The following is a 60,436-nucleotide window of genomic DNA, read 5'->3' as shown; positions in this document are numbered from 1 at the left end:
AGGCACAAATTTTGCAGCAATGCGGTGCATCTTCAATTTTTCAGTCAAAATCTCGTAACAAAATCCAACTGATATCCCACACTCTTCAGCAAGCTCCCTGACAGTCAGACGTCGATTTGCCCGCACCAGAGTGTTGATTTTGTCGACGTTTGAGTCGTCAGTTGACGTGGAAGGATGTCCAGGACGCTCATCATCTTCAATGGACTGTCGACCATCCTTAAAAACGTTCATGCCACTTGAAACATGCCGTACGCTTCATAGCAACATCACCGTAAGCCGTGATAAGCATAGCAAAAGTTTCAGTCGCAGAGTTTCCAAGTTTAACACAAAATTTCACAGTGAGTCGTTGCTCCTTCAGGTCATTCATTCTGAAATCCGCCACCGAAAAAATCGCACTTCACTTAACACCGCGTAGCTAATACACAAATGAAGATATCTGCAATCGGGAAATGGCGTCGTAATCAGCTGATCTGTGCAAATCTAGCGACACCAAGCGGATTTTCCTGGAACCAAGTGGAGCCGCGCAATTCAAACAGTCCGCGTATTTTTTGAACAGCCCTCGTACACACCATTCATGTCAGCGGCTCCATCATAAGTTTGTGCTCTTAATCCTGGGCCCGGCATGGCCAAGCGTGTAAAGGCGTGCGACTCGTAATCTGAGGGTCGCGGGTTCGCATCTCCGTCGCGCAAAACATGCTCGCCCTTTCAGCCGTGAAGCGTTATAATGTGACGGTCAGTCCCACTATTCGTTGGTAAAAGAGTAGCCCAAGAGTTGGCAGTGGGTGGTGATGACTAGCTGCCTTCCCTCTCGTCTTACACTGCTAAATTAGGGACGGCTAGCTTTGTGCGAAATTCAAAAACAAACAATCTTAATCCTGACATGGTAAATAGAGTCTAGTCAGTGCATCAAGTGTAGTCGAGAAGATTGTTTCATCAGTTGTATTGGAAACACTGTACAAATCAAGAAATATCTCATGGACGTCAAGGTTCTCATCTTTGTATCGCACATATATTGCTTCCTGTTCGGCACCTGTAGCATCTTGAGTGTCATCAACCATTAATGCTGCACTTCGAGTGCTATGTTCCTCAGTATTTGATGGCTGAACATCTCCATTATTTCATTCTGAGCCTGGGGTTGATGTGAATGTGGTTTTCTTTGACAAGTAGGCCGTCAACTCAGGATCTTCCTCTTCCAGTAGCTTCATTAACTCAAGGAAGTTCCCCTCCGTATCAGTATGTCCACGTAATGCTAAACCTTGACGCAGTAAGAAACGTAAACTTCTTAATATTTTAGCTAGACTTCTTTTGCATTCTTACTGCTGCTTCATTTTTCCATCATGTAGCTAGACAGTCACTGGAGTTACATCAAGTGAACCTTCTGGAGATATAGCGAATCTGTGCTAAGAGGAGGATTGGTGTTCGATGAATTTCTGTTTTGCCTTTTTCCAGTTACAAACACCCGTGGATATGAAGGTATACTCCACTGGCCTCTCCAATTTCCCTGTAAAAAGGCCTCTGTTTTCCGCCTTGGCATAATGGAAGCATATGACTTTTTGAGTCTGATTGTCGAACAGGAGCCATGGGAACTCATCAAACCACTTGCCCTGGAAGTTGATATTTTGAGATTTTGCTTTCTGTCGTGGTGTTAGTTGTGCGTCTGGATGGAATGGCTTTCCACACTGTATCTGTGGAGTGTCAGATTTTTCATTACTGCACAAACTTGTTTCACAACTATCTGGTGGTTCATGATGTGCAATAGTTGCACAAGCATTTTCAGACTCGTCCTCTGATGAGTATGGTATTTCCTCTGTATGGCAAGTTTCTATTTCTTTGCTTGAGGTTGTTGGATTATCTGCATCTGCATTGTCACTTGTAGTACTAGTAACTGGCTTGTAGAACTGTCTAATATCGGAAAGTTTCAGACACTTGCTTGTCATAATTGGAATCTGTTTCCCAGATGACTCAACAGGCTAAAATACAGTCTTTATTGAAAAACTCTAACGTACAATGAACGAAGAAAGAACAGAATAGAAGTAGGACTGAACTGTACAATGTATTTAAGTTGAACGCGCGAACCTCACAGTGACTACCGAGCCGACTGACCGCCTGGGCATCGCTGGGACAATAATGTGTGCTAGTTACAACACAAGTAATTGCAAGTTTCTCGAAAAATTCTCAAAGAATCACAAATATTCCTGTTAAAGCTCATCAAAAGGCAAACACGTTGTGATATAATGTCTATAAGCACGTCTATTAAATAAAAACACCTAAACAAAAACTAGCAATACAATTCAAGTAGAGGCTTCAAGCCGTTGAAATCAATCCTTTTGTATTCTAATTATACCATAAAATACAATATTTTTACTATCTATGATAAGAGAAAATACAATATTTTTACTATCTATGATAAGAGAATATATTGTTCTTTTACCATAAATCACCAGCACTTTATTGGATGGCGGTGATAATCTGAAATTTCACGAATTAATGAGGGCCTCAAACACAGGTCTAATGAGCCCTATTGTATAATCGAGGCTCAGACTAAAGGGAGTGGAGGGGGTGATGTAGGGCGCGTCTGGATCCGAGTGGCTCGAACCTGTTGTAAGCTTTACATTAAACATACACTATGATCAGCGGATTTGGCGGTTATGGAGAGTAAAGCGTTCGACAATAAAACCGGCTAGACATGCATAAGAACAAATGTAAAAAAAACAAAAAAAACGCACAATATACACAATAGATTGATACAGCTACAAGCTACAAATGTCCGCCAGATCTAGATCACAGGAGTTTACGCTTGGGAGTAATATTTTCGAATTTCATGCTCTGTTCAATCTGTTGTGATGAAAATTTTACTTAATCTTACACAACGTACAAGACGTAGGTATATTCTGTGATAGTGCTTGCAAGTTTGTTCTGAATTTTCGCACAAAGCTACTCTAGGGCTATCTGTGCTAGCCGTCCCTAATTTAGCAGTGTAAGACTAGAGGGAAGGCAGCTAGTCATCACCACCCACCGCCAACTCTTGGGCTACTCTTTTACCAACGAATAGTGGAATTGACCGTAACATTATAACGCCCACCCGGCTGGGAGGGCGAGCAAGTTTGCCGCGACGGGGATGCGAACTTGCGACCTTCAGATTACGAGTCGCACGTCTTTACACGCTTGGCCATGCCGGGCCTTAGTGCTTGCAAATCTTGCATGTATACTTTGGCCTGCTGACTGATACTTACTGACTGTTGGATGTCAATAAAATTGTCGAAGTTGTCTTCTTTATGTTGGTTGTTTTCTTGTTTTTTGTGGAAAGTATCTCAAGTCTCCTGGCTAAATCTTCTGAACATGTTTTGATTTCTAAGGTTGGAATGTATCTAGGTGCGATTGCAAAGTTGAGTCCTTTGTTAAGTAGATGTATCTCGTCTGTGCTTAATTGTCGGTCGGATCTGTTAATTATGGGGTTAGTCAACGGTTTGTCGTGTTGGTGTCTTTTCTGTTGTTTGCATCTTAGTTTTTCTAGTTTTTTTGTTGTGGCAGATCTTTTTGTCTCTGTCATTCCTAGTGTTGATTTGGTTTATGTTTCGTCGTATAAGTCCGTAAATCTCCGGTTTGATGCAGCATGCTAGTTGATGGTTTAGGTCAAAAAAATTTTCTCAACCCAAACGAGCCGTTTATGCATATATATTTTTCTCAACAAGTGGGTTTTATCGACATCACTGAAGAGTGGTATTGACAGATACATTATAACGCCACCACAGCTAAAAGGGAAAGCATGTTTGTGTAAAGGGGATTCAAATCCACGACCCTCAGGTTGCGAGTCGAATGTATTAACCACCTGGTCATACTAGGGTCCACCCATCAGTCAAGTTCACACCAAAATTATCCAACGCAGGAAGCTAACTAATATCTTTAGTTGCGAACCTAAAAACCCAAGACAGACGAATACGGAGCCCCATGCATGAAAAATAATGCAAGTGGCCGATATCTCTCCATTACAAATGACTTCACTCAGAACAAGTCAAATGGGCAAAAAACAGAATAATTTAAGAAAATATGTCGAAACTGTTCCATGCCAATAGTAGGGCAGGTGTTGCGCATCACGCCATTAGGGAATGTCACCTGTGTGTCGGACTCAGAGAGAAGGATGACACCATCAAAGACGATGACGTTATAATTCCTTAAATTGTCACCAGAGTGCGCCTTGTTAGACCGCCACGAAGAAGTTTGTTTGTTTGTTTTTTGAATTTCGCACAAAGCAACTCAAGGGCTATCTGTGCTAGCCTACCTAATTTAGCAATGTAAGACTAGATGGAAGGCAGCTAGTCATCACCACACACCGCCAACTCTTGGGCTATTCTTTTACAAATGAATAGTGGGATTGACCGTCACATTATAACGAAGAAAGATTATCTTATAGTTCAACGAAGTAAAACAAGCATGAAATGTCTCAACATTACTATAATTAATACAGTATTTATAATAATGTAATGGATTTACCACATTTATCATAATACCTACGCTTGTTTCTGTATAGTTTTCTATTTTGCTTGTGACGTATATTCTTGAGTGTGCGTTGCGCAAGTCTCGCCTATTCTCAAAAGTTGTAGTACGTTGTGTAAAAATCATCAATATTTGTTTGACAAAATTGGGCCAGAACATTATCGAAACTTCTACCACTCGCATGATTCCTGTAAAAAGCGTCTAGCCGAAAGACAGCAGAAAGAGAGTATTATTATTCGTCAGCTACAGTCAGTACGCTATAGACCTAGAAAGCTGAAATTGTGTTAATATAGTTAAAATACCATAGATAACATGGATTTAATGAAAGAAAACCTAAAAAAAAACACACGAATTGGTGAGAAGAAGAAGGAGGACAAAAAATAAATATAAAAATACTCGTAAGAAAAGCAACGAAACGTGCTATCTCCCATATAACGTTACGTGCCTCTTACTGGGTTGTTAGTAAACACTTTAAAAACATGAGTAATTAAATGTTTCTTGAACTAATTCTGAATGTAAGGATAATAGTTTATCAATTTTGATTTTAAAGACTCAAAGGTTTTTAAAGACAATAAAAAATGGTATGATCATCGTTATCATGGCTACCAATAACTTGACTTTCATTTTTTTTACATAAAAGGTCATTTTCTCAAATTTAGTCACATTAAACAGTTCAACAGAATCATTTTTAACCACTTTTTTTATACTAAGCTTAAGCGCCAGAAATAAAACTGTTGTTGGTATAATTATGAAGAATAGAAATCCCGAAATCAATTTGTTAGGCATGACAAAGATAGCAGAATCTAATAAGATGTTATTATGCACATTCATACAATAATTCACATTATTAGTAGCCATACACTTGGAATACAAAGATTGTTTGTTTGTTTTTGGAATTTCGCACAAAGCTACTCGAGGGCTATCTGTGCTAGCCGACCCTAATTTAGTAATGTAAGACTAGAGGGAAGGCAGCTAGTCATCACCACCCACCGCCAACTCTTGGGCTACTCTTTTACCAACGAATAGTGGGATTGACCGTCACATTATACACCCCCACGGCTGGGAGGGCGAGCATGTTTAGCGCGACGCGGGCGCGAACCCGCGACCCTCGGATTACGAGTCGCACGCCTTACGCGCTTGGCCATGCCAGGCCGGAATACAAAGATTTACATTTTTTGGCTATCCACTAGTGGGACATAGTTAAGTTTACACGCTTACAACGCTAAAACCCGTTCTGCAATGGACACATCGTGTAGACCTATGTGGTTTTGCTCTAAAAAAACAAACAAACAAACAAACCCCAGTAGATATTTTGTATGAAAATTTTATTTCTGTAAGCGAAACTTTTAAAGTTTTTTTACAACTCATTGTTTATTATGGGTACATCATGTCATAACTGAAAAATTTCAGAGTTGCATAAACTTTCTAGAAAACGTTATAAATTTTCAGATAGCCCTCGTGTACCTTTGCGCGAAATTCTAAACGAGGGCTATCTATGCTAGCCGTCCCGTATTTAAAAGTGTAACACTAGAGGGAAGGAAGCTAGTCATCACCACCTACTGCCAACTCTTGGGCTACTCGTTTACCAACGAATAGTGGGATTGACCGTCACATTAATACGTCCCCACGGCTGAAAAGGCGAGAATTTTGGTGTGACAGGGATTCCAATTCTCGACTCTCAGAGTTAGGGAATGGAGATGTTTTGAGTAAAAATTTAAAAGTGCTTTGCATCTATTAATTATTTTTATTGTATAATTGAAGATGAGTAATTTTGAATAAATTGTTTATACCTCTTTAATCATTATTGCAAACCTCCTAGTCGCACAAAGGAATGTCTATGGACTTACAATACTAGAAACCGGGTTTCGATACCTGTGGTGGTAAGAGCACAGGTAGCCCATTGTGTAGCTTGTTACTTAATTAAAAACAACAATAAAAATAATACATTAGTTTTGAATTTTGTTTATTATGACTCAATAATATGAGTGCCAGTGGTAAAATTGTTTGGATATTTTGTTGTGTTTTGTAATAGTTTGCAAACTTGTAAATCAGTTATTCATCGTGGTTGTGGTATAATTATAAATTGTGGATAGAAAAATTCATCATTATTTATGGGAACTTTTCATAAAAATTCCTTGTTATACATTATATCAGGATACAAATTAGTGTTTAGTAATCAAAGTGTGTGTGTTTTTTCTTACAGCAAAACCACATCAAGCTATCTGCTGAATCCACCGAAGGGAATCGAATTCCTCATTTTAGCGTTTTATGTAATTAAAGTGCTTCTAGAAGTGATCGTTGCGGCGTAAGCCCCAACACGTTGCCCGGCATGGCCAGGTAGTTAAAGCACTCGACTCATAATCCGAGGGTTGCGGGTTCGAATCCTTGTCATACCAAACATGCTCGCCCTTTCAGCTGTGGGGACGTTTTACGTTACGATCAATCCAACTATTCCTTGGTAAATGAGTAGTTGCTTTCCCTCTAGTCTTATATTGCTAAATTAGAGACGGCTCGCGCAGATAGCTCTTGTGTAGTTTTGTGCAAAATTCAAAACAAACCAAGCCAACGATGTTACAACCATTGTAAATAACAGATTGCAGTGAAATGATCTATTTTGGTGCTTTTAAAGTTTTAATGATAATTTTCAAATGAAACATAAACCTGTGCGTTGTAATATTCGTTAGCAGCCAAAAAAAAAAAGGTTTATTCAATATTTTTTGATATTTGTTTGTTTGTTTGTTTTGGAATTTCGCACAAAGCTACTCGAGGGCTATCTGTGCTAGCCGTTCCTAATTTAGCAGTGTAAGACTAGAGGGAAGGCAGCTAGTCATCACCACCCACCGCCAACTCTTGGGCTACTCTTTTACCAACGAATAGTGGGATTGACCGTCACATTATACACCCCCACGGCTGGGAGGGCGAGCATGTTTAGCGCGACGCGGGCGCGAACCCGCGACCCTCGGATTACGAGTCGCACGCCTTACGCGCTTGGCCAGGCCAGGCCATTTTTTTTTTTTTTATCATTTATGCCTTTTGAAATATGCGTGTTGTTTTTATCACGCATATCAATCCTTACCGTTCAATATCGCTTATGAATAGTGGTATCATTAATATTAAAGTAATTGTACTACTGGTACTAATACTAATAATATAAGGCCTACCTGCGGTATTTGGATTTGAAGTATATAGGAAAATTTGGTGATAAAAATTAAATACAAAGTGATAACCACTGTATTTTAGGTTTTGTTTTTGTTTCGAAAATTTTTATAATTTTTATTTTTCCTGTGAAGCCAAACACGTCATTTTTGAATAAACAAAACGCCAAGTAAACTTACTCATATAATCATGGAAATATTAAAGATTAAGTCTGAAAGGCTTTCTGCAAATTCTGGTGAAGAGGATGATTTGTTTGATATGAAAATGGTGAAAAATGATGAAGAAAATTTTGTGTTATGGTATAGTAAGTGCACGTGTTTAGAATATAATCGTATTATATTGTTTCCAAATTCCAGTGTTTGTATTTCTTTAATTTAAAAATAGTGTAATAATTACTTTTTTCATGATTGAATATGTGTGTTAAAGCTTTTTTTTGTTCACTTTTGTCTAGACGTAGACACGTGCAAACATTTTCTATTATTTAAGACAGAAAATGTTATATACTATCCCATGAGTACCTTAACAAACTTATATCTTCTATAAATATAGTACATGCTTGTCTTTATACATTAGGCTGAAAGAAAAACAGTGAAGTGTGTGATGAGTGAGAAGATAAATTATGTTGTAATTATGACAATTTTAACTGTATTTAAAAAGTTGTCAAGCAAATTTAGTTAAAGTTGTACAAGTAAAGTTTTATACACTTTAACTTTCTTACAGTTATAGTAGTAGTGAGTTATTTACAAAAGACAGTCTGAAATAATTATTTTTACATGTCAAAAAAAGCAGAACTATGTGTTGACTAAGTAACAAAGAATTGTGTGTTTATTGTCCATGCTCTCTTCCTTTTTTTCAGCTACATTCTCCACCTACAATGGGCTGATTTTTTTACATTTTTTGGTCATCCAAAGAAACAAAGAAGACTTCAGAATGAAAAATGATATGAACACAGTTCATTCACTTTGCTCTTTTCCTTTATTTCTCATATGTTAAAGAATCAGTTTGATGAAAGAATGAGAAAAAGACTTCTTTTTGACATGATTTTTTCATGTCAAGGGTGCAAGCTTTCCTTAAAAAAAAAAGAGGTTATTAGAAAAAGGACCTTCTACTTTTTTTCTTCAAAAATTCAGATGCTAAAAATATTTTTTTATTCTTAACTTGGCTTTTAAGTCCTTTTTAATATTTCATATTATAGTGAAACAGTATTGTGTTATGTATAAATCTTTCTTAAATTTTTAATACTAAATCAAGGTAGTTAAATGGTGCAGGTACAGGAGCTGAAAGAATTTAAATATTTTTTTGGAAGATTGGTACATGTGATAGATATGCAACATGGATATTCGTAATTCTCATCAACTATGTTCTCACTGTAAAAATATATATTATTTAAGTTTTGACTTTGTTCAAATAGTTACCAGAACAGAAATATAACAAAAAAATGTTTGTCAGTATGACGAAGGTTTTATGTAGAAAAAATCAAAGAGCAAAAAATTGTTAATTATATTTTTACACAAAACTTTGTGTTGTGATAATTTCTACATTTAAAGAGTGAACTAGAACTAATACTACAGAACCAACAGTACTTCAATTTGTAAAATACTCTGTACACTTGAAGTGTCTGGTTTTATCTGGTTGAATGTGAAATAGAAATACTGTGATGTTACTGGTTTTGGATTTGTCTTGTTCTAAACTGAAATATGAAGCAAGATACAACATTCTGACGGTTAAGGTAACTTTAGGACAGAAAACAAAATAATTTCAATTTGTATTAAAAAATCAGGAGCTGTCTTAGTAGTATAGTGTTTTGTGGGAATGTGTAGGGATAAGCCCACAGAACCATTAATTGTGTTTTCAGCTTGATCCAGAATTTATATTATGTGGATAATATATTTTATTCAACTACATAGCATTAAAAAAACTTAATTCCAAGTTATTGTACTTGGAAACAAGTACTGTAATAGTTTAATATCTATAATTTATCAACTAAATTATACTTTCCACAAATTTTTCCTGATATATAAAGTATATTAATTTCCCGTGATCTCTGCAACCACTGGTCTATTACGTACTTCAGATAAACGTGTATACATGAAGACTGTCTGGTGTAATCTTGTATAACAACATGATGCCAAATTACTCTATTTGTGCAAGATCATGAGATTGTTTGTTTTTTGTCAGATTTCACAAGCTATCAAAATTCATTCTATCATTAATTTCCTAATTTTTGAGTCACAAATATTTTATTCAATTTCATATGTTAATTTTAAACTTTTCAACAATTTTAATTCAAAAATTTTTATATCAATATTTTCTTATTTTCCAACATTTTATTAGAATAATCCTTGAACAACTATGAAAGCAAAAATCAAATTTTCATATTCTGAGTTGTTTTGCCTTCAAGAACAAACTTTTTTGAAAATAATTTTTCTGATCATTCCAAAGATGATTAATTTTTATAAGAACCTTTTACTCATTTTTCCATTTCTTGATTTTCACGTGGTCTCTTCATTTTCTGCTTAGTTTTTGTACACACCTTGGTTGCCTTCCTTTTATGATGATGTATCAAATAGTGTGATGGTGTATTAATGAGACACAGCTTTGTAAATAATTGTAAAGAAAAGTTAAGTATCATTTAACAGGCATAACTCTGATATTTCATGTCATAACAGTGCACATGACATTATTTGAGTTATTGAGTTTGTGAAATTATTGTTTCACAAAAAGATTATACTTGGAACTACTGTAGCATTGGCTACAGACATTGAATAGGATGTTAGTTGGATAACAGTTGAAAGGCTTTTATAGTTTTTTACAGACATTGAATAGGATGTTAGTTGGATAACAGTTGGAAGGCTTTTATAGTTTATTTACAGACATTGAATAGGATGTTAGTTGGATAACAGTTGGAAGGCTTTTATAGTTTATTTACAGACATTGAATAGGATGTTAGTTGGATAACAGTTGGAAGGCTTTTATAGTTTATTTACAGACATTGAATAGGATGTTAGTTGGATAACAGTTGGAAGGCTTTTATAGGTTATTTACAGACATTGAATAGGATGTTAGTTGGATAACAGTTGGAAGGCTTTTATAGTTTATTTAAAAGATGTTTTCGTATGTGAGATTTTTTTCTGTTATATGTATTTGAAAGCTATGCTGAGTTTATTTGATGAGAAGATGCAACCAAAGTTTAGTGAGGTTAATTAATAGGATAGGTGATGACAAAATATTCAGATGACCAAAATACTGTTATTGAATATTATTTTTATGCTTATTATATTTAAACTATTGGGATATTTTTAATTGCAAATCTAATTTGTTTTAAGTAGAAAAGTTTGTTCCAAAAGATTTAACTAAAATATTTTTAGTTCAGAAATGTTTATCATGTAAAATGTGCATCATATTCAATGAAAATTAGTTTGAAAATAGGAAGATTAATCTTTTGTGAGAATAATAGGCTTTGTTGAATATAATGACTCCAATTGATTGACAAATTCCAAGAGTTCCACAGCTTTTAAACATCATATTTCTTCATGTAAAACATCAGGTATAGTTTAACATAATGTTTTGGGACAACGATAGACCTATTGGTCCGTCTCTGCTGTTCCACTCTCTGAACTAAAAAAAACTATTAATAGATAAATTTTTAAAAATTTTAAAGCCACTACTTATTCATATAGGTATCAAGCTTTGTATTAAACACCTAACTTTACTTCCTCCACAACATCTGAAAGCAACTCGTTCCAAAGACCAACCACTCTGCTAGAAACATAAAACTGAAGACTCCTACCATGCAAAAATTTATATGTGTGTCCCATAATTATACTGTTTTTGCCATTAAGTACAAAAAGATGATGCATCAGCACTTTCAGTTCCAATCGTAAACATTTCATACAGATCCCCTCGTATGTCCTTGTTGCAAGTGTGGTGTATCTGAGTGAAATTAAGTTTACAGTTCAGTTCTGTTAGATAGTCTGATAGGCAACAGATGTTTTGAAAAAGTTATTGATCATAGAGTAATACAATATCTGTAACTGATTAAGTTAGTGAACATTTTTATAACAAGGCATACTGAAATACAAAATGGAAAACCTTTATTAATACATTGAATACAAACACAGTATGTTTATATTATATTTATTAACACAGTTTCACTAGCTTTTTTCTATCTATCTGTTCAAGTTAAAACTGTGTATCCACTATTTGGGTTGAGATCTTATTGTAAGCTATTTAAATCCAGCATTTAAAAAGTTTATAAAAAGCTTTATAATTTCCTAGAGCATTTTGTTTTAATAATGTGATTTTTAATTCTCATTACATGATATAGGGGGCCATAACTTCTTACATATAAAAAGTTTATAAAAAGCTTTATAATTTCCTAGAGCATTTTGTTTTAATCATGTGATTGTTAATTCTCATTACATGATATAGGGGCCATAACTTCTTACATATTACCTGAACAGCTGTTGAAGAATGCTCCTTTACACAACATGTCCTATTAAATATAGGTGGTAACAGGTGTTATAGAAGTAAATGTGACTTAAAGAAGACCAACGTAATGGATTCCTTGACCATGTGAAACCTGTGCATATTTAGAAGAAAGAAAGAATACAGAATAGATATTATGATACTATAGCAAGATAGAAGTATTTTCAGGGCATTGGCGTTGGTAATCCATTTCAAAATGTTTGAGGTCTTGGAACATTGTTCTGTATACTAAATGTAATCATAATTGTGCTATACATTGAATACTCTAAACCAAGTCAGTCAGGTGTTAGCATATATTTACTGTTTTTTGTCTTGTTTGTCTTTGGGTGTATGATATTACTGTGGGTGAGTTTCAGAAGCTTTACAAATATTGTCACTTTATTTCAAATGTTTCAAAGTCCATGGATGGTGTGTTTCAAATGTTTCAAAGTCCATGGATGGTGTGTTTCTGTAGCCACTAAAGTTCTGGTAAAGTGGAAATTATCTTCTTACATTTTCAAAGTCCACAGGTGGAAGACCATTGACTCATACAGGTGCTTTCATATTTACAAACCTCTCAGCTCTCTTAGGTCTTTAACACATGAAGAAGGCTGTATTTTTTATTCAGGTTATGAATTCTATGGGCCTAGTTCTCAAATCCTGTCTGAGATTTTAGTCCTATCTTTTTTTCATTACTGGGAAGATAAGCAATAGCTGATCTGTCCTTTTCTCTTAGCTTTGTGGTAACTTATCATCATATCTTAAATCACATTGTATAGTTTTTACTCTAAAATGGGTGGTCTTTCCTGTTTTGTAGGTCATCAGGGTTGACATTCTGGATGTATTTCATCATGTTCTGATTTGTCTTTTTCTCTTAGCTTTGTGGTAACTTATCATATTTTAATTCACATTGTATAGTTTTTTACTCTAAAATTGGTGTTCTTTCCTGTTCTGTCGGTCATTAAGGTTGACATTTTGGATGTATTTCATCATATTCTGATTTGTCCTTTCCTTCATAGTTTTTTCTTCTATGGCAGTTGGATTTTTCAGTTTAAGGACTTTTTCTTTGGGCTGGCTATGGCCCTGCATGATGACAAGAAACCCACTTGTAGTAAGAATGTATTCTAAAGACAGCTGGTATGGGTATTAAAACTTTAAGATGTGCCCAGCAACAGTTAGTTGCAAACTCTTTGTTAATCTGAAGGTGACCTCAGAAGATTGAAATGTTGTATTGTATTTTGATTAAAAGTTTAATACCCTTTCCAGCCATCTTTAAAATACATGGCTCTGCATACTTTTATTGGGGTCTTGAGGGTATTTTAGTGAGTGAATACTTTGTTTATGGATTTAAGACCCTAAAATTTAGGACTCTCGCTCTTCTGGCAGGTAGAGAACAGATGTTCCATATAGGTCATTGTATTTTTAAGAGGGTTATTGCAATTCGTTTGTGGGTTGTGACTTGTCTTTCTTTATATTTCATTCATTTTTTATTTTTGGGTCTCTGATTTCTGTAGAGCTTCTTGTTCCTTTCTGTTACACTGATTTTTTTATTTGTGCCTGTGAATCTTGTGAAGAAACTTTCGATGAAATTATTTGTTTGTACAATTTACCTTCTTTGGGATCCAAACAACCTTCCATGAAGGTCTCTGTTTGTACGATTTTATCTTTTTTGGGATCCAAACAACCTTCCATGAACGTCTCTGTTTGCACAATTTTATCTTCATTGGGATCCAAACAACCTTCCATGAAGATCTCTGTTTGTACAATTTTATCTTCATTGGGATCCAAACAACCTTCCATGAAGGTCTCTGTTTGTACAATTTTATCTTCTTTGGGATCCAAACAACCTTCCATGAAGGTCTCTGTTTGTACAATTTTATCTTCTTTTGGATCCAAACAACCTTTCATGTAGATCTCTGTTTGTACAATTTTATCTTCATTGGGATCCAAACAACCTTTCATGTAGATCTCCGTTTGTACAATTTTATCTTCACTGGGATCCAAACAACCTTCCATGAAGGTCTCTGTTTGTACAATTTTATCTTCATTGGGATCCAAACAACCTTCCATGAAGGTCTCTGTTTGTACAATTTTATCTTCATTGGGATCCAAACAACCTTTCATGTAGATCCCTGTTTGTACAATTTTATCTTCTTTGGGATCCAAACAACCTTTCATGTAGATCTCCGTTTGTACAATTTTATCTTCATTGGGATCCGAACAACCTTCCATGAAGGTCTCTGTTTGTACAATTTTATCTTCTTTTGGATCCAAACAACCTTTCATGTAGATCTCTGTTTGTACAATTTTATCTTCATTGGGATCCAAACAACCTTCCATGAAGGTCTCTGTTTGTACAATTTTATCTTCATTGGGATCCAAACAACCTTTCATGTAGATCTCTGTTTGTACAATTTTATCTTCTTTGGGATCCAAACAACCTTTCATGTAGATCTCCGTTTGTACAATTTTATCTTCATTGGGATCCAAACAACCTTCCATGAAGGTCTATGTTTGTACAATTTTATCTTCTTTTGGATCCAAACAACCTTTCATGTAGATCTCTGTTTGTACAATTTTATCTTCATTGGGATCCAAACAACCTTCCATGAAGGTCTCTGTTTGCACAATTTTATCTTCATTGGGATCCAAACAACCTTCCATGAAGGTCTCTGTTTGCACAATTTACCTTCTTTGGGATCCAAACATTCACAGTTGTTTCCCACACAAGGCAACTCACCCAGTGCTGGTGTTTGTGTATAGTGCTCTCAAAGTCTAATTAAGTATAGTTTGGCATTATGGCACATTCTTTGATTGCTTTGTGGGTGTGGTCAGTGGGTACTAAGTATTTTTCATATGGATATATCAAGTAAAAAAAAATCATGGATAGACAACCACATATTGAAAACTGACAGCACACAGTTGCCTTATTTATAAATTATTTACTTTTTTTCCTAATATTGCTTTCTCTGTCTGAAAAGTTTTTTCTAAGATGTTTCCTTTTGCTATTAAAATGATCAAAGTGATTTTTATGTTGAGATTAAAAATGTTTCTTCATTTGAAAATTTTCAAATGTAATTTGCTTAATCTCTAAAATCTCCTAAATAAATATCAAATATATTGTTTTCAGGAAAAGTATATTTTCATTTCTTTTCTCTGACTTAATTTTATACAAAGTTGTTAAAATTTGACCAATCTTGTAACCATCATGAAACTTTAAAGATTAAGAAATATAAAGTCTGATACAGTACTTATCTCATCTCACAAGATTTGCTATATTCTCATTCAGTGGTGCCCTATATATGCAAACATTTTCTTGCAAGATTCCAACATGTCTGTAATGCAAGTGATCATGCATCAACTTCTCACTAATAGGAGCATGACATGCTCGCTTGACACGTGTGATTCTCTCTACACTTCTCTACTGAAATATCACTTCTCAAGATTCCAACATGTCTGTAATGCAAGTGATCATGCATCAACTTCTCACTAATAGGAGCATGACATGCTCGCTTGACACGTGTGATTCTCTCTACTGAAATATCACTTCTCAAGATTCCAACATGTCTGTAATGCAAGTGATCATGCATCAACTTCACTAATAGGAGCATGACATGCTCGCTTGACACGCAGATTCTCTCTACTGAAGTATCACTTCTCAAGATTCCAACATGTCTGTAATGCAAGTGATCATGCATCAACTTCTCACTAATAGGAGCATGATATGCTCGCTTGACACGCAGTGATTCTCTACTGAAATATCACTTCTCAAGATTCCAACATGTCTGTAATGCAAGTGATCATGCATCAACTTCTCACTAATAGGAGCATGACATGCTCGCTTGACACGTGTGATTCTCTCTACTGAAATATCACTTCTCAAGATTCCAACATGTCTGTAATGCAAGTGATCATGCATCAACTTCTCACTAATAGGAGCATGACATGCTCGCTTGACACGTGTGATTCTCTCTACTGAAATATCACTTCTCAAGATTCCAACATGTCTGTAATGCAAGTGATCATGCATCAACTTCTCACTAATAGGAGCATGACATGCTCGCTTGACACGCAGGTGATTCTCTCTACTGAAATATCACTTCTCAAGATTCCAACATGTCTGTAATGCAAGTGATCATGCATCAACTTCTCACTAATAGGAGCATGACATGCTCGCTTGACACGTGTGATTCTCTCTACTGAAATATCACTTCTCAAGATTCCAACATGTCTGTAATGCAAGTGATCATGCATCAACTTCTCACTAATAGGAGCATGACATGCTCGCTTGACACGTGTGATTCTCTCTACACTCCTCTACTGAAATATCACTTCTCAAGATTCCAACATGTCTGTAATGCAAGTGATCATGCATCAACTTCTCACTAATAGGAGCATGACATGCTCGCTTGACACGCGGTGATTCTCTCTACTGAAATATCACTTCTCAAGATTCCAACATGTCTGTAATGCAAGTGATCATGCATCAACTTCTCACTAATAGGAGCATGACATGCTCGCTTGACACGCAGTGATTCTCTCTACTGAAATATCACTTCTCAAGATTCCAACATGTCTGTAATGCAAGTGATCATGCATCAACTTCTCACTAATAGGTGCATGACATGCTCGCTTGACGACGCGTGATTCTCTCTACTGAAATATCACTTCTCAAGATTCCAACATGTCTGTAATGCAAGTGATCATGCATCAACTTCTCACTAATAGGAGCATGACATGCTCGCTTGACACGCAGATTCTCTCTACTGAAATATCACTTCTCAAGATTCCAACATGTCTGTAATGCAAGTGATCATGCATCAACTTCTCACTAATAGGAGCATGACATGCTCGCTTGACACGCAGGATTCTCTCTACTGAAATATCACTTCTCAAGATTCCAACATGTCTGTAATGCAAGTGATCATGCATCAACTTCTCACTAATAGGAGCATGACATGCTCGCTTGACACGTGTGATTCTCTCTACACTCCTCTACTGAAATATCACTTCTCAAGATTCCAACATGTCTGTAATGCAAGTGATCATGCATCAACTTCTCACTAATAGGAGCATGACATGCTCGCTTGACACGTGTGATTCTCTCTACTGAAATATCACTTCTCAAGATTCCAACATGTCTGTAATGCAAGTGATCATGCATCAACTTCTCACTAATAGGAGCATGACATGCTCGCTTGACATGTGATTCTCTCTACTGAAATATCACTTCTCAAGATTCCAACATGTCTGTAATGCAAGTAATCATGCATCAACTTCTCACTAATAGGAGCATGACATGCTCGCTTGACATGTGATTCTCTCTACTGAAATATCACTTCTCATTTGGTAGCACTTGTGTTGAAATGTGCTCTTTTGTTTGTTTAATGCTTCTTGTTTAACTTTGTTTCCTCATTAAGTGTTCTTTTGAAATTACTTTGCTTTGGTTCAGCCTGTTCCTTATATTAGGATTTATCAGTTAATGCAAGTTGCCTTATTTTCTACACTAAAATTTTGTGAAACTTTCTGTGTGATCAAATTCCAAAGTTAATTCAGGGATTACACCAGTGACAAGCAGTTTTTCTCAGGCCTTGAGTGGGGCAATATAGCAGGAGATTTATCTGCTTTTATACACCAGAAGATTGAATATTACATCCAGATTTTGCCTTTCCTTCCCATTCCAAACCTGATGAGTGTAGTAGGTCCAGTGCTGTCTTTATTGATTTTGTGTCTCAGGTTTATGACATATAGTTTTCTCCTACTTCTTATGCACCTTGTCTTTCCATATTTCATGAACAGTCTTCCCAACCATTTTTAGCTTTTACATCCTAACCTGGTATTTCAGTTCATGCTGATTACTTTACTATACAATTTAGTGGAGGGATTAGCTCTTACTTACATATATTGTTATCATCCCAGTCTTGTCTCTATTTTTAGTTTGTCAATCTTTGGGTGGTTTATCAATTTTGGGCCCTCCACTTCAGACTTGCCTTGGCACCTTATGTATTTGGATGAGTTGTCTGAACTTTTGCTCAACATCTCCTTGTTCTGGGGCTGTAATTTCATTATTGCATGGATGACTGGCTCATTCTGAACAGGAATGGCAAATTATACTCAACTGTTCCTTTTGGTTGTAGCTCAGGTGGGCTAAATGATCAAACTGGAGAAGTCTTTCCTAAGACCCATCCATTTACTTCATAAACATGCCTGTCCCAGATCACACTATATATGGACTGCATAGGTAAAGCATAAAGGGAATTCTGCCCATCCATACCTTGAATGCATTAACTGATGACATGTAATTTTACTTTATAAACATGCCTGTCCCAGACCACTCCATCTATAGACTGCATGGATAAAGCAGAAAGGGAGTTCTGCCCATCCATACCATCCTGTGCATTAACTGATGACAATGAAGTGAAACATCAGAATACATTTCACCCACTCAATTGGAAGCCCTCATTCCTACCCTCATGTAGATATTGGTACTGTGCAGGGAGAATGAACCAATCAACATAAGTCCTCACACACATTTCAGGTTGTTTATCTTCCTCCCTCTATATCCTCCATCTGTGTTGTGGTATAGGGGATTGTTCTGGTTCTGTTCTTCCTTATCCCTCTTTTCTCTTCATACGAGGATGTTATTACCATTTGGATGATCCTGGACTCTTTCACTGTTGGGGGAGTTGATTTCATGCAGGAGACGTATTTTCAATACCAGATGTTAACTTTCTGAATTGAGAGCTCAGAGCTAATGTTTGTATCATACTGGGAATCAGTGATTTTCAATTCCCTGGTTCTTGGATTTAAGGTAAAGACAGTAGAATCCTCATCCTACCCTTGTACAGATGTCGATACCCTGAGGATAAGTTTTCAATGTAGTTGACTTACCTAGTGAAGTCATCCACATACAAGCTGCTCTACACCTTGAGGCATATTCTTTGTTTATCCACCTTTCTTGTTATGAAATTGAGCAACAGTATATATATGTAGTTAGAATCACTTTTTTGACACATTCTTTCCCACTCAGATCTGCTCCTCTCATTTCCACTCTTTAATCTTACACATTACACAATTGAGCTAAAAGTATATCTGAATCAGAAGTGATGTGGTTTCACTCTTCTAATCTTTAGATGTAAATCTCATGCATCCAGAGGTATCCTTATAATGTTTTTTGTGGTACTTCTGTCATTATTTCATGCCAGTTCCTCCTTCATATCAGTGTTGAATTCTAACTAATCTTGCGAGAGGAGGTAAGTGTAATACTAGAGTTATATATCTACACTTAAAATATATTTCAGACTGCTGTGACTGGATGGCAATTTCAGATCAGTACTGATGTGCACAAGATTGGCAGATATTAAGATTGTATTTGACAGCTTTTGAGTTCATCATGTCTGGATGCCACTAACATCTGTGTGTGTGTGTGTATTAGTGGCATGTGTTAAGCTTTAAATTAACCATGCATTTATCACACTACAATGGGACTAAGTGCAATGTTAACTGAAGGACTAGTAGTCAACAACAAAATATAAATCAGGCATGTGCAGTGTATAGCCTGCAAAGTGGTTTTCAGGCATGTGTAGCATATGTCCTGCAAAGTGGTTTTATCCAGCCTCTCAATGAAATCTTAAAATATAATCCACCTATGTATCAAAAAGTATAGAATGATAACATGCAAAAAACAATGTGTCATAGTTATTACAATTTTTCTGGCTTTCTGACTATGTAACAAGACTCATTACAAGTTCATCCAAACAAATCAGTATCTTTCCCATAGAAATGAAGTTTGTATGAAAAGAGAAACTGACAATAGTCTGTACAGAGAACAATGTTGTATAATATGTCATTTAATAGATGATGTCACAGGTGAGTGTGGTATGTGTAGTCTGATTTTCTATTAGATTAGTCTGAAATGAAATAAGGTTGAAGGCTAGGACAATTATGCTTTGTTTGAGTAATGACAATGTTATAGTGAGTAATTTAATTTAAATTGTGTACTTATTGGAAGAGTGGGGATACTTAGAAAAAAGTCATTTCTAGCACAAAGGGAAATTCATTATTATTTTTTTTAATATTGGTTTATAAATTTAAGAATTTAAAAGATGTATGATGTGAATAAGAAGAAATGTTGCTAATGAAATCATTTTAAATTTTAGTTTTGCTAAACTATAAGTACATTTGTAAATAATATCCACTTGTTATTCCTTCATTGATGTAAACCCTATAACAAACTTCCTTGCAATGAAAGCATTAAGGGGGAAGTTGAATGTAGTAATATATACAATTATCAGAAATAAAGACATTTTACAAGTAATACTAGGATATTTTGTGTGAAATAAAACTATGTTGAAAACAAATTAAGAATCAGTTAATGTATTATCAGGACAAGACCTAAACTGATGGTCACCAACATTTCCTTTTACTTCTCTGTGACTGACTCCATCTTGGGGTACGCTGTCTCCATAGTGTAGGAGCCTGAATTTATTGTTTATGTATACAGGTAAACAAACTTACTGATCCAGTCTTCTTAAACATCAGATCAAAAATAACATTGGAAAATTCTTTAGATTGTATTGGTTGCAGGCTTAGACAACATTACAACCAACATTGTGTGCTGAATTTATCCCTGATCAGGGTTAACATTTAATTTGTGTTCCATTATTGTATTTAAAAACTCAGTGATATAAATATATAATGTGTTATTGTTCATCATATATTTTATTTTGTAGACATTTGTTAACATAGTGATAGATAGAGTGTATATCTTTATCTACAGGTGAAGGTATTTCTTTAGAGGAAAGATCTAGGATAATTTGTAAGTTTGGGGTCAAAAAAGAAGAGAGAGAAGAGAATTATGATGAAGTACCTGTGAAGACTGAGGTAATTTGTAAATTATAAAACTTTATAGATTTTTTTTAGAAGAAGAATATTACTGAGAACTTGTATAGTTTTCTTTCTGAAGATCACATACCTGATAAGTTTCTAGTCACATTCTGAAAAAACTAAGTTTGCTGATTTGTCTAAAATTAATCCACTGCTACATAAAATTAATCTGTGATAACTTTAAATAAATGTGTTATTCTTTAACACTTATTGTAACAGATACATTTTATTGTAAAGATCAACAAGAGAAAAATTATTTACAATTATCGGTATCATTATAGCATGTTCATGTATTTTCTAACTGATGGTGTTTCAAGTTGAAAACATATTCAGAAACTACAACATTCATAGAAGTATAAACATAAATGTGGTAACTCTATCATGATAGGTGAGCATCTTTCAGGCATCATCTGCCTATTGGATTTCATAACTTAAATTTTGTTAAGTTAAAACCTAACAATTTGAAGACTTCCAAATCCAAAAATATATTTGAATTAATATTTTGCAACTTTCATTTAGTATGTTTCACAAAAGTAACAAAAATAGGTTGAAATGTTTAAGACAATAGTGAAGCCTAACATCTACAATAAATCTTTGTCAGTTTTTACAGAAGTGGAAGTATTGACAACTATAAACAGCAAAGTATGAAAAAACTATAAATAAACTTAAGTGGAACTTCATCAGAGACATTAAAATTACTTCAGTTTTTTTTTTTTCAATTTATAGATTGAACTATAGAAAATGCAGTTTGTTGTTTAAGCAGAAATTGAACACTATTAAATAAGTTTGTGACAAATTTGATGTTTTCTAAGCAGAAACTAGGTATTATTAAGTAGAACTGTGTAATTGATAGTATTTGGTAATTAATTAATTGATCTGTATATTTTAAATTTATGTTAATTCAGTAGTTTATGTTCCCTACACCACTACATACATATGTGTATTTAATAAAAGAAATTGGCTTTCTGCCTTCATAACTCTTTCTGCCACTGCATTACTTAACAATATATTAATTTTTGTATTTTCCTTCATATTGTTTGACATTTTTGAGTTAACTTTAGATTCATATCATAATTGCTTCTGAAGGTTGCCATTTGCACATTTTATGAAAAACCTTTTTTTCTAATAGTTGCTGTCAAAAGTGAGTGTAATAATGCTTGAATTTAAAACATATTACAATTGCAATTAGAAAATAACTAAGTAGCCAATTTTGGTTGGCTGATTTGTAGTTAAGCAGAATGAGCTACATGATGACTGTTTGCACACTGACTACCATGGGTATCAAACTTACTTTCAGAAATGCACGTTTTTTCTGAAACTATAGCTTTATCCCAAATGGTTGGAAGAAAAAGAGGTGTGGCATTTGAAAACGACTCATAACATTATTGAGGCTCGAAATTTGCTGTCCACAACTTCATCTCTGACATATGCTGCTGCACTTCGTTCCACAACTACAGTGGGAGTGCAGACAGGTTTCATTGTGTCTCCAAAAGAATTGTTCTCAAAACAAATGGAAAGTCTTTTGACCTCCATGGTTAGGAAAGTTGATGAATCAACTTCAACACCTATCTCTGTCCTTTATGTATATTTTACCAAACCCCAATATCCACATTTTTTTGGTTCTGGATACATCTTCTTCTCCCACCCCAAAATGCAAAACAATCATTTGTTTGCATCCTCAGTAACTGGAATCCCCTTTCAACAACAAAGACCTGCCCAATCAACCCAGATCAGGATTCATGGAGGTTGATAGATCTCTCTCGAATAAGAACAGTAAGGAAAAGAGACATGGTCATAACCAGAAGGGTTCTCCACCCAATTTGCCTACACGTCATTAAAAATAACCACCTTGATATAATGGAACTGACAAAGTTTACTTTCTAATCTGGATGATATCAAAACACCAATTGCTTTCTACCATCCTGTATGTCTTTCCTTACAGGAAACATTTCTTAAACCTGCTGATATAGTCACCTTTCGGCAGTTTTCTTTGTACAGAAATGACAGGCTGTGTGTTGGACAAGTGCATCAAGGGGTGGCACTGTTGGTTGGTCAGCATGTGCCCACCCTATCTTTGTCACTCAACAAACCCATGGAGGCTATAGCCATCTGTGTTTCCTTGGGTCATACCATCACTGTTTGTTCTCTCTACCTGTCTCCTGGAGAGACATATGATCAATCAGACCTTGATGCTCTTGTTGAACAGTTGCCATCTCCCTTTTTAATCCTGGGGGACTTTAATGGACATTATCTGCTCTGGGGAAGTGCTGGTATTGATAGGAGGGGTTGCTCTGTAGAGTGTGTGCTCTCTGATAACAACCTTTCTCATTTCAGTATGGTTCTTCTACTTATTTTCATGTACCTAGTCAGTCCTTTACTGCTATTGATTTCTCAGTTTGCTCCCCTTCACTATTCTCCCATTTTTCATGGAGGGTTGACAATAATTCACGAGGCAGTGATAATTTTCCTATAATTTTAAGAGAAACTGCCTGTGGTTGATGCCACCTGACCCACGTGCCCCGGTGGAAGCTGGATCAGGTAGACTGGCCCACTTTTACTACTCTCACAGAACTTTATCCTGCCATCATTTGTCAGCCATCAATAGATGACTGTGTGGCAACAGTAACTGACTGTATTATACAAGCAACTGCTCAATGTATTCCTAAAACCTCAACATGTTTTCCACTTTAACCTCCGTGGTGGAATCCTGCTTGCCACATGGCACAGAAGGCTCAAAAATGGGCTTGGGATACTTTCTGTAGATATCCCACACTCTCAAACTACATTGCTTTCCAGCGGGCCCATGCACCTGCTCAGTTGGTAAGATTCAAAGTCAGAAGGAATCTTGGATTAATTTCACAACTGGCATGTCTTCTACCACCAGTTCCAAAGTCATTGGTTGGACCACATGATGTTCACTATGATATGCTGTTCCATCTATCTTCTGCTTCTCTTGCTATTCTAATTGTTTTAACTGGATCTGGCAGGAGAATGTTTTTCCTGATGCCTGGCACCAGGCTACTGTTCTACCTTTCTCTAAGCCTGGGAAGGGTCCCATGATTCCTTCAAACTACTGTACAATTGCTTTGATGAGCAGTCTCTGTAAGACCTTAGAGTGGATGGTTAATGCTCATCTTGTTTGGTTCCTCGAATCAAACAACCTCCTTTCGCTCACCCAGTGTGTGTTCTGATGACAGCGCTCCTCCATGGACCATCTGATTCGACTTGAAACATCAATCTGAAAAGCCTTTCACAAATGACAACATCTTGTATCAATATTCTTTGCCATTGAGAAGGCTTATGACACAACATGGAGGTTTGGCATTTTGTGAGACCTCCATTTCCATGTGTTACATGGTCATTTGCCCATTTCTATTAACAAATTTTTAATGGACAGGAGAATTCAAATTTGTGTGGGTTCGACACTTTCCCGTTCTTTTCTACAGGATCTTAGAGTCCCTCAGGCCTGTGTTCTGAGTGTCACACTTTTCAGTATAAATATTAATGTCATCACTGAACAACTCCCTCGCACTGTTGCAAATGCGCTCTATGTCGACGACTTTCACATCTCATGTCAGTCATCAAACATGAGGTATATAGAGCGGCAGCTACAGACTGCTCTCAATTGTTTACTGAAGTGGACCACAGAAAATGGCTTTAATTTCTCTCTCTAAAACTGTTTGCATGCACTTTTGTCGCCAACGGGTATTAACCCTGATTCTGAGCTCCATATTGGTGAAGTTGTGCTGCCTGTGGACCCAGAGACTAAGTTCTTGGGGCTTATCTTTGACCGTAAGTTGACCTTTATACCACACATTAAGCAGCTACAGGTCAAATGTACTAGAGTACTGAACATCCTTCATGTCCTCTCTACCACCAGTTGGGGAGCAGATCAATGTTCTATACTAAAGATATATTGTGGTCTTATTGGATCGAAACTTGACTATGGATCACTGGTCTATGGCTCTGCCAGACCCTCAGCCTTAAAGATGCTGGACCCCATTCATCATCAAGGACTTTGGTTCTGCACTGGGGCTTTCTGCACCTCCCCAGTTCAGAGCTTATACATAGAGTCTCATGAACCTTCTTTGCTATATGCTTTGAAACTTTGTTCCTTATCAAAGCATCCCACCTGGGGTTGTGTTTTCCTTTCTTGGTAGGCCATACTTTTTCAGAACAGAGGAACTGTCATTGCTCCTTTTGGCCTTCATATCTAGGCGCAGTTGGGTGAATTGAGTCTGTCCTTGGATAACACTGCAGTATCCACTGGTCAGCCTATCCAACCATGGCTTATTACAGTTCCCAAATGTGACCTTTCTTTAAGTCATCTGAGAAAAGCAGATACTCCCGAATGGAAGTACCGTCTGTTATTCACTGAATATCTTTCAAACAATCTTTCCATTTCTATTTATACGGATGGTTAAAAATCAGGTGACTCTGTGGGCTCTACCATGGTTTGTTGCGGTTTGGTGGTTGCGCACAGAATCCCCTCTACAGCTTCTGTGTTCACTGCTGAACTGTATGCCATTTCTCTTGCCCTGGATCACATAGAAGCTAAGCAGTATTCCAACTGCACTATTTATACTGACTCACTTAGTTCTCTACTGGCCCTGGAATCGCTTCATGTTGGTTCACACCCTGTTCTTTCCAATATTAAAAACTAACTGGCCCATTTCTTTTTAACATCTTGTTTTTCTGGATACCGGGCCATGTTGGTATTCATGGGAACGAGCTCGCAGACATGGCAGCTAAATCTATCTGCTCTGGCACTGTCACTGCTGTGCCTATTCCATACATGGACCATGGTCCTGTATTCAAGGCTTGGCTCCATGCCAGCTGGCAGTCGATTTGGAGTGAGCAACGTGAAAACAAGCTTTTCCAAATAAAACCCTATATTGGACTTTGGCCATCTTGCTTCCGTAAAGATCGAAAGGATGAAGTTGTTCTAACTATACTATGCATTGGTCACAGTTTCTTAACTCATCATTTTCTTTTATCTGGAGCTGATGCACCAGTGTGTAGTTTGTGTAACACTCAAATTACTGTAAGCCACATTTTGCTTTCTTGCCAACGTTATGACTCTCAATGACAGCACCATTTTAAACATGAACTGTTGTACCAGTGTGTAGTTTGTGTGACACTCAAATCACTGTAAGCCACATTTTACTTTCTTGCCAACATTATGTCTCTCAATGACAGCACCATTTTAAACATGTTCTGTCCCAAGTTTTGTCCATAATGTTAGACAGTGTTATTGGTGATGGTGACACTGTTCACCTTGGTAAAGTTTTTAGTTTTTTAAAGGCCATTAATCTTTTTAAGGCCATTTAAGTTTTTTAATTTATGTATTAAAATTATTTTAATGTGGTTCCCTTTTAAGAATCACAACCTCTCTAGTTCGATTTGAAATTATAAAATAGCTGTAACATTAAATAACTCGACACCAGGATTAGAAAGGCCAACTTCAGGTGACTAACGCTGCTGTTTGAACTACCCATTAGTCATCCTGGTGAGTTATTACTAAAATTTTGTTTCATGTCTTTTAAAACTTTTATTACTTTACTTTTTGAAAATGGCCATAATGTCACACAACTCAGAACTAGGACTGGAAAGACCAACCTCAGGTTACTGATGGTGGTTTTTGTACTTACCTGTTAGTCTTCCTGGTGGGTTGTGATAATTACCATTATGCTACAGAAAGTCCTTTACAACTTCTCTTACTGTAGTTTTACTCTTAACATTGTAGACTAGATGTAAACTTTGGTTTTATGCTGTTTTTTTTTTTTAAACTTTGTTTTGTTTTTCCTTAATTTCCTTTTATGAATTTTACTACATTTACTTTAATTTTACCTTTTTACCCATTTCTCATTTTTATAACCACTCAAATCCAGATCATCTTTTATCATCTGATGTTGTGTTGGATGCACTGAAGAGTTTCATGGTTCACATCACCATCTGTTTCTTTCTCCATTGGGATTCTAATGCATTACTTTACTTATCTCTTATCACTATAACAGGTTGAGTTCATCAGTTAGTTCATAATGCATACTCTAGACTTTTGTTGGAAGAACAGAGACCTTTCCAGGTGGATGGGGGGAATTGTGTCTCTTTCTATGATGGGAAATGACATTCATACCTTTTTCTTTTATGCATGGTGAGTAAAACAAGAGAACACAAACTTAATTGTAAGTCATTGACTCATCAACACTACATCTTATTTCTACTAGACTGGTTGTGATGCAGTTGGTCATCACTTTTATACTGATTTCTGTGAAGTGTTAGGTTCTTTGCCTTGCTTCTTTTGAGCCTTCATCAGATAGATGCAGTCTCCTATGATTGACCCATTTATACTATACTATAGGGTATCATACTCCTTCAGCTTTTTACTTTGGTCAAATTCTTTGAAGGAAGTTTATCTATCTTTTCAACTTTTTCACTATTTCTATCATGACATCAGTGTGGGATTATAGTGTGGGTATACAGATATTGTTTTAAAGTTAAATCAGTGTGGGATTATAGTGTGGGTATACAGATATTGTTTTAAAGTTAAATCAGTGTGTGATTATAGTGTGGGTATACAGATATTGTTTTAAAGTTAAATCAGTGTGGGATTATAGTGTGGGTATACAGATATTGTTTTAAAGTTAAATCAGTGTGGGATTATAGTGTGGGTATACAGATATTGTTTTAAAGTTAAATCAGTGTGGGATTATAGTGTGGGTATACAGATATTGTTTTAAAGTTAAATCAGTGTGGGATTATAGTGTGGGTATACAGATATTGTTTTAAAGTTAAATCAGTGTGGGATTATAGTGTGGGTATACAGATATTGTTTTAAAGTTAAATCAGTGTGGGATTATAGTGTGGGTATACAGATATTGTTTGGAAGTTAAATCAGTGTGGGATTATAGTGTGGGTATACAGATATTGTTTGGAAGTTAAATCAGTGTGGGATTATAGTGTGGGTATACAGATATTGTTTTGAAGTTAAATCAGTGTGGGATTATAGTGTGGGTATACAGATATTGTTTTAAAGTTAACATTCTCTTTTCCTAAAAATAAATTTCTGATAAATACTTACCTCTCTATCCATCTTTCCTTCTTTTCTCTCCACTATCAGTCTAGATTATCCTTGCCCTTATAAAAATGAAGTTAATTTTGTGTACAAGTGCTTATTGGGATCTACAGCATGTGGTGGATGTGTTGCTCTTCTGTTGGAGGAGAGTTATTACCATATGATGATTAATCATGTGCTAGGGTACTTCATGTTAAAACACTTATCTTAGGTAGGAAAAATTCCAAGATTAGTGGTAAAATCTCAAGGACAGACTAACAAGAAATGACAATTGTTATAAAGAAAACTAGTAACATTTTCATAACTCATTCATCAAGTTGGATGTTTTGTGAAATGCACTCTATACTCTGTTACATTGTTAGTTGTAAATTGTAAATCTTTTATAGATGACGGAGAGGATTGCTATTCAATTTTTTCCTAGATTCAATCTTATCAACTAAAACCACAAGGCTCACTTAGACATTGACAATAAAATTATGCTTAATAAGCACAGATCACTGTGACATGCTTTTCACACATTAGGATGGAAGGTTGTGGCTTGTAGCCTGCTTCTTGTGTATGTAGTCATATAAACACCTGGTTGGGAGCTATATTCTACAGACTTATTGTGTTTCTTCCTCTAACTGTACAAAAGATTTAATATTATTAATTACTATTTTAAACTTATTCTATGTGGTTTGTAAGTGTCGGAGGCAAGTTAACCCTTTTGTAACAGGTCAAGTCAAATGCCATATTATTGCATTTGTTGAATTGTATTCAAAATTTCATTGAACTATTATTTTATGAATTTATATCAATAAGTTTGGAATAAAATTGTGGATCATAATTCAAACTTTAATATTATATGTGAGTTGCTTTCTTAATTCAAAAGTAAATATTAAAAAAAATACATCTAAATCCAGATTTTAGTGAGTCTAATAGTATGTTGAATGTATCACTGTTTAAATTAGATGTTTGTAATATCAATATACTGAGTTTATAGTTTTGTACAAATTAGGAACTGAAATTACAAATATTATCAAATATTAGAATATAAATTGGAAACTACTGTATCTTTTCATTTTGCTGTGATATGGCTTATGTATGGAATCATACACAGTGGCCCTGTTCAACTCTGTCAGTTTTTTGAAATGGTCCATCTATACTCTTACTACAGTATATGACATGTGAATAACCAATCAACAGCTTGAAATGTCTCTAGAGTAATTTTTTTAGCCAATTTAATCTGTGCAAAGGCTATGATGTTCTTTTAATCCAAGTTTTCAAGGTTGTGTCTTTAGTTTGCTCGAAGTTTCATATCTCTGAACATCTAAATAAATATTAGTTAATAAGCTTAATAAATTATAGTGGAATTCTGTGGTATCAGTGTGGTTATTTATGATTTTTTGGTTATTCAACTGTGTGTGTGTGTGTATATATAACCTAAAAATTTTGTTTGATATCCTCCACATGCAAAATTTTAAAAGGTTTAGCAACCTTTGTCCAGCAACAACCAAGGACAAAGGTTGTGTGAGAAGAGAACTGTTTGCTTTACTTCTTGATTTATTGTTTTATATTTTAAGAAAAATAAATTAAATAATTTATTTCTAATAATCTGTATATATATAATGTATATTAATTAAAATGTGACTATATTACAAAATACTAGTCCACTGAAATATAACCAAGATAGGGAAGACTAAAGGTCAGTCTTGTATTGCTGGATACATGACCTGAGTGCATGTGTGGCACATCAATGTAAGCTAGGTAATTTTAGGTAGGCATGACTAGAAAGACAGTATAATAAAAAAATAATAAATATAAAAGTTTACATATAGCATTATGCAACTTAAGTTATTGAGACTAAAATGTGTATTTTTGTGTTATAATATGTGGTCGTTCTAGCACAAAAGAAGCATAATTTATATTTATTTCCTAATTTTTTTTATGATTGTACCAAGGTTGGTCAAGTCACAGATCCCACATAGTTAGAGTATAGAAAATAAAATATAAAGTCTTACTGACAACAAACATTTGAAATGTATTTAGGAGGTGTTAGAGATTATACAAATAATATTTGAGATTTTTGGGAGGAAGAATATTTGTTTTAATCATAACATGAAATCACTTACCCTCAGACTAGTAACAAAATAGACACTTATTTTCACAAACAAATCTTTAGTACAAATATTTCTTTAAAAATCTGATATTTTTGTATGCAAAATACTTAATCTTTACTAAATTTACCAAATTTTGTGAAGATACACATGCTGTATCAAAAGTTATAGTGCAAATACTTAATGTTTGCAAGCGTGTAGACAAACTTGTATATGTTATACCAAGCCCTTTGTGAAAGGGTTAAAGTGATAGATACATCTTATAGTATCTTTAGCTTCTTATTTTCTTTGTTCTACATTGAACATAACTATATATTCATGGACAGTGAAGCTTTTAATTCTCATTTGTTATTTTGTACCCTGATTAACATTAGCTCCTGGTTTTACTGTATGTAACTTACTGTAACTATCTTAACCCACAATAAACAGTAATGTGTGTCATCATAAATCTGTCACATGTCATCCTCCTGTAAAGTTACGCTGAGGATTGGTTTAGTAAGTTTTAATTGGTTAAAAGATGAGTTAGGGAGAATATAAACAATTCAGCAAATCGAAGATAATTAATTATATCACAGTTGTTTAAGCTAACAGCTAGTGTTTCTATGTTCCATGAGTAAGTTATAATATTTATTGTCACTTTCATAAATATAATTGGTTTAATGTACTGAACATTATTAGTTTTAAATTTTCATATTTATCAATATACATTCATTACACAGGTTCTTTTCTATTGTAGCCCTCCCCGATAGTAAGTCTCCGGATTTACAATGCTGGAATCAGGGGTTTAATTCCCCTCGGTGGGCTCAGTAAATAGCCTGATGTGGCTTTGCTATAAGAAAACACACATACTTTTTCTATTATTAGTTCAATATGCATATTTAGAACAACCTAAATATCCTAAGTTTGCAGAACCTTTCAAGATATTTTTGGATTATGCCTGATAATTTTGTTAATAGTAGATTTACCCCACTGACAAAAACGACACTGATCTGCTTTAAGGTTTATATTAATTGCAGTGTAATTTAACTTTTTATATACAGTCATTTTAATTTTACAAATTTTATTTGTATTTCTTACTCAGATGAGCTTTTTAGCAATAAATTCTCTTTCATTGGCTACACTTTTTGATGCAAGTCCTCAACTTTCAAGTATGACCACTAAATTTAAAACATGATGAAATAAATGTTTATGTACACCTTATATGTATATATTTAATTGCCTGGTTTATCCGTTGTATTGTGGTTTTTTATTAATCTTTTGATTTCAGAACACACATGTCAGGGTACAGTCAGATGAATCTGGTGATACACAACAAGATGAGATTATTTCTGGATTTAATGAGAATGATGGTGATAATATTGACTCTAAAGATGAAATTTTGTGTGCGATAAAAGGAAAGGAAACACAAGATGATTGTCAACAAGTTGACTGTGGGTCAGAAACTTTTCCTGGTAAATAAAACATCTACAAAATAACATCAAATCATTACTACTAGCTAAGATGAAATTGTGTAACATTCAGTTAAATGTTACATATAAATAACAAAATAATAGTAGCAACAACAACTATTTGACACATTTAAACATTTTATATAAAGTAATTAAAATACAGAAAATAAAAGATGAAATAAATTAAAAGATAACCAAATAAACAAAGGATGGGATAATGAAGTAATATCAAACAAGTATTATTTATAGGATAATGAAGTAATATCAAACAAGTATTATTTATAGGAAAATGAAGTAATATCAAACAAGTATTATTCATAGGATAATGAAGTACTATCAAACAAGTATTATTTATAGGATAATGAAGTAATATCAAACAAGTATTATTTATAGGATAATGAAGCAATATTAAACAATTTTTATTTATAGGATAATGAAGCAATATTAAACAAGTATTATTTATAGGATAATGAAGCAATATTAAACAAGTATTATTTATAGGATAATGAAGCAATATTAAACAAGTATTATTTATGGGATAATGAAGCAATATTAAACAAGTATTATTTATAGGATAATGAAGCAATATTAAACAAGTATTATTTATAAGATAATGAAGTAATATACTCTTCAAAAAACAAGAAATGCAAAAGGGATATTTTTGTTATTTTAAAGAGAAATATATGTAATAACGTTACAAGCTCAGAGTATGTGATGTTACACGTGTTAAGGCACTGATTGTCAGACCAAAATGACAATAAAAGTTGTGCACTATGAAAACAGAGGATAACATCGGATTTTTTGCCAAAACACATGCGTGTCCAATAAATTTGTTTGAGAGATCTGTATGTTTTGCAAGTGCAACATATGTAAAATCCCTATAAAAGTGATGGGTTCTTGGTTTCCATAGCTCAGTGTTAAGCCACCGACAGTCAATACAGTTATGCCAAGACTGACTGAAGCACAACGCAACAACACCATTGGTCGCGTGGAAGCAGGCGAATCTTGATCAGATGTTGCCAGAGCTGTGAATGTCCACCCAAGCACCATCACAAGGCTATGGAATCGTCAACAACAACATGGATCAACTCGTGACCGTTCACGATCTGCCAGACCTTGTGTGACCACGCCCGCACAAGATCGCAACATCCGGTTACATCACCTTTGGGATAGGACCACCACTGCGACGTCTACTGCCTCAACCATACCGGGGCTGCGTAAGATTTCCGATCAAACTGTACGCAACCGTCTATGAGATACAGGAATCTGACCTCGACGTCCAGTCAGAGGTGTCATCCTCACCCAGCAACATCGTCAAGCATGGCTGCAGAGGACTTGGGCACATCTGGTATGGCCTCATCGACGATGGAGGCATGTTTGGCTCAGCGATGAATCACGTTTTATGCTTCGTAGGCAAGATGGAAGGACCCGTGTTTACCGTCGCCGAGGTGAACATTTTGCAGCAAACTGTGTGCAGGATGTTGACAGATTTGGTGGTGACAGTGTCATGATGTGGGCTGCCATCGCCTACAATGCCAGAACAGACCTTTTGCACATTCGAGGGAATCTTACGGCTCAACGATACATCAACGAGATTCTTAGGCCCCATGTGCGACCGATCATGGTGAACGTCAACAACGTTTTTCAACATGACAACGCCCATCCTCACACAGCCCGACTCACCACTGTCTTCTTGAGACACCACAACATCAACATTCTTCCCTGGCCCTCCAGATCACCAGATTTAAACCCCATCGAACATCTTTGGGATGAATTGGACTGACGTCTGCGATGGCGACAACCTCAACCGCAGACTCTACCTCAGTTTGCAGCAGCTTTGCAGGCTGAGTGGACAGCTGTTCCACAGGATGTGATTCGTCATCTCATCGCTTCCATGGGCAGGAGATGCCAAGCAGTTATTGATGCTCACGGGGGGGGCATACTCATTATTGACGTTGAGTGATGTTAAACTTCACCTAGTGAGCATGGACTTCGCCTTTGCAGACTTTGGATGTTCAGCAGTGAATGTGCAAAGTTTCACACATGTCATACAGAACTACCCGGAATAAACTTGTTAACAATTTGTCTCATATTTTGCCTTTTGCGTTTCTTTTTTGAAGAGTATATTAAACAAGTATTATTTATAGGATAATGAAGGAATATTAAACAAGTATTTAGAACAGACTTAATTTTATTGAAATTATGTTGTTATTTAAAGTTGAGAGTTTATTTATAATAGAAAAACTTTCTTTAATTAAAAGTTTAATATTGGATGATCCAGATGAGATGATTTTGAATTTCATAATAAAAATGGGATGGTTGGTAGAATCTGGATTTAGTAGTTTTTTTGTTTTTTTTTACCAGTTCTGCTTGTTACTCCCATATGCTTCCAGGTGTAATTGTGGTATAGTTTTGTCTGTTCAAGTGTCATTAGAGCCACCATATGTGTATTTATATATGATCCTGGAATCATTAGGTGCAGAAAGTAGGTGTTTAGATTTGGAGCATTTAATGAACTTTTAATCAAAAGTTTATCTATTGTAAATGAACTGTCACTTTAAATAATAACTTCACTACAGTTTAGTCTGTTTTGAATACTTGTGTAATGTAACATTATCCTATTCTTTGTTTATTTGTTTGTCTGTTTCATCATTCTATTCTTTATTTTAATTACTTTTTTATAACATGTTTAAACTTTATAAATATTTGTACCTAATAATCTACCCTCTTTAGTATAGCACAGTGAAGATGAAATGGTAGATATAATTTGAAGTATATAAGTAATGTTGTGATAACTATATATCATTACATTGTCTTGGGTAATAGCTTATACAATCACCTTTGTCTAATTATTAAGGTAAATTAGATACTGTTTTTAATTAGTAGTAAGTAGTTCCATACCACATTTCAACTGATAATTTACTACCTTCAAGGAGGTGTTTAGAAAGGTTTGTTGTAGCAGTGACCAGAAGTTGCTCTTGGTTTTTTTTATGAGGAAGGCTGGTATGCTGTCTGCTTTCCTGAGGTCTTTTCCATTAGGACCTAAAAGAATTAAGAACAAGAATGTTTTAAAGATGTCCTTGTAATATCAGTAGATGGTGAATTTTTTTTTATGTTCTCTAGATTTCCAGCACTGATACCTTTCTTTGCTGTAATAATTAAATGTGACCAAAGCTAGTAAAACATAAGTTATTCAGAATATCTCATATTTGACTTCTGAATCAGTTTTTTTTTCATTCAGACTGGATGACCAAGTTCAGTGTTTCAGACACCTTTTTTACACATTGCAATTGCCTTATCCTCCATTTGCTTTAGTTTCATTCTTCAGGTCTGTTTGTGTGCTAAACCCCTTTGGTACTGGATCTATTACATATCAGAGTTGTAACCTGAGTAAGCACAAGGGGTGTTGCCACTAGTTTTTGGTTTAAAAATCATTTGTTACAAGTTTGTTAGTAATGGATAAGTGATTTTAGTATTAGTAGTATTATGATTTTACTTTGTACATGAGTTGCTTTTGTTTTTTACTTTGTTTTCAATTAAACTGACAGTAATACTGCTTTATATATTTAGCATTTAACAATTGGCTAGTTTGTTTGATTTAGTTTTTTTAAAAAATAAGTAATTTTGACATGTTTTGATCATTAAATAAATTATTTCATGATTTTCTTTGTAATAATAATTAGCAACTTGTGGAAATTTCAAATGATAAAATAAATTACTTACCCAAAAATATTGCTTTAATTTATTTTGAGTATATGGTGAATAATCATTAATGTTTATGTTACAAATATCTGTTAGGTCTTCTGCTACAGGTAGGTAAAAGTGAGTATGTTATGAATTTTTAGAGTTACATTCAAAATTTTGTTAAAATACTTCATTATCATGGTATATGAATAAACTTAACATTGAAATGTAGCTGATAATTTGACTTGTAATACAAGTTATATGCCTTTAATTTTATACATCAATATTAAAAAAATCCTTAAATTCTCCTTGTATGAGAATGGTCATATTTGCTTTCTAGATATCCTTCTCTCCTTTATATACCACCCATGCAAGAAGTATGAAATTTGACCTTATAATGTTATAATCCCTCAGACAAAGCATAATTTTTTATAGGCTTTAGTCTTACTTGGTTACAGAGCCATAAACTATATAATCACATTCCTTATAGGCTTTAGTCTTACTTGGTTACAGAGCCATAAACTATATAATCACATTCCTCTCTCATGTCCTCATTTTCACAAATTGACAATAGTATTTATTCTCTTATTATTTATAACCAAAGAAATCCATGGTTTTATTCTGTCAAATGACACATTATTTTTCTACAAAGAATTGTCTGTTTTGTTCAAACTTTATTCCCACAGGAAACATATTGATGAGTGCAACTGAATTTTGGACAGCTCATGTCACGTAGTAATCAGACAGAGGAGTTGTGATAGTTACGGGACATTGTCTGCTTTTTGTGTTTTATTATTCTTTGATGCTTCGTTTAATTAAATAGAAATTATTTTGTGCAGTAGTAGTGTTAGTATAACAATGTAAGTTGACTTTCATCAGTAGTTGACAGAAGATTCTGGTAAGTACTATATTTCATGTGTATTCTTTATTTGTTATTATAAAAGTAACTAAATGTAAAAGTTAGAAATGTATTAGGTTATATTACATAAATTAAGAATAATAACTACATTTTGATGAGGTATACTTGGGAGCAAATCATGAATAGCCCATGCATTACATAATTGATATAGTATTATGAGCTGCATGTTCTCCAATTTATTTACTTGTGTAATGAGGATATCCCTTAAACACCATTCAATCAGAATTAAAACAGTACAGTTGACTATAAACAGGTGCATAATGTTACAAGTTTAATGCTATTTGGAATAAACAAATGTAGTTTCATGTTAAACTTTTAAACCAGTTGAGAAAAAAAGAATGTTCTTTGATAGATTGTTTAGGCAGAGTATTCATGATGAAACTTTGTAGAATGGATGGCAACTGCCTGTTGTGGAGACACAAGTGTAGAGGACGACGTTTTGAAAGACTTCCGCCTTTTGTCTTCAAGGTATACTTTTAAGACGAAAGGCGGAAGACTTTCAAAACATTGTCCTCTACACTTGTGTCTGCAAAACAGGCAGTTGCCATCCATTCTACAAAGTTTCATCAGAAAGAGTGTTAATTTAGTCATTTCGATTTAGAGTAGGGAAAACAACATATAAAATATAAAGTATTAATGGAAAAAAGTTTATTTAGGATATTGTAGAAATTACACAAATGAAATTTTGAATTTTTCAAATCAAAAAAGTAATTTAAATCTCAACATCAGAACCATCTTGCACTCATATCATTCAACTATATGTCCATAAAGACAATTTTAGTAACAATACTTCATTAGAAATTCTGTCTTAATGATAGTTGAAAGTGTGTTAATTTTCATGAAGATACACAAATTATATATTATAGGTCGTAGTATGGACACTGTTAACTCTTTCAGCACTGGCTTAGTCAATTTGACCAACCACATGACCTATTTGTGCTCATTTAAAGTATTTATGGATTTACTACTTCTAACTTTCAATATAATGTGTATATCATCAGAAAATTTGGCAATCATTTAATTCACATTACAAGATACAGAAAAATAATATTTTGTTTTAGTGACGTATTTTTAATAAACTAAAATGAAGATTTGTCCATTAATACATTGTGTATTTGTTGTGAATAGTCTGTGTGCAAAGTAATTTTCACGTTAAGTTTAAAAATATTTTTTATTATCTCAGATTCTCTTTGTGTAATCCATAAAACTTCCTAAATACATTTAAGATGTTTTTGCCAGTAAAACTGTATATCTCATCTGTTATTTTCTTTACCTTAATTGAAGCAAATCTAATTTAAAACTAACCTCTTTTTCTTTATAGAATGATTTCAAGTTGTAATATGAAGCAAGGTTTATTTATCCTAAGTAGCTTTAAGATTGTAACAGTATACACCTATTTACAATTACATTTTGTTATTTTACTGTCCTTTGAACTGTGTTTAATTGTTATACATGCCAATATAAGTTGTAAATCAGGTAAAGAGAGCTCTTGTTATGCTATCAAATTAAATTATCCATATGATGCTGACACACTTGCTTCATGCAACATTTTATGATAATATTATTATTTATTTTATCTAATCTTAACCAATCTAAGAGAATCTCTACCTTTATATTTTAATTACTTTTGTAATAATGAATAATAAATAAACATGAAAAACAAGAGGTAAAGTACGTACCCAATCTTTTTGTTTCTTGCCATCAATTGCCAAGGGTAATTTAAGCCTATTTCTTATACTGATGGTAGCAATGCAGTAAATATTTTTATTTAATTAAATAATGCTATAGAGAACATAGACTAATAATACGAAAAAGCAGACAAATTCCCTAACTTCTCACAATTTTTCTGACTTTCTAACTATGCATCAAGAGCTGTTATGCATGCATCCAAGCTAGTCACTAATCTTCTCACTGGAATGTTGCTCTGGGTGAAAATAACAAATATCTGTTCAAAACACAGCATTAAGCAATATGCCATTTGATAGATGAAAACCTTGACTTTCTATCAGTTATATGTAATGTTTAAATAAATGTAAGAGGGAACTGTTAACTTACCCTGAAAGAGAGGATGTGACAGGAATGGTGTGATTTTGTATTGTAAGAGGGAACTGTTAACTTACCCTGAAAGAGAGGATGTGACAGGAATGGTGTGATTTTGTATTGTAAGAGGGAACTGTTAACTTACCCTGAAAGAGAGGATGTGACAGGAATGGTGTGATTTTGTATTGTAAGAGGGAACTGTTAACTTACCCTGAAAGAGAGGATGTGACAGGAATGGTGTGATTTTGTATTGTAAGAGGGAACTGTTAACTTACCCTGAAAGAGAGGATGTGACAGGAATGGTGTGATTTTGTATTGTAAGAGGGAACTGTTAACTTACCCTGAAAGAGAGGATGTGACAGGAATGGTGTGATTTTGTATTGTAAGAGGGAACTGTTAACTTACCCTGAAAGAGAGGATGTGACAGGAATGGTGTGATTTTGTATTGTAAGAGGGAACTGTTAACTTACCCTGAAAGAGAGGATGTGACAGGAATGGTGTGATTTTGTATTGTAAGAGGGAACTGTTAACTTACCCTGAAAGAGAGGATGTGACAGGAATGGTGTGATTTTGTATTGATGGCTCTGTAACCAAACAAATTGAAAGTTATGCAAATTATCATTCATCTGAGTAATACTGATACTAGAGTGAGTCAATTACATTTAATTTTTTACTCTTTCAAGGAAAGAAATAGAGAAGACAAGATGGCTAGAGAAATATGTCATATCTGTCTTACTGGGGAAAATTCATGATTTTGTAAAATATTTCCTTGTAGAATAAGGAAATTTGTATACTATTACAATATGGATTGTTAGCTAAAAGTTTGTACCTTACTAATTTGTATAATGTGAAAAATAAGTATCCTAATAAAATTTTGAAAAGGGTAGTAAAGGGTACCTTGGACAGAAGTAAGTTTTTGGGGTCACAAACTTGGCCAGTTTAACTGTGTTTGTAGTGAGATGGTCAAAAGACAAAATCTCTGCAAGGTGAACTCTGCAATTATTATTCAAAAGTGGTGCTGAAGCAATCTAGTGTGTGATTAACTTTTAAGGCATCATGGATGCAATCACAGGTGCCATTCACAGTTATAGTTAACAAGCCTTACAAAATATCCCTTAACATACACATAATAAGCAATAATACTCACTTTGTCTGCAATGTATTAAAACAATGATAACATAAATTTATGACCATAATGTGTCTTTTAGCTTGTGCCTAGTACAAGTTATAATAAAGCAAGTGTCATGGTATGCTTGTTTTAAAGACTTATCTGCAGGATGTACTTTTACATAACATCTAAGTTTATATTTGTCCATATTGACATCATGTTAGCCATTTAATAACAAATGCATGATTTGTTTCACATATTTGTACTTTTTTTTATGTGACAGATGTGGGCACCCTGATGCTATGAATGCAGCCTGTGTTCTATATATTATTATAGTCAAGGAGTATCTGCTCACCTTGTTAACAGACTGTTCAATTATTACATGGATGAGTAGTTACATTTTTGTTCCTTTGTCAGAAGAATTCTCTTTCACCTACCTATTTCTGAATGATACTGCTTGTCTGTGCTAGCTGTCGAGTCTTCTAATTGTTTTTCTCACACTTGCTCTGTATTTGCTTCGTCTAGACATCTTCTCCACCTCCTATCTCAATTCATCTCAGTTTTCACAAATGTGAATACATATAAAAGAAATCTCACTAACATTTGTGCTTCTCCTTTCCATCCTGCATGCAACATTCTTTGGGTTTTGGGAACTTTGGTTTCTCTTGCACCACTTATGCATTTAGTATGCAAACACATGGCTATTCCAGTTGAAATTGTGGGAATAGTGAAACATTTCTTGGCATCCATTGTCCTTGAATGTATACTTCCCTTCTTTTTTACAGCTTCCACTCTGATGGGCTGGAAGTGTTTCTGAATGACTGTGTGACCTTGGGTGGGTGAGCTGTGCAAAAGTGCTTAATCTGTATCAACATCCTGGGACTTTTAATGATTCACTAACATTTTCTCCTTTCTTCCCTCTTCTCATGGATTAGTTGTTCATGTTTTACTCTGTGAATTTCATAGTAACATCTTAGATGAACTATCAGGGAGATGCCTATTCTAGGTCTCTCTCTTTTTCCCTTACATTGAGCTTGGTGTTTTGAGCTTATTTATGTTGGATTTGTCTTATAGTTTGTGTGTCAGAGGTTTTTAACTTGGTCACATATCACTTTTCTTGACTGAATAGAGTTTTAACTACAGAGTGGTCTCTCTACCCTCAGATTGTTTCTTAGGTTTGCTCAGGAGAGCATGCCTCTTATTAATGTCTTTGCCACTCATAATACCAGACTTCCTCTTTTCAGGCCCTTAGTTTCTCATACTTTGTTCCTGGCAGTTGGTACTCTCACCAAGCACTGGTTGCACCTTTTTATGTATGGCTGTTGTCCTCTTCTGACACTTGTTAGGTACTGTTGGTGGCAACTCTGGCCAGCACTACCCAGGTTTACTGTGCTTTGTTAATTGGTATCCAAGTTCCCTTTTTCCCTGCCTTATTTTGACACAATCTTGCTCTAACAACATTCTCTTTCACCCAGAGGTGTTGTCCTTTCATCTTCACATGTAGGAGTTGTTCAGTCCAGAGGAATGGACTCTCCAATCATTAACCTTTTTCTTATTCTATTCATGTAAACTTTTTAACTTTGTCTATCTGTTAACAGAGTGGCAGGTATTTTGACACTGTATTGTTAGCTTATCCCATTTTGTTCCAGTCTTTCCTTCTTCACCAACTACTTTGTTCTATTCCCATGCTTGATTGGGACTTTGTTTTACACACTCTTATATATGCTTTTTTGAGTTGTTGACTTAAAGTTTCTTGTACCTTCTTTCTCTGAAGCCATTCTTCTTCTTCTTGGCTGTAGTTGTCATCATTCAAATGTGTAAGACTCTAAGTCATTAATGTTTCCTGCATTCTCTCTCACTGTTTAATTCCAGCAGCTTCAGCTGCTTGAAAGGTTTTCTTTAGACATTGCATTAATTCATCAGTTCTCTCACTGTTAGATCTTATTTTCACTGACCCTTGGATAAGATCCTTCAAGCTGCTGAAATGTGATTGAAACCTCTCATATTTGTTTTCCATTGTCTTCATCATTTAGTTATTTTGTCTTCTGTGTAGAATTTTGACTTGTTTTAGTCACTGTTATTCAAGTGAACTACATACTATTTTTGAGAAGAGTAACTACATATTCTCTTTTCTCTTCTATAGTATCCTGCCAGGTGGCTGGTGTTTGCCTCCATGGTATGCTTATTTCCCAAAATCCACATTGGCCTGGGATAATAGAAATTGCTCAACCCATCTTCTCTGGCTCTTCTGCAAGATTACATGTGTTATCATTATGGTATTAAACAATTTTCTCAATCATCCAATTCAGACTGCATCTTTCTATGGACTATTGTGAATAAAGCCAACATCATAAAAGTATCTGTCCACTTCTTTGGCTTTTGCCTGCTGGCTTTTAAAAGTAAGGATTTGTAGTTACTCATTCCATTGTTTCCAGTAGCAGACCTTTCTGGCAGTCTTCTGATAAGGATGTGGGCACTGGTTCAGCTCTTCCCACTGTGAATTATTCCTCTGGCTCTGGTGTGGTGAATTTTGGAAAGATCCTCACCAACTGTGCAGGTCACCTCTCAAATAGGTAGTGTACTTTCTTCCTGTAGTAAGAGACTTTCCTTTTGAGTTGAGATATGATGCTTTCCTTACAGCATGATTGTGTCTAACCACACCACACTACACTACACTTGCTGGTCATATTTAATTTCTGACCATACCTGCAAAATTTGAGACTCTTTTTGACCTCTGTTACATTTCTTTCTGGGCAAAGAGTATACCCAGGTTGTGACAAGATGTATCCCATGGGAGGGCTCTTATGAAGCTCCTGCCATCAAGTATTACACTGTATGGGCTTTCCTTAAGGCACTTTTTGAAGGGAGTTCATTTTTGTTTAATGTTTGCACTGGCCCATCTACTATTTCTATGTATTATTTTAGCTATTTTGTGTGTGGAGGTGAAGTATTATCTTGGAAGATAGCATTTTTCTTACCTGATAATGTATTTCCAATATATACTCATCTTCCCACTTTTCCTTCTTACTTCCAGTGCAATTTTTTTCATACCTTGTTTAAGAATAAAGTTATTTTAGCCATAAGTGATAAGTAGGAGTTACTGTGCAACTACAATGTGTTGCTATACACCATTGCACTTCATATTAACTATTACTTTTTAGGTCTGAATTAGCTCAATATTAGGGGAAGCAAATCCCCTAGGCTGATGTATAAAGGATCAAACTATTCTTTGTTCAAAGGTATCTTTAGGAAGTACATTTAAGAAAAATGTTAACAGGTGTAGAATAAGCTACATAAGAAATGTAGTGTCTTTAGAATAAGCTACATAAGAAATGTAGTGTTTATGAAGAAGTAACATAGTTTGTGTAGAGTAAGGTATGTAATATCTGTAACAAAACATATACAAATATAGTGTATATAAAGTAAACTACATAAAAAATATAGTGTCTGTAGAGGAAGCTGTATAAATAATTATTTGTAGAGTAAGCCATGTACGAATTACAATGTCCGATACAGTACTTTAATTATTTTCACAATATAGCTAGTTGGTCTTGATCAGTGCTGCTCTCTATATGCAAACTTTCTTGCATGCCACATCCTTTAGCTCCCATGTACCATATGATCAATGAGGTTTACTGTACCTTGCATTTAGATCATCATGCAACAACATTCCACCAGTGGGAGTGCAACACCCATTTCCAGTGCATGAGACTCCCTCCATTGGGATTGCAACACCCAATGCATGAGACTCCCTCTGTTCAATTCTAACATTCTCATTTGGTAGTAATCTAGTGATTTAATTTTTTATTTTACACAGAGCAGTGATTTAACTTATTCTTTTTTGTTTCTGTATTTTTTGTGTGGAATAGCTTACCCTCATTTATCAGATTTTTCTCTCTCTTTTTTTTTGACTTGTTCATCATCCATAATGAATTTTGAAATTAATATCACTACCTTTCATATTCTTCCAACTACTTCCTTTCAAAGACTTCAGGTCAGATGTTTCTACTGAGGTTTTTTTGGCTATCATTCATTGGGAGATGATTGTTATACAAGTTAGCCTTCTTTTCCTAATAATTTCAACTTCCTCTTGAGTCTTCCATGATAAGGAGGATTCATTTCTTCACCTGTATTCCTAGGCCTCTTCTGCAGAATCTGCTACCTATTGAGCTTATTTTGGATATTTTTCAGATGTGTTCAGTTTTATCCATTTAATGATTCTGTTCTTTCCTTAGAGTATCTTCTTTTTTCTCCTCCAGACATCAGGGATCACACTGAGCCCTTTGTTTCTTAGCTGAGAGTGATGGTGCTAGCATGCCTCACCTTCCACGGGCATAAATAGTGACAAAACTTGTGTCATACATTGGCTTTACTCTTCCTATAAAAGTTTTCCGTGACAAAGTTTTTCTGTGTTAATATCATTAATAAATTTACTCTAATTTCACATTTCTAATACTCAAAATGACAGTAAATAAATTGTAGCTAAGTTCATATTCAACAGTGTTTTATAGGACAATTTTTCATGTTCAGGTACTATACTGAAAAAACAGAGGCATAACAGTTTTTAGCTTATTTTAAGTAGGACATGTATGCAACATCTCCGTAAATTTCACAAACATGTTGTCTTTGGTGGTGAAGTAACCTACCCTGTGCATCTTTATTCAAAATCATTGATTATTTTCTAATATTTTATCACTTATAAAATAAAAATAAATTGAGTAAGGCCCATTTTTTTCAAATGTTGATAAACAGGGGTGAATTTTAAGGATATATGAGGAATTACTGAATACTGTGTAACATTTACAAAGATAACACATATACGAAGTATGACATGCTTTGGATCAGTTTCTTTATATTGTATGGAACCAACTCTTCATAACCCATTTGTACAATTCTACAGTATCAGTTTTTTTATCAATCAACCAAGGGGTATCTACTCTCTTTGTGGTCAAACATTAGAACTCCTCTGATAGATTGTTTAGGCAGAGTATTCATGATGAAACTTTGCAGTGCATTCTAGAAAGTTTCATTAGAACTCACATACTGGGTATACATCTCCTTGTATGTCATGTTCCAGGTGCTTTCAATTTCATGGTGGATAATCTGTTTAGACCAGATAAGATTTATTACATGGACTGGTTTCTTGACTCTCAGATTGTCCGGTGGTTAAATAGTCAGTGGAGTATTCCTCATCTGCCACCTTCCTCAACAGAAAATTACCTCCTTTTTATTTTTGTAGTCACTGGTTCTTCATCCTGAGATCCAAGACTGGACCAACAGATACCTTTGTTTGTTCTTCCATCCAACTTCTTCTTCAGTTGATTTCAGTCATTCATACCACTTTGCATCAAATCCTTCTGATTAATCCATAAGCACAAGCCTGGTTTCCTCATTTTATTCAGCTCTAAACTTACCCCTATGTTAACTCTATCCTTACCCTGTTAATCTTGGTCACTGATTCTTCATCTCGTCCTTCATGTCCTTTGACTTTACATCTGGAATTTATCAGATCTCTGGGAAGGAGATCCAGATTGTCTAGACATGTCATTTCCCTTTTAGCATGTTCCATTTACCTTTCCTCTGTTAAGGTTTATCAGTATAAATTAATGTCTTCTGACATTGTCTTTGAATAAGGTTTTTTCTCCTTTCTGATTTATAGTTCCTGTTCTTTCAGATTTACTCACTTGGCTGTTTGATCATGAAACTTCTATCTTTTCCATAGCTGGTTATCAAGCAGTCTTGTCCAACATCTTTCCTTTTTCTTAGTAATGTTTGGTATGTTTTTTCCCTACCATCTCCCTATGCTTGATTTTCTTCTTTATCCATGGCCCTCCCCCATCATGCAGCCCTTCTTGATTTTAATGTCAGTATTGTTTTTCACTGCCTACACTATCTCTTGTTGAACCATTGCTCTCATGTTACTTATTTCACTTATCCCTTTAGACTTATTTCCTACACTTTTTATGCTGTGAGTGTTATCAGTCTGATAGCTTTGCTATTGATATTTTACATACATTGTACCATTCAACATATGTTCTCCTTCTTCTGGATCTATCTGCCCTTCCCAAAAGTACAATGGCACATGAGAGACATTCTTCATTCTTGCTGATTTAACTTCCATCCATTTTCAACCTTTATTCCCAGTCTGATCCAGATAGACTCCTATGTCCCATTCATGCTCTTTGTTGTTACATTGTCCATATGGCTTCCTTTTGTGATTCCTGTTCCTGCCTTTTTATCCCCTGGTAACAACCCTTTGTATGTGTCTTTTCTCCTTCTGCCCTTACAAATTGGATTTAGCAATGTTCTTCCCTGCCTTTAACTTCCCAAAATCTGTTCCAGATGTTGTTGCATTAAATCAAGCACTTTACCTTTTCCCTGTCTGGTAGAGGAATTTCTTCAGGCAGGCATGTGGATTAGACCTCATACATTCATCTCCCACTGTCTTCATTAGGTGGCTATTTTTTCCTCATTAGGGTATTATCTTCTGTCTTTCACCACCTGTTACAGCATTGGTGAGGCTATAACTAGGATATTTTTTCTATATATTTCTGTGTACTTTTTTCCTTTTAGTGGCAAGCATTGCTTACCCAAGTATGATATCTGTTTCTCAAATCTGCATTGTACAGCCAGGATTGTCTACCCATGGCTGGTAACACACATTGTCGAGTTGTGGTCTTCCACAACATCACTAGTAAGTTTCCTCACAATACAAATGCTTCATAAGTATGCCTATTCTGCATTGTCTACCCATGGCTGGTAACACACATTGTCGAGTTGTGGTCTTCCACAACATCACTAGTAAGTTTCCTCACAATACAAATGCTTCATAAGTATGCCTATTCTGCATTGTCAGCCAGGATTGTCTACCCATGGCTGGTAACACACATTGTCGAGTTGTGGTCTTCCACAACATCACTAGTAAGTTTCCTCACAATACAAATGCTTCATAAGTATGCAATACAAATGCTTCATAAGTATATGCCTATTCTGGATTGTCTACCAATGGCTGGTAACACACATTGTCGAGTTGTGGTCTTCCACAACATCACTAGTAAGTTTCCTCACAATACAAATGCTTCATAAGTATGCCTATTCTGGATTGTACTAACCCATGGCCTTGCATGGGTAAAGTGGAAGGGGATAGCTACCCATTCCTTCAGTTGAATAAATGAGGGACAGTCTGGTTTTCAAAATAGCCATCTGTTGTACTGTGTCCAGTGTCAACATTCCTCAAGACTCTCCACAACATTTTATCCCCCCTCGTTCTTCTGTTGAAGTATGGAAGTTCCTGACACTTTCTAGTTCCAAACTGCTGAATAGTGGATCATGAAGGAGTTATACTGAATGTGATCACTTCCATTCAGTTTTAAGGATAGGGTGGTGGTCGTCTGGTGTAGATGACATTCTATCGTTCAATCATGTGCTCAGCCTCCTTGTAGTGCATCCTAGAGGTTGATGTTTTGGCTGTTTTCTATGCAGTTCTCTCTGGAGGATGAGGTTGCATATATTTTCTAGAGGTGATCCACTTCTTTGCAGTAGAGCCAAGAGGATAGCATTGCACTCCATCTACTGTGCAGTCTTCCTGCAGGAATGTTGTTGCACAGATTTCACAAAAAGACACTCCAACTTTTGTATAGTTTGGTCAGGAGGGTGAGCTTACATACATTTTACAGAAGCAAACCACTTCTGTCATGGAAATTAATCTTGTGCCCCAGCTTTTTTGTGGTCTTATTTAGAGGAAGTTGTTGCTTTGGAATAGATCCATTGCATTTCAGTTCTGATTGGGATCCTTATTTTACTGTTGGTTGAATATTAGTTCCCAGTGAGTGATTTTGAATTAAAGATAGACCAATCAACATCAATCTGTTGGTTGTGATTCTTCATCCTAACTCCAGTTTCATGATTTTGCCTCATATTCTCCACCTCCATGTTGTGTATACAAGACAACATTGGTGTCTACTTAAATGTTCTTTGTGATTTTATCTGGAAGATGATGATGTTTGGGGTGAAGGTTCTTCCTCTGGTGATTTTATATAGTTTCACACACAAGCACTGTTTCATAGCTTGATTTGAAAAGTATGCATCTTCCTTTCATTTTACTCACTTGAGATGCAGACAGTGTGGACTCTCCTCCTACCAGATATCAGATGTGTTATTCCCAATATTGCTTGGTTTTGGACTGGAGTTGACCAACCATGGATGCTCTAACATGCCCTAGCCACTCTGCACCTTGTGGTACAGCCATTTTGGTTTTTTCCCACATTCTTGTCTGTGATTGGTTCTTCTTGAGTCATTCTTCACTGGAATTGAGATATAATGTGGTTTGAACTTGCACACACCTTATTTTTCATTTCCTTTTTTTGTGTGTTTACCAATTTCTACTCATGTATGTGACAGCTATTTCTACAATGGACCTTGAGTATACCTGGTGCAGAAGTACAATCTCCCATGTGTTCCATACCCAGTGGGTGTTCCTTTCCCTGCTGGGGTCATTTGCCATGGTTATTCTTCAGATACATTCATAGGATACTGTTCTATATCCCTCACATTGTCTCCTCCACCTATTCAAAGTGCAATTCTAGCCATACATATGAGAGGAAGTAAGGTATACATATGAGAGGAAGTAAGGTATAGGATGGAAAATTATTACTTCTGAAAAAAAATCTGATAAATACTTACCTGCACTCTCACTTTTCACTCTTTCTATCCATTTAAAACCAATACTTTCTTTCTGCCTAATCTCAAAATGATGGGTTGAGATGGTTTGTCACACTGTTATTAGTGTAGGTTTGTTTAATGATGATTTATAAGACAGTAGACAGTACCAAAAGAATTCTATATAAAGGGCAGCACTTAACAATAATAACTAGCTATATATATGAAAGTAAATTCCTTTTGAAAATATATTTTCAGAGTAGGAAACTATTAATGTCTGTGGAGTAATCTATATAATAACTATAGAGGCAGTATAATTACTTGTGTAACAAACATAGTGTGTGTGTGTGTATGTATGGCAATTTGCATAAGAAATTTAGTGTACTTGCTGTAATAATGCTCACATTTTGTCATTTTTACTTACTGTTTTTTTACCATAGCATTTTTTTTCAAAGCACACTTAGGTTTAGGGTATTGGTTTGTGTGTATATTTCTTCTCTTTGTGAAAACAAATAAACATTTGATGATAACTGTGTGCATGTAATAACATTGAACAAAGATGCTTTTATTTATTATACGTAATCTATTTTGATTTTAGATACAAAGATGCATGAAAAAATATTTATTGAACATCAGCAAAAAGAGCATGAAAAGATACATACTGATGTTAAAAATGACAATTATGAAGTATTTGGTAAAACAGTTATAAATGAAAGTCTCCTAGGAAGTCATGAGAAGTTGCATTCTGTGAAGAAATCTTGTATTTGTGCAGTGTGTGGCAAAGGATTCACATATAAAAGTAACTTGGAGTATCATGAGCACATACACACTGGAGATAAAACATACAGTTGTGCAGTATGTGGTAAAAAATTATAAGTGAAAGTCTCCTAAGAAATCATCAGAAGTTGCACTGTGTGGAGAAATCCTATATGTGTTCAGTATGTGGTAAAGGATTTGCATATAAAAGTAACTTAGAGTATCATGAGCAGATACATACTGGGGATAAAACACAGTTGTGCAATATGTGGTAAAAAATTTATAAGTGAAAGTTTTCTAAGAAGTCATGAGAAGTTGCATTCTATAGGGAGACCTTACATTTGTTCAGTTTGTGGTAAAGGATTTGCATATAAGAGTAACTTAGAGTATCATGAGCAGATACATACTGGAGAAAAGCCATACAGTTGTGCAATATGTGGTAAAGGATTTGCACATAAAAGTAACTTAAATCATCACGAGCATATACACACTGGAGAGAAGCCATATAGTTGTGCAATATGTGGGAAAGGACTAACTAAAAATGGTCTGAAAATTCACGAGAAAACGCACACTGGTGAAAAGCCGTACAGTTGTGCAATATGTGGTAAACAATTTGTAAGTAAAAGTAACCTAACAAAACATGACAGGATACATACAGGTGAGAAACTTAACCATTGTGTTGTATGTGGTAAAGAATTTTTAAGTAAAAGTAACTTGAAGAGTCATGAAAAAATACATACTGGGGAGAAGCCTTACAGTTGTGTATTGTGTTCTAAACAGTTTTTAAGTAAAAGTAAGTTAAAAATTCATGAGCAAATACATACTGGGGAGAAACCATATAGTTGTGTAGTATGTGGTAAAGAATTTTCAAGTAAAACAGGTCAAACAAATCATGAGAAGATACACACTGGGAAGAAACCACACTGCTGTTTAGTATGTGGTAAACAGTTTGTAAGTAAAACTTACTTAAGTAGTCATGAGAAGGTACATACTGGTGAGAAACCCTACATTTGTGTTGTATGTGGTAAAGATTTTTCAAGCAAAACAGGTCAAACAAATCATGAGAAGATACATGCTGGGAAAAAACTACACAGTTGTTTAGTGTGTGGTAAACAGTTTGTAAGTAAAAGTTACTTAAAAACACATGAACAGATACACACAGGGGAGAAGCCCCAAATTTGTGTTATATGTGGTAAACAATTTGCAAGTAAAGGTAACTTGAAAAGACATGAGAAGATGCACATGGAGGAATCTTAGAGCTTTGTAAGTAGGTTAGTAAAGTGTAATTGCATCATCTAGGGTATTAAAATTATATCACTACAACTCAGAATTGAAAAGTTCAACCACAACTATGTATTATGTTATAATTTAATTTTACAAAATGCAAGTGACATGTGTAATGCACAGTGTATATTAATGAAGAGGACTGTTGAACATTGCTGATAAAAGGATTTGTGTAGAATACATAAATAAACTACAGGTACTGTTTCCTTAGTGTATTATAATTGGAATTCAAATCAGATAACTGTATGTTATAAACAAAGTGCTCAGCCTATAACCTGAAGATCTAATGAGATGTAAACATGTTATAGAAGAGAAAAGTGATATATATTTGAAAATATAATGTGAAACTAAAATAATAAAAGTTGCTTGATTAACTAAAATGTTGTGTTTTTTATAATGCCATCTCTCCTGGAAATGTTTACATGGACATAAAATTTATGTTTTTTCTTTACTTAATAAGCTATGACAAATTAAACTTGTTATATAAGAATAGAAATGTGGAAATATGTGATTGTTGTTTTGCTGATTCATACAATTGTTTGCACAAGAATATTGTTGTATATCAAATAAAGCCTAATCGTTTTTCCCATCATAATCTTGCTGTACCCCACCTTTAACATGTTAACATGACCGATGGTACTAAGTTTACTGTTCCCTTGTATGATGAAAATGTACCATGGTTGTGTTAATTGTGTAAATTGTGTTCATTTTAAACTAATTGATCAGTTTTATTTTGTTTTTCTTGCATCAAATTATAAGCTTGGAATTAAAAAATGTAGTGTAAATAACTGAATATTAACCTGTACTTTTAAAATTGAAGCCTCCCCATTTCAATTCTCTTGAATATTTCAAAACTGTAACTTTAGTAAACATCCAAGCAACAAAAACAAAAAGCCAGAAAATGATGTTCAAAGTTTGACCTTCCAAACTCGCTAGCATTTTACCTTCCTGTGGTCTTAACCATCTGTACGTACACTAGATTAAAGATACATTTTAATAGTTTAGGTTTTTGTTGTTTAAATATATAGTAGTCAAATACGAAGATGATTTCTGCATGATTGCTGAATGATCAAATCAACATCAGGAAATGTAAGTAACTAATCTGTGTATTAAAGTTCATTAAGATTTAAGCTTGAGTAAGAAAGTAAAGAAATGAACAAGAGAATATTTACATAGACTTATAGTTACCTCTACTGGATTAATGAATATTCTGAAGATCTGTATGTCCAGTTTGTTACAATTCTAAGCCAGCAATGTCAGATATATTTGTAGCTATGTATTTGTTCTTGGCCATGGTGTTATTGAGATACTGCTAACATTAGTGTTGGCATCTGTTATTTTCCCTCAACTTGCCTTTTATCGTTCTAGTGTACACCTGGAAAACGGACTGCTTATAACTGCAAACCTTCATATTTCCATATTTGACATTTGACAGGCTTAGGTGATTCTGCTCATTTGATTGACAGAAAACAGCCTATTTCATGCATGTATTTTGTAATTGCATCACGTTGTATTGATTCTCTACATTCTGTATTAAGTAAAGCACAGAACACCACTTGTGCCAGTGGAGATACAACTATTCCTGATACATAATGTTATGCACTCCATTGTACTGGACTCAATTCAACTGACAACATATGACTCTTGTAGAGTATCACCTCACTTGTTGCCACTAGCTGATAATTGCCCAGTTCATTGATTTCAAGAATTACAACACTAGGTCTGAGGTCAGAAAAAACTAAACTGTATTTGTGAACAACACATCCAAGGCATAGCAGATCTACTTTTTCACTTGCTTCTAGTTTATCACCATTTAACAGAGTAATTGGTCTCTGGTTTAGAATAGCAGGACCAAGAGCAATGTGTGGTAACTTATTACACAGTCCTTTACGACTGCAGGTGTTTTCATGAGCTGTGGTCAACATCACAGGGTACCTTTCAACAAAGAGAGTTTCAGTGTATCATAGTTCATAGTCCTTACTCTTTGGTTCTCATGGCCCTTTTCCATTGAAAAAACAGCTGTAGTCGGTGGATGCAACTCATAAGAATTGTGCATGGTCCTCAGCTAGTTGTTAATGGAATTGACTAGTTCTTTGGCTAGTGACAGCTAATTGTGTGTGGAGACTTCCTCAATTTATCCTGGTGTCATTCCATGCCAGTAACTCTTTGTTGTTTTCACTATTCCGGCAGTATGATTGATTATCAGAGACGAGAACTGATCCACTAGCCTGGGTGTGTCAGGCATCAGCAATTATTCCTGGATCTGTGGTTATAAGAAGGTCCATATCATGAACCTTTGCAGTCTGAGCAAAAGTCCTGTTTTGCCTTGAGTTTGAGAATTGTACTAGACCATTTCCTCTTTGGTTGCATGCTTTTTGCAGTTTGAGCCAGAACATGCTCCTATTCATTTCTCATCCTAGCTCTTATCTATCATTTCCTGTTCCATTTCCAAGATTTTCCATTTCATTGTTGATGGGCATGCTGTTAACAGTAGCTGAGACTGAACAGAAGGTTCTGTTTGTTATCCTTTGGCAATTTTTAACTACAGTGCCATGGATTCTTAGGTTTTATCAAAAGAATTTCTCCTACTACTTCTTTCCCCACCTTTTTTGTTCCTGGTACCCTTTTCCTTCCTCATGACTTGGGATCTTGCCAGCATCCTGTGTCTGTCTGGGGTAGTACAAGACCTTTTTGTCTCTACAGACCATTGCATCTGTTCATAATGTTTTTATAGGTTTTTATTCCAGAATCTTTGTAGTTCTCAATCAGGAAACTGGTTGCCTGTACTAGGCTTGTTTTACTTCATTCTAACTTTCAATATCCTGTTTTACCTTGGAGTTGTTTCTCACTCTCAGGTAGGCTTTTTCTCCAAGTTTAATAAAGACAAAGAGAAATCTTTCAAATGATTAATTTCATGTACAGATAATTTCACTTGTGACTCTCCCTACAGTTTATTCTCCATAATGTGGTTTCTTTGTTTTGTGCACTGTACTTCAGACTTGTTTTAGTATTTTGTTTTGTTGGGTGTTCAGAGCATTAGCATTAGTAACTCTTGAGTTACACTTTTCTCTTTCTTTGGTCGACTGGCTATTGTTTACTTGTTATGAACAGCAGTTCACACGTTACCTTTATCAGTTGCTGCTGAAGGTGGCTATAATGTGCTGTTAATCAAGTTGAAGAAGTCCTTGCTGTGATCTCTCCAATGTCTTGTCCATTTGGGTGTTAATTTCTTTCTTTTCACACATCTCAGTTAGGCTTGCCATACTCATCTTTCAATTTGTTGGATGGGTTTTCAGTTTGCCAAGTTCTATCACTTTTGGAGATGTGATCATCCATGGTAGCCCTTATTCCCTTAGGTCAGGCCCATGATCTTCTTACAACCAGTGGAATTGTAAAAGGATCTTTTGTCTGCTCTTATTACCCTTGTCACAGATGAGCATTGATGGTTAAATATGACTCATATGTCAGCAGGTATCCTGATTCCTCTCTTCAACCAGTTTTCCACATTCGTGGACACACATCTTCAAGAATGAGGGCCAAGGGTTGATTAACTAGAAGATTTGTTGATTTTGGACTGTGGTAGAGAGATCTCAGTGTCTTCAAGCTTTCCACTGTACATCATGTTTTAGTTAATTTTCCTAATCTGGCCAGCAATTGTCTGGTAATTATTCATTCTGACTTTTCTTCAGTAGTCACTTATCTTCATTACCAGGACTGCACTCATTTTTTATTCCTTTGTATTCATATGTTGGATCTTTTTGGCCCCTCAAGCTTGATGTTCTTATCATTATGTCATGTTGCAGGTGCTTTCATTTTTGTCATGAATCATATGACTGTCCAGATAACATTTATTTAGTGGAGTGGTCTTTTGATTTTTTTGTTTTCCAGTGGCTTAGGCTTCAGTAGGATTCTCCTCACATTGATGCTTTTGTTACATCCCTTAACCACAAGTTTCCTTTGTTCTGGTTTCCGATTCCTTATTTTCTTGTTCTGGCTATCAATGTTTTCAGCCAGGATTGGACCTACACATTTGTTTATCTTCCCATTCTCCTTCTTTTCCAATAATTTCATTCATTCTTGGCACTCTGTGTTAAGTCCTGATAGCTCTTTCCTGGCTGCCTCAGCTGTGGTTTCTACAGCTCCTCCAGCTCCAGTTTCCTCCTCTGTCTCTGACCTTGTTTCAGCACCATCAGCCACCAGTGTTTCATCCAGACATACATGTTTTCCATGTTGCTTGGTTTTCCTCTGGTCATTGGCATGGTGATCCAGCTTCTCTCAAAGATATGCCTCTTTTATGGCTTGATTCATTTGCCTTTCCTACTTGGTAGTTTCTCAGTACAAATGGAATTTTTTCATTGGTGGTCCAAGGTTTTCCCATGTTCTGTTATTTACCATTGATATTTCATATACTCTTTGGTGGTCCAAGGTTTTCCCATGTTCTGTTATTTACCATTGATATTTCATATACTCTTTGGTGGTTAAAGGTTTTCCCATGTTCTGTTATTTACCATTGATATTTCATATACTCTTTGGTGGTTAAAGGTTTTCCCATGTTCTGTTGATATTTCATATACTCTTTATTCTCCAACACATCTTCTCCTTTTACCATATGCTTTTTCTTCCCCATCAATTTGTCAGTTTCTGAGGATAACTCCTCTGTTTAACCACTTTACATTGCTTCTATGTTACACTTTTATTCTCATCCTGATCTGTATGTATTCTTCCTTCTGTGATGCCCATTCCCAGCTCTTTCTTCCTTGGCAACTGTTATATGTTCATATTTTTTCTCTTTTGCCAATTTGGTTCAGCTCTTCATTCAATTTGTATCTTCATTTTTCTTTGTCATCTTTCTCCCATACTTTGTTTTGAGTGTCTTCTTATTCAATTTGACACCTTACCTTTTCATTTGCATTTCATCTTTGTCATCTTTGGTAGGTACTTCTTCAATCAGGCAAGTGGACTAACAGTGATGTTTGTCTCTCACTATTTGCATCAGACTGAAGTTTTTTTCCTTTTTGGGTTATTGTCTTTTGCATTTAGCCATTCTAGAATACCAAAAATCAGTTAGACCTTGGATGTGTTATTTTTATTTTTCCTTTTCAATGGCTCTTTTCTCTTCTATTAATGTTCATCATTTTGATCTTGCTCTGGGGCAAGAGGGTCCTAACTAGGTATTCTATAACTGTTTAATTCCACACTGTCAAGTCATGTTGACTTGCAAATTATAATTTCATAGTCATGCCACACACACTGCAGAGATGGAATGTTCCATAATATCACTTATAAACTTATCCTTGCAATAGAATTGATTCATAAGTTTGCCCATCCCAGGCCATACCCACCAAAGGACTGCAGAAGGAAACAGCTACTCATCCCTGCCATGCCTTACATTGAATAAATTGGCATGATCTGCTTTAAAAATAGGGTTTCATGGTCACCAATTGCACTATCACAGGGGTTGTTATTCATCTGGGCTCTGTGTTTTAACACCCTATTCTTCTAGTGGAGTTTGAGAGTCATTATCACTTTCCAGTTCCAAGCAACTGGGGTGGTGGACTATCAAGGTATCCTCCTGAATGGGTTAATGAAATACAAACAAAAAATAGAAATTATTGTAAACAATTCTGTTCAGAGAAGTGTAGTGGTGTTCTGTTGGGAAAGAGATGACAAAATTGCAGTTCATCCCTTTCATTGGGATCACTCGTCCTATCCACACATCTGTGTTGGTTCCTAGTAGCCAGGTTTTCAATTTAGAGTAAAACCAATCAACATATAACTTAAAAATATATTACAGATGTCTGTAATCTTCTCTCATTAAAACTCCACTAGTGTTGTGGGCCACAGTGGAGGTAATTGCAGATTATTTTGGCTCTTTTTTTCCTCTATCGCTTGATATTTTATTCTGAAAATATTATTGTGCTTAGGGTGGATCCAATCAATTTCAGAAGAGAGGGAAATGGTTTGCATTATGTAGATATATTTTCAATACCATATGCTAAGTTCCTGGATTGATATATTAATTTATCATGTTCACATATGCCCCATTCATGAGTTGGGAAGGTGGAGTAACTAGATTCCCCAGTCTCACAAACTTGAGGTGAATACAGTATGATGCTCTTTCCTACATAGATGCTGATTCCCAGTGGTCTGAGTTTTGAATAATAGTCAGTTTCCTGGTAGTATGATCCTCCTTTCTAACCCCATATGAAAATTGGTACCCAGTAACCAGCTTTTGGATTGTGGTTGACTTACCAATGGTATGATCTTCATCCTACCCCTGCATGGATGTCAATCCCTAATGTCATTGGTTTTGGATGTAGTTGGCTTACCATGTGCAGTCTGTCATACCTTACCTACTCTATAGCTAGGAGCACATCCTTTTATTTTTACCCACTTTTGTAATTTCAAAAATCGAGTTTCATAAACATTAGATACCTTGGATCACTTTCTGGCCATAGTTCTATCCCAGTTGGATGTGGTCCTGTTTTCCACTTATGTATATGACAATTTTCTACAACGGGTAAAAAATATAACTGGTTAAGAAATGGTGCAACTTCCCCCATCAGATCTTAGAATCTCACTGTTTCATCTGAGGTAATTTCCTTCAGATGCTTATTTCTTTCCCTCACACTGGTCCTTCCACCTATTCAATGTAGGATTCTAGTTGTTTGTGTGAAAGTGGTAATGTACCATATCAGTGAAAATGTATTTCTTCCCTGCACTCTTCCTCTCCACTGAAAATGATGCTTTCATCTTTTGCCAAAACTCAAAGTGATGGTCCAGTATAACTGAATAGAGGAAGTCACATGCATCATAAAGATATACTGCACTCTTATTGGTGGAGAGATGATGCACCAGACTGGAGTCAGTCAATACACAGTTTGTGAGTAAGAAGAGAATTATGGTACCAATATGGATTGGTATAATTTGTAAATTTAAAACTTGTACAGTTTTATTATTAGAGAAAAATTATTGAGTACTTGTAATGATGTCATTCTGAAGATCTTATACCTGTTAGAATGTTTTTGTCATAACCTGAAAATAATCACTACAAATTTGATAGATTGTCTAGAAATTAATCCACTGTTCTCATTATTTACAGTCTTGCCTTTTTCTGTAGACACTTTTTGAAGTTTCTTATAAATGTTAAAAATATTGTAGGTAATCTAGAACTATTTTTATAAACTTACCTGATCTTATCAGCATGTGTTCTCTTGCTAAAAATTAAATTAAAATATTGAAAATATAGTTTACAACAATGTTGTCTTCTTGAATTGTGAAGTCACTTGAACAATCCTAATAGAAAAAAACACCACCACATTAAGCTATACATCAGGCCTTTTTTTGGTAGTTTTCTATTCTGAAGTCCATAGTATATAATTGGGATTGTCTCTTCTCCCATGTTTCCATTGGTTGCTGGGTTTGTTTGTTTTTTTCTGATTACATGGTTGAGTAAATCCATTGATGACCTTTATTGATTATTTGAAAGTAGTTTCAATAGGAAAACTGGGTTCCTTAGCAGGTTGAATTTTCAATTATCAGTTCTTCTCTGGAGTGGCTTATTTGACCCATTATTTCACCAGTGCACTTCCAAAGGTGATCAGTATCAATAACCTATGACTTGAATCACATATCCTTCTGGGTTCTATAAGCTAAGTCTTTGATTCTTCTCAGTACAACATAAGACTCCTTTAAAAACCTGTTTAACTTCTGGGTTTAACCTTTTTTGGTTTAATGATTTAATTGCCATACTATATCAACTTAATGAAATCCAGTCTTGTGAGAATTTATGCCATTTTATCATCAGCTGATTTAAACCTGCCCCAGGTCAACTCACATATGACATCAATGGTGTTTCTTCATTTCTTTAAATTATCTGCATAAAATGTCTGAGTGGCTGTTTTAAAAATGAGAATATAGAAAATCTAATGTCACATTCAGTTTACTCCCAAACATTAAAAATATGTGTTGTCTCTTACTTCATGTACCTCTGTGTGATAACTCATCAGTAACATTGGAAGCTTTTCATGTTTTCTGATGTTCATCTACATAACTAGCTCATATGTATATGCTCATATCATTTTAGAGTGTGATCAGAAGATGGATGAAGAGTTGTTGTCCTTTTGTTTGTATGCCATATAAAAGATGCTGCATTAAAGTTCTTGAGTTGAGTGGAGCTTCACAGGCTCATCAAATCTTTAATCATACCTATTGACAAATTTCCTTGGTATAGTTTCCACTTCCTATAGAAACAAATATTCCTCTGGCATTTTGTGAAAGAGTACATATTCTCACAGTTATTCAGTGACAACAACTGTCTCAAATGGTGGTCCAGTAGAATACTGCTTTACCTGCCAATGTCACTAATTTACTATAGATATCCAGCACTCTACGCTATAGAAACATTTTTTTTACTTGTATTATTTGTTAACAATATATAACTGTTAACTTTATTCAAGGTTGTGAAGCTGATAGATCATTACGAAATCTAGAGACTGGGAATGTGCCAACTGTTGTCATTATTTCTCTCTAGTGGTTTCTTTCCATTTCAGATGTAAGTAACCTTCTTGTAAGTGTAATGAATCCTATCATACTCAATACATATTTGTTTCTCTTTGGACTGTACAAAGCACTTGTTCACTATGAGAACCTTTTCTGCTTTATTATTAAGTCAATGAAAAAGTGATTTTCAATTTGTATTGTTTGCCTCAGTACCTTTCAGATAAGTATTAGGCCACACTAGTTCTTCATAATCAGTTGTAGATATTACATCTTGGATTATACTTTGTTGTGCTTCAAGTTAATCTTTGCTGTTTTTCTTTCCATAATGTTTATATTTTTAGCAATACCTAGTGTTTAAGATTTGACAACAATTTCATGATTCTATCAAGGATAATGCATGATTTTATGTTGTACTCCTCGAGTTTTTTTAATCAGCCTTGTTATCTAGCCTTTTGAATTGCAAAAGTTCACTAGCTACTTGATTGCTGGATGATATATTCAGTGTTTCAAGTTTTACCCTTATAGATAATGATATAAATAACTTAGAACTCAAACAATACTTAGTAGATATTTCCAAATGATACAATAACTCCTTTCTCTAACACCCAATAACATGTTATTTTCTACTTTATGATGCACTGCACCTCTTATAAAAGGAGTGGATCTTCCAGATATGGTACATTAACATAGGAGTATGGTTAATTCTTCCTTTATTTTATAAAATGCATCTTCACAATCAACAGTTCAACAAAACTTAGTTGGCTCATCAAGTAGTTCATAGAGAAGGTGAGCTGTGTTAGAGGATCACTTGCAAAATAGTGATTGTAAGTCCACAAAATCTCATAACAACTTATTTTGATTCTTTAGTGTTAGCCACTTCTGAGCAGTCAGTCATTTATTCTTTAGACACTCCTTCTCTGCTTACTGTGTTCCATGAAACTTACCTCTTAATTAAATAATTCACTCTTCTGGGGTTTACACTTAAGTTTCTATTTCCTAAACTGATCTATAGTTTTATTAGCTCTTTTTAAGTATTATCAAAAGTCTTCCCATACACATTTACCTCAACCAAACTGGTATCTGTGATGGTCCAGAGTTGCTCATATCGTAAACATTTCAATCATGAATTGCAGTGGATAGCTAATATAATCCAAATGGTAACATAGAAAATAGCCAGAATTTCTTGCAGTATCTGCTTTCTTTGTACTTGCTTTTGTCCCTTGCAATTGACAATATCCACTCATAGATAGGTTCTGATCCATGTATAGAGCATTCAAAGCAGAGTCAATCTTTGGCAAATGATAAGCATTGTTTATTTGCCCTAAGGTAGTTTGCACAATACCTAGAAGTTTTTGTCACAAGTGCAATAGATGATGCCCATGGACTAGGGTAGATTTTGAAACATTTTTTAAAAGAGGAAAAGAAGAATGGTTAAATAAATGTTTACAAAAAAAGAACATGATAATTTTAGTTGGATCATACAATGATGACTCAAAGGGCACAAGTTTGTAACAACTCATGGTAGAATGGGCTAATCATCAGATTCTACAAGATTATGTTGTGATTCTTGTGTGATACCTATATTTGTCAACTGCTAGGAAACGAAGGCCAAAGGTAGGAATGGTATATTGTCTATTTACAAAGAATAATAATCTAATGAGGCATAAGAAAAAATACCGTTTGAGATGCTGTGGTAAGAGTCAGAGTTTTATTACCAAAGTATAAGAAATGAATGGATGAGTGTAGAGCATCATTGGTCATAATAGAGAATTTTGATTTAGTAGAAATAACTGAAACCTGGATAAATGTGACAGTTTTGATGATAGAAATTTTGTTGAAATACAGGGTTATAGGTGATTTAAC

The 60,436-nt window shown here is 34.9% G+C and overlaps 2 protein-coding genes across 9 annotated transcripts; both read left to right on the top strand.

Moving 5' to 3' along the window:
• The first annotated feature begins 7,332 nt into the window (after positions 1–7,332).
• LOC143229623 (uncharacterized) lies at positions 7,333–50,451 on the top strand. 8 transcript variants are annotated; one of them, XM_076462547.1, is made up of 6 exons: positions 7,812–7,949; positions 8,507–12,319; positions 20,504–20,620; positions 20,897–21,000; positions 31,442–31,625; positions 48,630–50,451. In XM_076462547.1, the coding sequence occupies exons 3-6, from the start codon at positions 20,611–20,613 to the stop codon at positions 48,905–48,907; spliced, it is 576 nt and encodes a 191-aa protein (XP_076318662.1). In that variant the 5' UTR covers positions 7,812–7,949; positions 8,507–12,319; positions 20,504–20,610; the 3' UTR covers positions 48,908–50,451. The 8 variants fall into 8 exon arrangements, with proteins under 8 accessions (XP_076318897.1, XP_076318359.1, XP_076318442.1 ...); XM_076462478.1 differs by having other exon boundaries at positions 7,815–7,954; XM_076462408.1 differs by lacking the exon at positions 8,507–12,319 and having other exon boundaries at positions 7,528–7,954.
• Positions 49,013–50,451, top strand: LOC143229564 (uncharacterized). The gene has a single exon (XM_076462123.1). It carries the CDS (start codon positions 49,013–49,015, stop codon positions 50,042–50,044), a length of 1,032 nt encoding a protein of 343 aa, XP_076318238.1. The 3' UTR covers positions 50,045–50,451.
• Positions 50,452–60,436: the final 9,985 nt, after the last annotated feature.

Source organism: Tachypleus tridentatus, chromosome 1 (assembly GCF_004210375.1).
Source record: "Tachypleus tridentatus isolate NWPU-2018 chromosome 1, ASM421037v1, whole genome shotgun sequence".
NCBI classification, from domain to species: Eukaryota; Metazoa; Arthropoda; class Merostomata; order Xiphosura; family Limulidae; genus Tachypleus; species Tachypleus tridentatus.
Note: the sequence above shows the minus strand (reverse complement) of the source record. Positions and strands in the feature narration are given on the sequence as shown.

Coding starts and splice junctions, on each gene's coding strand:
- LOC143229623 (XM_076462244.1), top strand. CDS start 7,840: ATGGAAATATTAAAGATTAAGTCTGAAAGGCTTTCTGCAAATTCTGGT. Junction 21,001..31,441: donor AAGTACCTGTGAAGACTGAG/GTAATTTGTAAA, acceptor TTTTGATTTCAG/AACACACATGTCAGGGTACA. Junction 31,626..48,629: donor TGGGTCAGAAACTTTTCCTG/GTAAATAAAACA, acceptor TTTTGATTTTAG/ATACAAAGATGCATGAAAAA.
- LOC143229564 (XM_076462123.1), top strand. CDS start 49,013: ATGAGCAGATACATACTGGGGATAAAACACAGTTGTGCAATATGTGGT.